The sequence below is a fragment of the Emys orbicularis genome, chromosome 12 (genome assembly GCF_028017835.1).
Source record: "Emys orbicularis isolate rEmyOrb1 chromosome 12, rEmyOrb1.hap1, whole genome shotgun sequence".
Classification (NCBI taxonomy): domain Eukaryota; kingdom Metazoa; phylum Chordata; order Testudines; family Emydidae; genus Emys; species Emys orbicularis.
The window spans coordinates 37,525,124-37,586,837 of record NC_088694.1 but is presented as its reverse complement, the minus strand read 5'-3'; the positions used below and the strand labels follow the sequence as shown (position 1 = coordinate 37,586,837).

Here is a 61,714-nt window from a genome sequence, read left to right as displayed (position 1 = left end):
ATTAACTATTTGTTCCCCAGGTAGGTACTTAGAGACTGTGTTAAGCTAAATAGATGGAGCTCCTTGAGACTATCATGACAAGGCAGGTTTTCTAATCATCTAATCATTCTTGTGGCTTTTCTCTGACCCCTCTCCAATTTACCAACTTCCTTCTTGAATTGTGGGCACCAGAACTGGGCACAGGATTCCAGCAGCAGTTGCACCAATACCAACTTCCAAGTTAAAATAACCCCTCGACTCCTACTGGAGATTCCTGTTTCTGCACCCCAGGATCATGTTAGCTGTTTTGGCCGCAGCACCGCACTGGGAGCTCAGGGTCAGCTGACTCTCCACTGTGATCCCAAGTGTTTTTCTGAGTCACTGCCAGGGCCGGCTCCAGGCACCAGCTTGGCAAGCAGGTGCTTGGGGCGGCCACTCTGGAGAGGGGCAGCAAGTCCAGCTATTCGGCGGCAATTCGGCGGACGGTCCCTCACTCCCACTCAGAGCGAAGGACCGCCGAATTGCCGCCGCAGATCGCGATCACGGCTTTTTTTGTTTGTTTTTTTGACTGCTTGGGGTGGCAAAAACCCTGGAGCCGGCCCTGGTCACTGCGTCCCAGGATTGCACTTTTAATCGAACTTAAACAATAGAATCCGAATTAAAATTTATTAAATATTTTTGATGTTTTTCTACATTTTCAAATATATTGATTTCAATTACAACACAGAATACAAAGTGTACAGTGCTCACTTTATATTATTTTGATTACAAATATTTTCAGTGTAAAAATGATAAACAAAAGAAACAGTATCTTTCAGTTCACCTCAGACAAGTACTGTAGTGCAATCTCTTTATCCTGAAAGTGCAATTTACAAATGTAGATTTTTTTTTTGTTACATAACTGCACTCAAAAACAAAACAATGTAAAACTTTAGAGCCTACAAGTCCACTCAATCCTACTTCTTGGTCAGCCAGTCGCTAAGAGAAACAAGTTTGTTTACATTTATGGGAGATAATGCTGCCCCTTCTTATATACAATGTCACCAGAAAGTGAGAATAGGCGTTTGCATGGCGCTTCTGTAGCCAGCATTGCAAGGTATTTATGTGCCAGTTATGCTAAACATTCATATGCCCCTTCATGCTTTGGACACCATTCCAGAGGACATGCTTCTATGCTGATGACGCTTGTTAAAAAAAAAAAATGTTAATTCAATTTGTGACTGAACTCCTTGGGGGAGAATTGTATGTCCTCTGCTCTGTTTCACCCGCATTCTGCCATATATTTCATGTTATAGTAGTCTCAGATGATGACCCAACACATGCTGTTCATTTTAAGAACACTTTTACTGCAAGGTACCAATATGAGATTTCTAAAGATAACTACAGCACTTGACCCAAGGTTTAAGAATCTGAAGTGCCTTCCAAAATGTGAGAGGGATGAGGTGTGGAGCATGCTTTCAGAAGTCTTAAAAGAGCAACACTCTGATGCAGAAACTACAGAACCCAAACCACCAAAAAAGAAAATCAACCTTCTGCTGGTGGCATCTTACTCAGGTGATGAAAATGAACATGCGTTGGTCCGCTCTGCTTTGGATCGTTATCGAGCAGAACCCATCATCAGCATGGACGCATGTCCCCTGGAATGGTGGTTGAAGCATGAAGAGACATATGAATCTTTAGTGCATCTGGCACATAAATAGCTTATGACGCCGGTTACAACAGTGCCATGTGAATGCCTGTTCTCACTTTCAGGTGATATTGTAAACAAGAAGCGGGCAGCATTATCTCCTGAAAATGTAAACAAACTTGTTTGTCTGAGCGATTGGCCAAACAAGAAGTAGGACTGAGTGGACTTGTAGGCTCTAAAGTTTTACATTGTTTTATTGTTAAGTGCAATTATTTTTTGTACATAATTCTACATTTGTAAGTTCAACTTCCATGATAAAGAAATTGCACTATAGGACTTGTATTAGATGAATTGAAAAATACTATTTCTTCTGTTTTTACTGTGCAAATATTTGTAATAAAAAATAAATATAAAGTGAGCATTGTACACTTTGTATTCTGTGTAATAAATGAAATAGATATATTTGAAAATGTAGAAAACATCCAAAAATATTTGAATAAATGGTACTCTATAATTCTTTAACAGTGCGATTAATCGCAATATTTTAAATTGCGTGATTAATCGATTACACTGCTCTACAGCCAAAATGCTTCTGAAATAAATGTAGTCAAACTTTACTAATTCTGGGTCACTGAGAACGAAAATGATGCTTAAAATTGTTGATTGGCTCTAGTTTTCAAGATATGCTATTGGGTCAGTATATACGACCCTTGACTTGGGAATGGCGGAGGATAAGTGAGTTATAAAGGGAAGGGATCTCAATTTAAACCAGAAATGACTAAAATACATCTTTGACTGGATCTATGAATAAATCTATGACTGGGTTTGGACAGTACTTGCTTTATAGGCAAAGCAATGAATGATGCAATCTGAAGCTGGTATTGCGTCATACATGATATGAATTGCATCATGTTATTCCTAGAAGTAATGGATGATGCAATCATAACGAAGCTTACATCACTCTGCTGAACAAATTGCCCTATATCAGCTCTAGAAATCATACAGTGTCGTGCTCTCTTATTTGTCAGTGTTTGATTTTGCAAAGGGACACATTTCTGTTTAGCCAAAGTGAGCAGAGATGCCTCGTATTTGTGTGAACAGTGCAGATAACTTCTGCTATGTTTGTGGTGAAGTGACTTTTGCATCACAAAAGCGCAGTGTAACCACTATGGTTAAGAGAGCCTATCACCTTTATTTTGGCTGCAAAATTGGAGATCAGGACAAGAGGTGGGCCCCACACATATGCTGCAACACTTGTACAACAAATCTTCGCCAGTAGTTGAACAGGAAAAGGAAATCTATGCCTTTTGCAGTGCCAATGATTTGGAGAGAGCCAACAGATCATACCAGCAATTGTTACTTCTGCATGGTGCCTCCAGTTGGGAAAGGTGTGTCAAAGAAGAAAAAGTGGACTGTGCATTATCCAAACATTCCATCAGCTATACGCCCAGTACCCCACGGAGAAGGACTGCCGGTTCCTGATGCACCAGAATCATTCTCACTTGAGTCAGACGAGGAGGATGAAACTTCTGGTCCTGAACCATCAATGTCACAGGACCCACATTTTCTCCCATCCTCCTCCTCTGAACCACACCTCATAACACAAGGTGAACTGAATGACCTTGTCAGGGATTTGGAACTACCCAAGAGTAAGGCAGAGCTGTTGGGCTCCAGACTACAGCAGTGGAATCTCCTGGCAGGTGATGTTAGGGTTTCCATGTTCCGTGACCGTCAAAAGGATCTTGTCCCATTCTCCTTCATGGAAGGTGATCGTGTAGCCTGGAACAACATCGATGGTGTGATGGCAGCCCTCAACATCGTTCACGATCCAGATGAGTGGAGACTGTTCATTGATTCATCGAAGACGAGTCTTAAAGCTGTTTTACTGCATAATGGCAATGTTTTGCCATCAATTCCAGTTGGTCATGCAGTCCATATGAAGGAAACCTATGACAACATGAAACAACTTTTGAGGTGCATAAACTATGACCAACATCAGTGGCAGCTTTGTGGCGATTTGAAGGTTGTTGCTCTCTTGCTTGGTCTGCAGACTGGATACACAAAGTACTGCTGTTTTCTCTGCGAATGGGATAGTCGTGCAAGAGATTCCCACTACATCAAGAAAGATTGGCCACTCCGACAGTCATTGGCGCCTGGGAGGAAAAGTGTTCAGCATCCACCACTTGTTGAATCAAGGAAGATTTTGTTACCACCCTTACACATCAAGCTGGGTCTGATGAACTTTGTCAAGGCCATTGACAAAACACAAGCAGCTTTCAAGTACCTCCGTGGAAAATTTCCAAGGTTAAGTGAAGCTAAGATAAAGGAAGGTGTCTTTGTTGGTCCTCAGATTCGTGAACTTCTTCGAGATGATGCATTTGACCATGCACTGCGTGGCAAGGAAAAGATGGCATGGAAAGCCTTCCAGTTAGTGGCAATAAATTTTCTCGGAAACAACAAGGCAGACAAGTACAGGTTGTTGGTGGAAAACCTCCTCAAGGCATACAAAAGCCTTGGTTGCAACATGTCACTAAAGATACATTTTTTGCACTCTCATCTAGATTTTTTTCCACCGAACTGCGGAGCAGTGAGCGACGAGCACGGCGAGCGATTTCACCAGGACATTGCAACAATGGAGAAACGCTATCAGGGCAAATGGAGCCCATCAATGCTTGCAGACTATTGCTGGACAGTGACAAGAGATGCTCCATTTAATGAATACAAGAGACAAGCCAAGAAGCGCCGAGTAGACACTGAATAGGACTAAACTATGTACAGAATAGTTTTTTGCCTTTTGTTTCATAATACATTTTATTTATATAACCCTTTTGCTGATTTTTAAAGTGTTACATAAACAGGACAGGTGAAATATTATCATGTAAAGCAACCATAAACACATGAAAAGACCTAGGTTTACAATTTATGATTAAAACTCTACTATCTACACAATATACATAGACATAAAATGTAAAAACTTAAATATCTTAGAAACAGTAGCCAATCAGTTGTTTTAATTGTCATATTTGAATTCAGCACATCAAAATACATAATAAATAGCACATTTTATCTCTGAAGCAGACGACTTCTCAAAAATTGTAGACCAGTGTTATTTTTTTAATTGATTGACAGCCCTAATTTTAACCCATTCCCTGTCTCTCTGCCAGGGGGGATCATTGGGGAACAGGAAGCTGTGCCCCACTCCAGACCCTACATGGCCTTTCTGAAGATAAAACGATGCTTCGAACCCGTGAATACCTGCGGGGGGTTCCTGATCCGGGACGACGTGGTGGTGACGGCGGCTCACTGTAGAGTGAAGTGGAGGTAAGGACCCTCCTGCCCACCGGGGGATCAGCACAACCTCTGCAGAGCCACGCTTGAGGTCTCAATTCCCGGTGACGATGCTGCTCCAGCCAGCCAGCTGCTCCAGTGCCATCACAAGGCCATGGATTAGCTGGATCCCATGCACCGAGGAATACCCCAGCCATGGGGATACCAGGCAGCCTGGCACCCCCTAGAGCTTCCCCCCAGAGACCTAGGGTTACCATATTTAAACCTTAAAAAAGGAGGACACTCCACGAGGCCCTGGTCCTGCCCCCAGTCCCGCCCCAACTCCGCCCCTTCCCCAAAGTCCCCGTCCCAACTCCGCCCTCTCCCCTGAGTGCTCCGCATTCCCCCTCCTCCCTCCCAGCCATGCAAAACTGCCTGAGCGCTACCGGCTTCACGGTTTGCCAGGCAGCCCCCAGATCTCCAGACCCTGCGCCCCTGGGCGGGCGCTTCCCCAGGGCAGCCGGAGCCCAGGAGGGGAAGCGCCCGGCTGGGGGCGCAGGGTCTGGAGGTCTGGGGGCTGCCCGGCAAACTGTGAAGCCGGTAGCGCTCGGGCAGCTCGGCTCTTCAGCTGCACAGAGCTGAGATGTCTGGGGGGAGCAGCAGGTGGATTCCTCCCGCGGCGGCGGCGGCTGCTGCTGCTCCCCCCAGACACCTCAGCTCTGTGCAGCTGAAGAGCCGAGCTGCCCGAGCGCTACCGGCTTCACGGTTTGCCGGGCAGCCCCCAGACCTCCAGACCCTGCACCCCCAGCCGGGCGCTTCCCCTCCTGGGCTCCGGCTGCGCTAGGGAAGCGCCCGGCTGGGGGCGCAGGGTCTGGAGATCTGGGGACTGCCCGGCAAACCGTGAAGCCGGTAGCGCTGGGGCAGCTCGGCTCTTCAGCTGCACAAAGCTGAGGTGTCTGGGGGGAGCAGCCGCCACCGCGGGGGAATCTGCCTGCAGCTCGCAGCCTGCCGGAGCCAAGGTAAGCAGGGGACTGGGGGGGGGAAGTATTTTCCTGCACATGTTCGGCTTTTTGGCAATTCCCCCCGGACGGGGATTTGAGTACCAAAAAGCCGTACATGTCCGGGAAAAAACGGACGTATGGTAACCCTAAGAGACCCCTAATCTCCGGATCCCCCGGCCCAGCTCTGAGCTTCCCGGCTGTCTTAGACTGAACTTTGTGGGGTCCCTCATGAGCCCTCCCCAATGTCCCTGCAAAACTCCCCAGCCTCTTGCTGGGGGTCACCCTGTTCTTAGCCTCCCCAGCCCCCTTCTCTGAGTGGGAATGCTCCCTTTTGAGCCCCTCCAGAAATCCTCCCTCCCAGCCCTTCTCGAGGGGGGGCGTGGCGCCCCACTGTGACCCCTCCTGCCACACCCCCATTCGTGCTGCACTGACAGTGCGTTCAGGCGGTTTCCAAGCTCCTGGCCCTTTATGGAGCTGGGGTTCTGCAGCAAAGGCTGCTGGGAATTGTAGTTTTTGGCTGCACTGCGGCCCGCTCTTCCCACTCCCCCCCCCCCCCCCCCCATACAGCCTTGTCCAGTTAGCAATAAACTGCTGGTGGGTCAATCAATTGGAGGGAGTGGGGGGGGGGGGTCGCTTGGTCAATGGTGGTGCTAGGGCTGAGGGGAAATTGTGTGTGTGTGTGTCGGGGGGGGGGGGGGATTCAGAGGCTGCACTGTCCTCATACAGTCAGTGCTGCCCTCAGTGCCTGCTGCTCCCAATACAGTGGGAGAGACCAGGCAGGGAATGGGAGCTAGGTGTCCTTGAGGATAGTGCAGGGGGGTCTGACAGGTCGTAGGATGAGGTGTGGGCAGGGCTGGCTCCAGGCACCAGCTTAACAAGCAGGTGCTTTGGGCGGCCAAGGGAGAGGGGCGGCACGTGCGGCAATTCGGGGGTGGCAGGTCCCTCACTCCCTCTAGGAGCGAAGGACCTGCCGCCAAACTGCTGCCGCCGATCGCTGCTTTTTTTTTTTTTTTTCCCCCAATTGCCACCGCTGGTCGCGATTGCGATCGTGGCTTTTTTTTTTTTTTTTTGCTTGGGGCGGCAGAAATGCTGGAGCCGGCCCTGGGTGTGGGGGAAGGGGAGCCAGGTGTCTGGGATGGCCGTGCAGGGCGCTTACGCTGAGGGAGCTCTGCAGGTCCCAGCACAAAGATGGGAACGGGACCCAGGCGTCCGGGAGGACAGTGCAGGGCCTTCACCGCTAGGGTAGGGTTACCATATGTCCGGATTTTCCCGGACATGTCCGGCTTTTTGGGCCTCAAATCCCCGTTGGGGGGGAAATCCCAAAAAGCCGGACATGTCCGGGAAAATAGGGAGGGAGGGCCCGGCGGTGCGGGGCCAGGGGCCGGCGCGGTGCTCGGCAGGGGCTGGGGCGGTGGGTGCGTGGCCGAGGACCGGCGCGGTGCTCGGCAGGGGCTGGGGCGGTGGGTGCGTGGCCGAGGACCGGCGCGGTGCTCGGCCGGAGCCGGGGCCGGCGGCGCGGGCACTTGGCCGGGGGCCGGGGCCGGCGCGGTGCCTGGCTGGAGCCGGGGGCGCGGGCACTTGGCCGGGGGCCGGCGCGGTGCTCGGCGGGGGGCGGGGGCATGGTGCTCGGCCGGAGCCGGGGGCGCGGTGCTCGGCCGGAGCTGGGGCTGGCGGCGCGGGCACTTGGCTGGGGGCTGGGGCCGGGGCCCTCGGCCGGAGCCGGGGGCGTGGGCACTTGGCTGGGGGCTGGCGCGGTGCTCGGCCGGAGCCGGGGCCGGGGTCGCGGGCACTTGGCCGGGGGCCGGCGCGGTGCTCGGCCGGGGCCGGGGGTCGGCGCGGTGCTCGGCCGGGGTCCGGCGCCCCAGGGCCCGAGTCAGGCGGGAGACGCCGGGGCCAGAGCCTCTTGGCCTGGGCCGGACGCCGGAGGGAGCCGCTCGGCCAGGGGGGCCGGACTGGGCCGCGCTGCACCCTGCCCCAGCTTACCTGCTGCCTCCCTGTTTCAGGCTTCCCGCGAACATTTGATTCACAGGAAGCAGGGGAGGGGGAGGAGCAGGGGGCGGAGTGTTCAGGGGAGGGGGCAGAGTTGGGGCGGGGCTGGGGGCGGAGTTGGGCCGGGGCCAGGGCCCCATGGAGTGTCCTCCTTTTTAAAAATTAAAATATGGTAACCCTACGCTAGGGGGTCCCCCAGTTCCTAGAAGAGGGATGGGGAAGGTGCCCGGGAACAACCAGGGGGCTCATGTACAAGCTGAGAGGGCTGAATCAAGTGCAACCTAGGGCTGGCTGGGCTCTGGGGACCATAGAGTAGCTCCCTGGCCTGGGGTGTGGGTCTGGGTCCCCCAGCGTGGGGCTCTATAGGTTATTCCTGTGTTGGCATAACTGCCTCCATGTAAGCAGTTGTACCGGTATAATTGTATAGGTGAAATCATGTCTCTGACCCAAATAGTTATACTGCTACTGAATCTGGCTGTAGTTCTGGCCTTTATTTCACACCTCAGAAAACAGTGAAGAAGGAGTCCCTGAATGCTGCCCCTGTAAAATACAACGGTTGATCTGTTGCTTTGGAAGACCTTGGCTGACACATCTTTGAACTGTCCCCTGGGGTCTCTCACCATCCCTTGTGTGTTTCATTTCACTTCTCCTGATGGACATTTCTGCTGGCATCATTGTTTTGTGGAAAATTTATATTTCACAAATCCCCATTTTCCAGCAGGAAACCCTGGTTCAAATGTTTCCTCATAAATGATCTGGGAAAGGGGGTAAACAGGGAGGTGGCAAAGTGTTAAGATGATACAAAATTACAAGGGTAATTAAGTCCAAAGTAGACTGCGAAGAATTGCAAAGGGATCTCACAAAATTGGATGACTGGGCAGGAAAATGGCAGATGAAATTCAATGTGGATAAATGCAAAGTAATGCACATTGGAAAACATAATCCCAACTATACGTATGAAATGATGGGGTGTAAATTAGCTGTTACCACTCAAGAAAGAGATCTTGGAGTTATTGTGGATAGTTCTCTGAAATCATCCATTCAATGTGCAGGAGCAGTCAAGAAAGCAAACAGAATGTTGGGAATCATTAAGAAAGGGATAGATAAACAGACAGAAAGTATGATAATCATAATATATGACGGGAAGGGACCTTGGGAGGTCTTTTATTCCAATCCCTGCACTCAAGGCAGAACTAAGTAGTAAGTATAATCTCACTATATAAATCCATTATACACCCACACCTTGAATACTGCGTGCAGTTCTAGTCACCCCTTTTCAAAAAATGGATGGGAAATGAAAAAGGTGCAGGTAAGGTCAACAAAAATGATTAGGGGTATGGAACAGATTTCATGAGAGATTTTAAAAGACTGCAATTGTTCAGTTTAGGATGACTAGGGGTGGAGATATGATAGAAGTCTATAAAATTAGGAACAAGTGAATAAGGAAGTGGTATTTACCCCTTCCCATAACACAAGTGTAATACAAAGAGAGAGCCTGAAGCATGGGGCCTGGTACAAGGCCAAGTCAGGCCCTGTTATGAAGCAGAGGCTTTCTTGCAGGAACAGGAACATGGCAAGAACAGGGCTGGCATTGCAAAAACACACACACTCCTAGGCACTAAGTATTCATGTAAACACATTCCAGATGGGTGGTACCGGAACACCCCGATACAAAGTTAAGGTGTAAACACACGTCCCAAAAATGATACAGGGACACACTGACCCCTCTTAAGGTGATGCTGACAGGGTGATGGATAGAGATGTTTTGATAAAACCAACAGGTACAAGGAAAAGGGTGGTGTGACATTCTCCTCTGGTGTTGTCTGGACCAGTGATCTGCTAGCCCACTCTAATCCTTGTCTCTGGGAGCCAGACTTACCCTGCTCTGCTGTGAGAACCCCCACTCCTGGGCTGTTCACGCACAGCCTCTGGCATGTAAGCTGCTCCCAGCTACTTGCAAGCGAATGACACTAGCCAATATCTTTGGTCCCAGACACAACCCTGGGAACCTCCGTCTTGCAGTGTCCAGTTATGCCCACTGGATGCTGCAAGCTTATATAAATTCATCAATTTAACAAAGAAATTGATATGTACCAACTTGTTATCCCAAGGGGAGCCTCTGACACACTTCAAACCATTCAGGTAGAATAAAGAAACAAATTTATTAACTATAAAGATAGATCTTAAGTGATTATAAGTCAAAGCATAACAAGTCAGATTTGGTCAAATGAAATAAAAGCAAAACACATTCTAAGATGATCTTAATACTTTCAATGTCCTTACAAACTTAGATGCTTCTCACCACAGGCTGGCTGGTTACTTTTCAGTTAGGCTCTCCCCTTTGATCAGCGTTTCAGTCGCTTGGTGGTGGTAGTGTCTGTAGATGTAGGTGGAAGAGAGAGAGACAGGATGGCAAATGTCTCTCCCTTTTATCGTGTCCTTTCTTACCTCATGGCTTTGCCCTGCCCCCCACCTCCCACCCCCCTTCAGAGTTAGGTGAGCATTACTGAGTCTCTCCAAGCAACGTTGATCTATTTCCCTGGTGTGGCCTCATGAAGGTGAGTCATCGCATTGTAGCTCCCTTGCTGGACAATGGCTGTTGATGGGTTGGCTACTTTCCTTGCTGTTGCCTCTGGGGAGCTGATATCTGGCTGATTCCCCAATTTACCACATATTTTAGTGACCACCATACAACAGAATTCTCATAACTTCATATGTGTTAATGATAAACATATACGGCTAGAGAAATGACTTTCAGCAGATCATAAATTTTCCCCTGATACCTTGCAAGGCGTGTTTTATATGTGAGATCACGATTATATGAAAATGAAGATTATGGGGGTTACAATACATTCCCCCAAGGTATAGAATGTCACAGGTGGTAACTAACCACATCAGAGGGTCAATACATAGCTTGTTTGTATCAGTGTATAAAGAGGGGTCGCAGAGGGGGTGTCTGTCCAGCCGAGGGGGGAACAGAAAGTCCCACTGCTCACTGAGCTGGTCCATTGTAACACAGATGCATGTATTAGTGTACTACAGGGCACTGATACAGTGCTTTTTCGGCAATAAACCTGGCCGGACATCTTTGCCACTGCACCGAGTCTGTGGTTTACTTGGGCAGTTTGATCGGAGGCTGCTGTACGGGCTACCTGGGCAGAGCCCATGCAGTGCGCAGAGAGAACAGACACACAGCCAATAACTGACAACAACAAGAACTAGGGGTCACCCAATGAAATTAATAGGCAGTAGGTTTAAAACAAACAAAAGGGAGTATTTCTTCACACAATGCACAGTCAACCTGTGGAACTCTTTGCCAGAGGATGTTGTGAAGGCCGAGAATATAACAGGGTTCAAAAAAGAATTATTTAAGTTCATGGAGGATAGGTCCATCAATGGCTATTAGCCAAGATGGTCAGGGATGCAGCTCTATGCTCTGGGTGTCCCTAGCCTCTGTTTGCCAGAAGTTGGAAATGGGCGACAGGGGATAGGTCACTCGATAATTGCCTCTGACTGCCAGAAGCTGGGACTGGATGGCAGGGGATGGATCTCTCAGTAATTGCCCTGTTCTGTTCATTCCCTCTGGGGCACCTGGCATTGGCCACCGTCGGAAGACAGGATACTGGGCTACATGGACCTTTGGTGGGACCCCATATGACCGTTATGTTCTTACCCCCGTCCCCATCAAGGCGCTAGTTTCAAATGAACGGGGAACTAGGAGGCCACATTTCCCTGGTGCCTCTGTCAGTCTGGACCTGAAAACAATGGAACGTTGTCTTTTCACTTAAACTGAAAATAACTGAACTCCTTCCCCCCTTCCCCCAAAGGTCGCTGGTGTGAACCCCTGAGGACAGCATTTGGGATGCAGGGAGATAAAGTGATGGGGAAAGATCATGCTTTGGAAAGCCACATGGCAACAGCTGTGTAACATGTGAAGCCCAGCACAACTGGCTTGGTATTTCCAATTTTTGGTGCCTGAGTTACTGGAAGTCTTCCCCTCTAGGGGACACTGGCTCTGATCTGGCCCGCGGGCAGGGGCTGGCTGGCTGAGGGGGCAGGGAGTGGGACAAGGGGCCTTTCTCCTCTGGGGGCACTGGCTCCCATCTGGCCCCAGGGTGGGTACTGGCTGGCTCGGGGGGCGGGGGGTGGGGAATGGGATACAGGGCCTTTCCTCTCTAGGGGGAGTTGGCTCCCCTCTGGCCCCAGGGCAGGAGGCTGTCTGGCTCGGGGGTGGGGAATGGGACACGGGGCCTGTCCCCTCTAGGAGGTGCCGGCTCCCATCCTGCCCCAGGGCATGGACTGGCTGGTTCAGGGGGGTGGGAAATGGGACACGGGGCTTTTCCCCTCAAAGGAGCGCTGGCTCTGATCCAGCCCCAGGGCAGAGGTGCTTGCTGGCTCAGGGGGCCGAGAATGGGACATGGGGCCTTTCCCCTCTAGGGTAGCTCGGTGCTGCTGTCACTATTCTAAGGGATAAATTCTGCCCTCCCCTAGCTCTCCTGTTGACGTGAGCTGTGGGTAACACTGATTGGTATCAGTGCCTGGTGAGACAAAATGCCCTGATCCCATGTGTGTGATAGAGGGTGTGTGTGGCTCTGATCTCCAGATACCAATCGCCCCCCCGAACAGTGTGTATGTGATGCCCAGGGTATCTCTGACCCTCTCCTCCCCTAATCAAATGGTCAGAGACAGACACCTCCCCTGCTCCTACTGGCTCCACTGGGTTTATCAGCCCTTTCCCCGGGGGTGGGGAGACTGGGTCTCCCAAACCCTAAGCCCCCCCACACCAGGATTCAAACACACAGAGCAAGGAGCATTACTGGTCCAGCCATTCCTGCAACCTGCCTCCCCCAAAGGTCAATCCCGGATGCTCCGAGCCAATCCCCTCCTAGCCTGGAAGTCAGGTCAGCAACAGCAGCTGTAGCTACCAGCAGGGTCCAGCCAGTGGGTGGGCTGGGGAGACGGGTCTAGAACAGACATACAAGGATCTACTTGGCTTTAGAGTGGCTGTGCATTGATCTAGACTGGCTCTTCGTGTGGGTATGGATAGATCTAGAATGGAACTGCCTCAATCAAAATGAATCTACATGGATTTAGTTGGGCATTCATGCATCTAGAATGGCTCTGCAATGCGTGCAGGTGGTGACGGACAGGTCTACATGTATCTGGGTGGATCCATCCCGCCCCCTCATCCATCAGATATCCCAGCTCCATCAGAGGGATCCAAAGTGAAACAGTGCAATGGGTGAGGTTGGACTTTATCAATAGGTGTTTGATGGAGGAGGGGAATATCCTTAATGACACGAGTTTGTGGAGGACAGGCCGTGTTCAGTGACCCTGCTGTCATCCTTGGGGGCCGGTAAGAGTCTGGTAAAGTCTGCGGAGGACCCAGAGATTGGTGGTAAAGAACAGGGAGGACGTCTCACTGTTATGGACCGATCTGGGTGGCCTGGTGAGCTGGGCTCAATTAAACAGACATCTGAAACCAGTCAAATGGAAGGTCAGACATCAAGGGATGTCGCTCACGCTGACCGGATGGGGGCTGTATCCTGAAGAGTGAGGACTCTGAAAGGGACTTAGGGGTCATGGTAGAAACTGACCCAGCATGAGCTCCCAGCGCTAAGCGGCAGACGCCATCCGTGGGAGTATACACCAGGGGATATCAAGTAGGAGCTGGGGGAGGGGGGTGTCACCTCTGGACGTGGCCTTGGTGAGACTGTACCGGGAGACTGTATCCGGTTCTGGTGTCCCCTCAAAACAGTATGTTGGCAAGTTGGAAGGAGTAACCAGAGCAAGTCAAAATCTGGAGACCTGGCCTGGTGGGGAGAGCTCCAAGGGGATCCATCTCCTGAGATGATCGGAGGTGAAGAGGGGAATCGGCCCCCATCTGTAGGAACCTCGGTTGGGAGAGGGTTTCTGAGCGCAGGGGGCTCTTCGACCTTGCTGGCCAAAGCAGGACGAGACCAGGTGGCCGGGAGCTGGAGTCAGCAAAGGTCCGGTTGTAGCTAAGGTGCAAATGCTGGCCTTGAAATCGAGCAGCCAGGGAATCTAGGTGCAGAAAAGCCCAAGGGCATTTCTCACACTTATAGCAAAGAAGTGGGTGGGGGACGGGGGACAGTGTTAGCCACATCCACAGCCAGGCTGGCTGGGCACCAAAGCAGGGAGGAAACCCCTCCTCCCTGACATGGGCATGGCTGTGACTTCTCCCAGGGGCATTTCCACCCCTGGCCCATCCAGGTGGGGGTTTCCAGGCAGCTGAGTACGTGCCTTTGTGGTTGCCAGGTCCTGCCCTCCCCTCTCCTGCCCTGGTCCATATAACCTCCAGAGCTGAGGCAGAGGCTCCGTGCCCATCCCTGGTTGGCTCTGAGGATGCAGCTCTTGATCCTGGTCCTGCTCCCTGCGGCCTTTCTCCTGCCCCCCGGGGCTCAGGCTGGTGAGGACAGAGGTGGGGCATTGGGGCCCATGGGGAGCAGAGGGGGCAGATTTAACTATCAGTCCCAGAGGAGCGTTGGGTCCGAAGTGGGCTCGGGGGGGAGGGGGGAGCCCCAGGGAGGGGGAGCCCCCAGAGAGATCAGGGATGGATGAGTGCACAGGTCCAGGTGGGAATCCATAGATGTATAGTGGGATGGGGATAGAGCGAGGGGCCGATCCAGGGGGAGGGGAGGGGAGGGCGGGGGTGCTGAGGGGCTGATCTGGAGAGGAGGGAGCGGGAGGTTGGGCTGTCCGGGTCCACAGGCTGATCAGGGCTCATGATTAGGGGTAGGTTGGACCTGGGGTCCTTGGTTACATTCTCCAGACACAGGTTGTCCCAGAGCATGTGATTTTCACCCCTCCCTGTCTCCCTGCCAGGGGAGATCATTGGGGGATGGGAAGCCCAGCCCCACTCCAGACCCTACATGGCCTACGTGAAGATAGCAATGTGGAGAGGGGTGAAAACGTGTGGGGGGTTCCTGATTCGGGATGACGTGGTGCTGACGGCGGCTCATTGTAATGACGAGCAGGGGTAAGAAACCCACCCGTCCCCACCCCCCCCTGAGCTGCCCAGCCCCCCACCCTGGGACTAGATGGGAGCTGGCAATGTGCAGGACGCCCAAAGACCCAAGGAAGGAATTAATCTTTATCGGGTGGACTCTGACTCAGCTAGGTGGGATAGGGAGCCCACATCTGGAAAAAGGGGTAGACAGGGAGATGGCAACATTTGCAGATGATACAAAATTTCTCAAGATACTTAAGTCCAAAGCAGACTGTGAAAAGTTACAAAGAGATCTCACAAAACTGGGTGTCTGGGTAAGAGAACAGCAGATGAAATTCAGTGTTGATAAATGCAAAGTAATGCATATTGGAAAACATCATCCCAACTCTACATAGAAAATGATGGGGTCTAAATTAGCTGTTACCACTCAAGTGAGAGATCTTGGTGTCATTGTGGATAGTTCTCTGAAAACATCCATTCAATGTGCAGTGGCAGTCAAAAAAGCAAACAGAATGCTTGGAATCATTAAGAAAGGAATAGAAAATATCATATTGCCTCTATTTAATTCCATGGTACGCCCACATCTTGAATACTGCGTGCAGATGTGGTCACCCCATCTCAAAAAAGATATATTGGAATTGGAAAAGGTTCCGAAAAGGGCAACAAAAATGATTAGGGGCATGGAATGGCTTCCATATGAGGAGAAATTAATAAGACTGGGACTTTTCAGCTTGGAAAAGAGACGACTAAGGGGGGATATGATTGAGGTCTATAAAATCATGACTGGTGTGGAGAAAGTAAAGGAAGTGTTATTTACTCCTTCTCATAACATAAGAACTAAGAGTCACCAAATGAAATTAATAGGCAGCAGATTTCAAACAAACAAAAGGAAGTACTTCTTCACAGACGGCACAGTCAACCTGTGGAACTCCTTGGCAGGGGTTGCTGTGAAGGCCAAGACTATAACAGGGTTCAAAAAATAACTAGATAAATTCATGGAGGATAGGTCCACCAATGGCTGTTAGCCAGGATGGGTAGGGATGGTGTCCCTAGCCTCTGTTTGCCAGGGGCTGGGAATGGGCAACAGGGGATGGATCACTTGATGATTATCTGTTCTGTTCATTCCCTCTGGGGCACCTGGCATTGGCCACTGTCGGAAGACAGGATACTGGGCTAGATGGACCTTTGGTCTGACCCAGTATGGCTGTTTTTATGTTCTTAGAATGTTGCGATCCCCCTAAGGCCCCATGGTTTCCCTTTAACTATTCTAGACACATCACCGTCTACCTGGGAGTTCATGACCTTAGACTGTGGGAATGGAGCCAACAAGAAACCTCTATGCGTCGCCGGATCCCCCACCCGCAATATGACATGTACTCCCTTAACAACGACGTCATGTTGCTGCAGGTACCGGTTCCCACATCACTCCGCTCCCAGTGACCTCATACTGCTGCAGGTATCACCCCCATCCCCTCACCCTGCCCCCAGTGATATCACAATGCTGCAGGTACCGCCCCCATCCCCTCACCCCGCCCCCAGTGATATCACACTGCTGCAGGTATCGCCCCCATCCCATCCTCCTGCCCCCTGTGACCTCAAAAAGCTGCAGGTACCGCCCCATCCCATCACTCCGCCCCCAGTGACCTCACACTTCAGCAGGTACTGCTCCCATCTCATCAGCCTGTAGCCTGTGACCTCACACTGCTGCAGGCACTGCCCTTTCCCATCACTCCACCCCCTTGGACCTCACATGGCTGCAGATACCACCCCCATCCCATCCCTTGCACCCCCTGTGGCCTCACACTGCTTCAGGAACCACCCTCATCCCATCACCCCGCCCCCAGTGACCTCCTGCCATGTATTGGCTGCATTTGCTTTCTCCTTGGATTGGTCCATCCATGACTCTGACTTTCTCGCTGACCGCGAGCCTCGTGTCCTGTCTTTGCAGCTGGCGCACCAAGCCAGGCTCAATGAATGGGTGGGGCTCATCTCCTTGCCCTGCGCCTGGCAGGGCGTGCGCCCCGGGGCCATGTGCAGCGTCGCCGGCTGGGGCCGGACAAGCGCCCGCAGCGCAAAGGGCTCGGATGTGCTCCGGGAGGTGGACGTGGCAGTGCTGGAGGATTACGTGTGTCTGAGGAATCCTGACCAGGTCTATCGTTACTATAATGCGTCCACCATGCTTTGTGCAGGGGATCCAAAACAGGGCAAAGACTCCTTTAAGGTAAACATTCTCCTGGCTTCATGAGGCCCCGGTTCCTTCTGGGGAGCAGTTAATCTCTCGGGATTGCAGCTGGGCCTGTGAGCAAAGATCAGAGACCAGCCCCCTGCGGCGCTAGGCGCTGTACAAATGAATAACAATTCTTCTCCCGGGAGGAGGGAGCGAGCAGCTGGGTTAGGGGACGGAGCCCACTGAGACCAGTTGGGCTGGGGGAGGAGGGGGCGATGCTGAAACCAGCTGTGCCAGGGCAAGGGGGGTGGGGTGATGCTAAAAGTCTCTGAGCTGTAGGTCAGGACTTGAAGAACAGCGGGAAACCGATCTGTCGAGTTGTTCTCGTCACCTGCTTCTTGTTTTAATTCTCAGGGTGACTCCGGGGGGCCCCTGGTGTGCGGCAAAACAGCCGAGGGCATCGTCTCTTGGGGCTCCCTCAAAGGGGACCCCCCCTGGGGTGTACACCAGAGTCTCCAGATTCGTCCCCTGGATCCTGGAGACCCTATCTATCTATCTGCATCCATCTATCTATACATCCCCCATCCCCCTCCATATCTGTCTATCCATCCTCATCCCCATCTACCTAGCTATCTCCCTAGCCCCATAAACACCCCTCTGTCCATTGGTATCTGTCATTCCCCCTCCCTGTGCTATGTCATCTCTAGGAGGCACCAGCCCCAATCTGCCCCTAAGGCAGGGACTGGCTGCCTCAGGCGGGTGGGGAATGGGACATGGGGCCTTTCCCCTCCCAGGGCACCGGCCCCATTCTGCCCCCAGGGCAGGGACTGGCTGGCTCGGCAGAGCTGATAATCAGAGACACTCTTTCCCCCCGTTGGGGGGGTCTGTGGGCAGCGGGGCTGTCACAGACAGGTGGATCTGGTCTCTCTGACCCACATCGCTCCCCCAGCTCACAGCACCCCACAGGGCAGGGGACAGCTGAGAAGGACCAAGGGACCTGTCAGGGTTCTCTCCCCACTCTGAACTCTGGGATACAGATGTGGGGACCCGCATGAAAGACCCCCTAAGCTTATATTCCACCAGTTTAGGTTAAAAACTTCCCCAAGGCACAAATTCCTTGTCCTTGGATGGTATCACTGCCACCACCAAGTGAGTTAGACAAAGATTCAGAGAAAGGACCACTTGGAGTTCCCATTTCCCCAAAATATTCCCCCAAGCCCCTTCACCCCCTTTCCTGGGGAGGCTTGAGAATAATATACCAACCAAATAGGTAAACAAGATGAGCACAGACCAGACCCTTGGGTTTTTAGGACACTAAAAACCCAGTCAGATTCTTAAAAACAGAACTTTATAATAAAGAAAAAAATAAAAGAAGCACCTCTGTAAAATCAGGATGGAAGGTAATTTTACAGTGTAATAAGACTTAAAACACAGAGGATTCCCCTCTAGGCAAAACTTCAAAGTTACAAAAAACAGGACTAAACCTCCCTCTTAGCATAGGAAAAATTCACAAGCTAAAACAAAAGATAATCTAACACATTTCCTTGCTATTACTTACTATTTCTGCATTTTAGATGTATCATTCAGTAGGAGCTGGATTACTTGCTTGGTCTCTCTCTTTGTCTCGGAGAGAACAACAAAGAGCACAAACAAAACCTCCCCCCCGCCCAGATTTGAAAGTATCTTCTTTCCCCATTGGTCCTTCTGATCAGGTGCCAACTAGGTTAATGGAACTGATAAACCCCTTACAGGTAAGAGATTCTGTACCTCTGGCCAGGAGGGATTTGATGTTATTGCATATATAAAGGTTGTTACCCTTCCCTTTATATTTATGACAGGGCTGGGTTCCCACCGGAAGCCCCCACCACAGTCGTGCCAGGCTAGGGCGAGAGCTAAGGCTGTGGTTAGCAGCTGAGCTGCCTCCGGTGCCAGATGTGCGTTGTACTCAGCTGTGCACGGCTGCCCGGGGCATAGGGGGGGGGTCCCCACTTGGCACAGCCCCAGCTGGGCCTGGCACCAGGACGGGCAGGGCTCCAGGGGCCAAGCGTTCCCAGCTGTGGGGGGGTCTGGACTCAGCTGGGCCTGTACTGCACCCCCCAGCCCATGTGGTGGGTTTCCAGGAACTGAGATAGCTGAGCCCCTGCCTGGCTGGTGCAAACGTCACCCTGAGGTTTCCTGTCCCCCACACCTCTGCCCCGAGCCGGTCTGTGCAACACTTCGGGGCTGAGGCAGATGCACTGTCCCTGAGCTTGCAGTAAGGATGCTGTTGTTCCTGCTCCCTGCAGCCTTTCTCGTGCGAATCCAGGCCCCCGGGGCTCAGGCTGGTGAGTCTCGCGGGCTGTCGGGGGGGGGGGGTGAGCAGATAAGACCCACAGGGAGCAGAGTGTTCGGGCACTGGCCCATCCATCTCCCCGGCCTCAGCAGAGTGGCGTGGGGGCTGGAGGAGAACTGGGTGGGGTGCTTCTGTCCTCAGGCCCCACGACTCCAGCTGGGGTCATCTCCTCCTGCGCTGGCCCCAGATGCAGCATGGCCAAGTCCCAGCCTTTGCCCCTGCTGCTCGACCAAGGAGTAACTGCTGGGCCCGTGGTGGACCAGCTGGTGGATAAGTCCCAGAGGGTCACGGGGCGCTTTGCTAGTCCAGAGCAGCAATGGAGTGGCCAAGAAGGCTGGGCTCTCCCCTGGGCTCTGGGAGGCGGGGGTGGCTTATGACTTCACAATCATCAGCTGTGTGTATATGACAGGTGCCCTTCTATGCCAGTCCACAGGGGGACGAGAGCTTTTTCTCAAGCTGTAGCAGCTCGTGGATTAGCTGGGGAGGTCCCCGGGTCAGCCCCCAGCAGATTGGCCACAAAAGCAGCCACCTGGCGATGGAGAGGAGGGGGGTTTGCCACATCACAGACCTGCCTCCGTTCCTCTGGGATGGTTTTTAAGACCTCGATCAATAATAGCAGAGCGCTTTGGCCCCGGGTCAGTAACACGGCCACTGCTATGGGCAGCAGGAGTGGCTTGGAGAAGGTATTTGCAGTTATCTCATGTGAGGGATATTGTTTGTAGAGTCGTCAACTCTCTGGCCAGAAGGTCCATGTGATCATCTCGTCTGGCCTCCTGCAGGACGCAGGCCGGAGACCTGCCCTCATTAATTCCTGTTAGAAAAACAGCCCAGCTTGATTTACAAATCGCCAGCGATGGAGAGTCCATCCAGCCATTGTTCCAGTGGTTACTAACTCTAATGGTTAAAAATTTGCATCTCATTTCCAGTCTGAATTTGTTTCAATTTCCAACCATTGGGTCGGGTTAGACTTTTCCCGGCTGGATTCTCTGCCCATTATTTACTATTTTTTCCCCCAGGTACGTACTTAGAGACTGTGATTGAGTCACCCCTGAATCTTCTCTTTGTTAAGAAAAATAGATCGAGCTCCTTGGGTCTATCACTCTAAGGCAGGTTTTCTAACCTTCTAACCATTCTTGTGGCTCTTCTCTGACCCCTCTCCAATTTACCAACATCCCTCTTGAATTGTGGACACCAGAACTGAACTCAGGATTCCAGCAGCAGTCGCACCAAATCCAGAGGTAAAATAACCTCTCTGCTCCTACTGGAGATTCCCTGTTTCTGCATCCCAGGATCACGTTAGCACTTTTGGCCGCAGCGTCGCACTGGGAGCTCATGGTCACCTGACTATCTGCCCCAACCCCAAGGGTTTTTCTGAGTCACTGCGTCCCAGGATTGAGTCCCCCATCCCATACATGTGGCCAAAATCCTGTTCTCCTAGATGTTGCCTTTATCTCTGGCCATAGGAAAATGCATGTTGTTTGCCTGAGCCCAGTTTACCAAACACTCCAGATTGCATCCCTGACCCGTCCTCTTCATTATTTACCACTCCCCTCTCTTTTGTGTCATCTGTAAACTTTACCGGCGATGATTTTATTTGTTTCTTCAAAGTCATTGATAAAAACATGTTCATTATCAGAGGTCTAAGAATGGTTGGACTCAGCCCAGGAGGTGCCGAGCCCCAGAGTGTTTCAGATTTCTCTAGAAAGGGGCCCCAAAAGCACTGAGACGCTCCAGTGCGAACGGCCCAAAGGCGTGTCTCAGAAATGCGTGTTGATCTCTCTGGGCCAATCCAGTTCTCATCAAGCCATCATGAAAGATTCACACATCCTGGCCTTGGCCCATTTGTAAAGGTTTAATGGCCCAAAATAAAGGTATAATGGCCCCATTAAACCAAAATCTCTAGGGCGACTTGAAACTTGCTGTCGCAGATGGTCGGGGATAGATGTGGGTGCCAAAATTCCCTACAGATGTGGAGAGGGGGATGGGAAGGGGCTGATTTCCCAGCCTCACATTTTCCCAAGCGGTGGATTTGAACCCATCCCTTGTCTTTCTCCCAGGGGGGATCATCGGGGGACAGGAAGCTGTGCCCCACTCCAGACCCTACATGGCCTTTCTGAAGATAAAAAGATGCTTCGAACCCGTGAATACCTGCGGGGGGTTCCTGATCCGGGATGACGTGGTGGTGACGGCGGCTCACTGTAGAGTGAAGTGGAGGTAAGGATCCCTCCCCCATCCCGCCCACCAGGGGATCAGCTCAACCTCTGCAGAGCCACGCTTGAGGTCTCAATTCCCGGTGACGATGCTGCTCCAGCCAGCCAGCCGCTCCAGTGCCATCACAAGGCCATGGATCAGCTGGATCCCATGCACAGGGGAATACCCCAGCCATGGGGATACCAGGCAGCCTGGCACCCCCTACAGGGGAAAGGCTCTGTGTCCCATTCCCTGCCCCCCTCAGCCACCCAGTGCCCTCGAGTTCCCCCAGATGCGATGTGTCGTGCACTATGGCATTATTCAGAAAAGGGGTTTCAGGGCTGGTCATTCCCAAAGTGGTCAGAGTGTCCGGAAGCCCTAGACCCCCCCGTGACTGCAGCACCGATATGTGGAGATGGGAGGGGCTCCCGAAGGGAGAGCCGTCTCTTGGGGTGTGCTCAGCACTGATGCCTGGCTGGTCTCTGTGTGTCCGGGCAGCAAAGGCATCGTGGTGCTGGGGGCCCACAACATTCGGAAGAAAGAACCAAGAGAACCAAGGAGTCAGAAAATTAGAGTGATGCGCTGGATCCGCTACCCCAAATATAACAAAATGACCCAAAACAATGACATCATGCTGCTGCAGGTACAACCCCCATCCCATCACCCTGCCCTGAGTGACCTCACACTGCTGCAGGCACTGCCCCCATCCCATCACCGCACCCCCAGTAACCTCACACTGCTGCAGGCACCGCCCCCATCCCATCACCCCACCCCCAGTGACCTCACACTGCTGCAGGCACCGCCCCCATCCCATCACCCCGCCCCCAGTGACCTCACACTGCTGCAGGCACCGCCCCCGTCCCATCACCCTGATACTCTCCATTGCACTCTGGTCTGTTTACGTCTCCCTTGCATCTGACTCTCTTGTCCCTCACACGGCAGCTGAGAAAGAGGGCTGAACTCAATGACTGGGTGCAGCCCATCCCTCTGCCCCACCCCTGGCCGGAGGTACCTGTGGGCACCAGGTGCAATGTGTCTGGATGGGGCTGGATGCAAGTTAATCCCCCTAAGAGCTCGGACGTGCTGCAGGATGTGGTTCTGGAGGTGATGGCCGACGAGGTGTGTGAACACAATTTGACCAAACCATATGATGCTAAGTCCATGCTCTGTGCGGGGGATCCCAGAGGCAAGAAAGCCACCCTGAAGGTAAAGATCCCGCCGTCCGGGGAGGGGGGGAGGGAGGGCTGCTCTGGTATATTCTCTGGGAGCGGGGAGGGTCGAATTCAGATCTCCAGTGCTGAGGGCATGGAGGGAAGGTGACATTGGGCCGGGGATGGGGGGACTGTGTGTGTGACAGCGACAAGTGAAGCACACAAGGCATTACTCCTCTGAGGCATGTTTCATTTCACAGGGTGATTCAGGGGGCCCCCTGGTGTGCGATGGGGTGCCCCAGGGCATCGTCTCATGGGGGCCGAGCAACGGGGCCTCTCCTGAAGTGTATGCAAGAGTCTCCCGGTTCGTCCGCTGGATACGGACAGTGATGAAACAGCTGACGCCCCCGGATGCTCCTGGAATCTCGTCTCGAACCTGAGCTGCCCAACTCCCGTTGGTCCTGAGGCTGAGCTCGGGGTCTTCTCACCGGGGACGGGGGGTGGAAAATGTAACTCTCCGGACCTGGGAGCCTTTCACAGCCATTTCGCCCTGCTGCAGATATCACCATGTCCCTTGGTCGGTCCTCTGCTGGGACTAAACTGGATCGCTCAGCATCAAACGCACGTTCCTCTTCCTAACGGACCAGACTGATTAGTTCAAAGACTGGAGGCTGGAGGGGGCTGGGGTCAGGTGGGAATGTTCTACCCCAATCATTTTTCGACAGAAAATGCCGTTGCCACAAAAATGAAACTTTTCTCAGGGAAATATCCATTTTTTTGCCATCTCCCTCCCTGGTTTTCCAGTGAAATAGCTCGTTTTGGCTTCAGTCAACTCAAAACAAAACATTTTGGGGGAGCCAAATTGGACTGTTTCATTTGGTGCCAGTTCAGCAGTGATCTGTGTCCCTGGTGTGTCCGCGGTGCCCTCCGTGTTAAAAATGTGCACCTTATTCCCAGTCCTAATTTGTCTAGCTTCAATTTCCAACCATTGGTTATGTTAGACCTTTCTCTGCTAGATAGAAGAGCCCATTGTTAAATATTTGTTCCACATGTCGGTACTTACAGACTGTGACCAGGTCACTCCTGAAGCTAAATCAATTGAGCTCCTGGAGTCTAACACTATAATGCGTCTTTTAAGAGCTGGGCTCCTGGCTGGATTACATCTCCCATGATGCACAAGTAATGATGGAGGGCAAATGACCAGGGTGCATCATGGAAAATGTAGTCCAGCTGGGAAGCCCAACCTGTAGGGGTGCATGGGGGCACGAGGGACTTGAACTACAACTCCCATGAGGCACTGCAGGAGCTCAAGAGGATGCAGCTGGACATGGAGCTGACCTGAAATAAAATGTGCTGACTGTCCCGGTCAGGAATAGTTCAGAGTCCAATATTCCCCCTGTGACAGTTGCAGTCTATATAATTTTATAAAAATATGCTAATGAGTGAATATAATGTAACTGGAATATGCTTCATGCAAAAGGTCTCTTGTAAGATATCATTACAAAGCTTATAATCTACTGAGTGTGATCATCCTATTTGTATAAGTGTACCACTCTTGTATCTGAAACTAGAAATAGGAAATATAACTCTGAGGGCCTATTGTAATTATGCAAAGCGTGGGCCATTAATGGTGGTTTGGAATCTTGATGACTCCCATTAACCAGGTCAATTGTCTGCAGATGGCTGTGTTTTACCAGTAAGTCTTCCTGTATATGCAATGAAGTCTTGCAGTGACATGTGATCATGTAACCTGAACTGGAATCCATCTTTAACCTGGTGTCTTTCCATTGAGAAGGAGGGGGTGGAAACCCAGAGAGGACAAAGGATTCCCACCTTATGCAAAAGATATATAAAGGGGTGGAACAGAACAAAGAGAGAGAGGAGCCATCATGAAGAATCCCCTAGCTACCACCTGAGCTGGAACAAGAGCTGTACCAGGGGAAAGAATTGTGCCCAGGCCTGGAAGGTGTCCAGTCTGAGGGTGAGATTATCTGTATTCAGTTTGATTAGACATAGATTTGCACATTTTATTTTATTTTGCTTGGTGACTTACTTTGTTCTGTCTGTTACTACTTGGAACCACTTAAATCCTACTTTCTGTATTTAATAAAATCACTTTTTACTTATTGATTAACTCAGAGTATGTATTAATACCTGGGGGAGCAAACAACTGTGCACATCTCGCTATCAGTGTTATAGAGGGCGAACAATTTATGAGTTTACCCTGTATAAGCTTTATACAGGGTAAAAGGGATTTATTTGGGTTTAGACCCCATTGGGAGTTGGGCATCTGAGTGTTAAAGACAGGAACACTTCTGTTAGCTGCTTTCAGGTAAACCTGAAGCTTTGGGACAAGTAAGTCAGCCCCTGGGTCTGTGTTGGAGCAGATGGGCGTGTCTGGTTCAGCAAGACAGGGTGCTGGGGCCCCGAGCTGGCAGGGAAGGCAGGGGTAGAAGTAGTCTTGGCACAGCGGGTGGCAGCTCCCAGGGCGGTTTCTGTGATCCAACCCGTCACACCCCCAACTCGTGAGGAAGAGGAGAAATATTGACATGTCTCATAGTAGGGAGGGTGCAAAGCAATGGCCAGGTGGAAAGATCCAAGTGGTTTGGAGGAACTGTCGGGGACGTCTCAGAGGGCTGGGTTTTGACTCAACATAAGATGGAAAATCTTGGTCAAAGTCGACACTGGCTCATTGAAAATAGCCACTGCTACTAAACCACTGTTTCCAGCTGTCTGATGTGCCCATTTCTGATCAGGCTCGGATACCGTGGGGGCCCGCCGGGCAGTGGAGAATCGGGCCTGGTCAGGGCTGAACTGAGCCGGGAGCTTGCTTGTTTGCAGAGGGCTTGGCTACACTTGCGAGTTACAGTGCAATAAAGCAGCCCCGGGCACCCTAGCTCCCTCCCCGTCTACACTGGCAAGGCCCGTAGAGCGCTCTGACTCCGCGGCTACAGCGCTGCTGGTACTCCACCTCGGTGAGAGGAATAACATTTGCTGTGCCTTGGTACAACGCCCGGGCATCAGTGTGAACGAGGTGTTGCGTTACTGCGCTCTGATCGGCCTCCGGAAACGTCCCATAATCCCCTTAAGTCAAGTGGCCACTCTTGTCATTGTTTTGAACTCCTGTAGGAATGCAGAAATGCCCTTTCAAAGCTCCGTTTCTGACAGCCGGCAATGCAAGCCGTTACTGTGGAATGCTGTGTGTGAGCGAGAGAGGCGGGGGGAGAGAGGGGGTCTGCTGCTGTCTGAACTTACAAGACAGCACGCTGACATCCTCTCAGCCCCCCAAAACCCCACTCTCTCTCCCCCACATACACACAACACACTCCCTGTCACACTCCACCCCAGCCCCCCCATTTGAAAAGCACGTTGCAGTTACTTGCATGCTGGGATAGCTGCCCATAATGCACTGCTCCCAATGCCACTGCAAGTGCCGCAAATGTGGCCACGCCAGTGCGCAAGCAGCTGTCAGTGTGGACAGACTGCAGCGCTTTCCCTACTGCGCTCTCCGAAGGCGGGTTTAACTCACAGTGCTCGACATCTGCAAGTGTAGCCAAGCCCTAAGAAATTACCCAGTGATGGGCTGGAACCAAATGCCGCGTGCTCAGATCCTTGTTCCTTTCTACCCATCCACCCCACCCCACCCCCCCCGCATCTGCCCCAGCTGGTTAATTTCACTCTCTGCTTTCTAGCCCTGCAGTGAGTAAAACCAAAGGTACAAAAATCTAGTGTCACCTCACTGGAAATCGAAGGGTCTCCCTGAGCCTGGAAATCCAGAGCCGTCTCTGAAGCCACCTGGCATAACAAGGCTCTGGTTAGGGCCAGGACAGGGGGAGTGGGGAAATTAACCCCTGCCCCCCAAAGGTCTGGAATACACCCCCCCCCCCTAGGTGTCAGGGAAACACAGGGAGAATTACAAGGAAAAGAGCTTTAAAAAAAAGAAAACCCTTTGACAAGCTACAGAGGGGCATGGAGAATGCGATTTCCAACTGGGGGTCAGCCTGCAACCTGGCCCTAGGGCGGGGACTGGCTGGCTCAGGGGATGGGGAATGGGACATGGGGCCTTTCCCCTCTAGGGGGTGCTGGCTCCCACCTGCCCCCAGGGCAGAGACTGGCTGGCTGGGGGCGAGGGGGTCTGAGAATCAGACACACTTTCCCCCCATTGGGGGGGGGGGTGTCTGTGGGCAGCAGGGCTGTCACTGATAGGGGGATCTGGTCTCTCTGACCCATGTTGCTCCCCCAGCTCACCCCCCCCACACACACACAGGGTGGGGGACAGCTGAGGAGGCCCAAGGGGCTGGGTTCCCACCAAACCCCAGACCCCACCACGATGGTGCCAAGCTGGGGCAAGGGAGCTGTTTCGGAACACCATCCCCCCCATCCGCCCGTCCAGCTTCTGGAGTCCTGTGATTTTCAGTTAACAAGGCCGGTTCTAGTCCTTGGGGTGGCCCAGAAATGCCTGCAACCGTGACCCTGAAAGATTTGGAAAAAAAGAAACCAAAGAAACTGAAGGCAAATAAAAAAGATCCGAAAACTGATATATCTGTAAAAACTCTTGTGCTTTTTAAGCAAATCTCCAGTGTTTTTTTTCACCTGACTCGTGATTTTTGAAGAGCTGGGGTTGGCCCTGCTAAAGTACTCTGTGTTATTATTTATTAGGTGTATTACGGTAGTGCTGGTAGCACTACCGTAATACACCTCATCATGCTAGGGGCTGTACATTATTTATTAGGAGTATTACGGTAGCACAGAGGCCGGCCAGGGTGGGGGGACTCTGTAGGAGGCACCGTGCTGCAGGGGCCAGATGGGGACCTTGGTAGGGGGTGCTGTGCTGCAGAGGGGCAGAGGGGGGGCTCAGCAAGCGGCGCTGGAATGAAGGGGGCAGAGGGGGGCTCAGTAGGGGGTGCTGGAATGAAGGGGGCAGAGGGAGGGCTCAGTAGGGGACGCTGGGCTGCAGAGGGCAGGGGGCTCAGTAGGGGGCACTGTATTGCAGGGGGCAGATGGGGGGCTCGGTAGGGGGACACCATGATGCAGGGGGCAGAGGGGGTTCAGTAGGGGGCAGCATGCACAGGGGCAGAGGGGGGCTCAGTAGGGGGCGCTCTCCCCCAAGCGGGAGGAAACGCTGGATCTGCAAGATGTTCTGCCCACCCACCCCAGGGCAGCCAGCCGCAAAGGCAGGAAGAGAACCCAGGCATCCTGAGCCCCAGTGCCCCCGGTCCGAGTCCACCCACTCCTGCTGACGCCAGCGGTGCAGAGCCGGCCGTGCACAGTACCCAGGCAAACCAAGGCAACAAAATGGCTCCAGTAAAAAACTCCGTGAAGGTTACATGTGTACTGACAGTTGGTGGCTCGAAAGCGCCATCATTTTACCCCTGCGCATGACTGCGGTGCCACCCAGGTGGGGCTGGGGACTGGCAATTGGGGGGCCGGGCACTATGGGGCACAGGGGTGATTGGAAGTGGTGGGGAGAGCACAGGACGGAGGCACGGCAGGGGTACACCCGCTCCCTCCCCCCCGTAACCTCAGGGAGTTTTGGCTAAATCCACGACCCCCCCCCAGAGCCTCCTCTTCGCCCAGGCTGGCCCATGTGGTGCTAGCCCAGGACAGCGACGGTCACGCGGTGACACCTGGGCAGGACAGAGACATGGCCAAGGTGTCTCCTGGCTTAGCCAGGGCGGAGTCGAGGGTTCCTGGCTGTGCCCGCGCCGGGCGGAACAGCCCCTCCGAGCGGCCTGCGGGGAAGCCAAGCGGGGATTGACTCAGGCGGAGACCCTGCTCCCATCCCCTGCAGCGGGAATGGTGAGGGGCAATGGGGACTATCACACCTTGGCGGGGAGGTGGCTTCCCACAGCCCCTGCCCCGCCACCCAGCCAGGCCGCAGCACAGAGCCCGGGTAGCTCATGCGAGGCAGGGCCAGGAGGGGTCAGTCCGTGGCTGGGAGAGCAGCAAGGGGAAACCCCGGGTGCTGCGCAGGGGGGATTGTACTGGGGGGACATGTTCCCCTGGGAGTCAGTGCTGACCCCAATGCCCCAGGGCGGTGCTAGGGGTGCTGTGCTGCAGGGGGGTTCTGGGGGAACTAGGGAGCGGTGTGCTGGAGGGGGTTCTGGGGGCACTAGGGGGTGCTATGCTGCAGGGGGGTGCTGGGGGCACTGGGGGCACTAGAGGGTGCTGTGCTGCAGGGGGGTGCTGGGGGCACTAGGGGGCGCTGTGCTGCAGGGATGATGGGGGCACTAGGGGGCGCTGTGCTGCAGGGGGTGCTGGGGGCACTAGGGGGTGCTTTGCTGCAGGGGGTGCTGGGGGCACTAGGGGGCACTGTGCTGCAGGGGGTGCTGGGGGGCACTAGGGGGCGCTGTGCTGCAGGGGCACTGGGGTGCTGTGCTGCAGGGGGTACTGGGGGGCACTAGGGGGCACTATGCTGCAGGGACACTGGGGGCGCTGAGCTGCAGGGAGGGCTGGGGGACACTAGGGGGCATCACTCACCTGGCCTCCCCCTCAGATACCAGCCCAGGGCGGCGACTCCCAGAGCAGCCAGCACACAGCTGGCGAGGACGCCCAGGGACCCGGCCTGGCCTGTGGCTTGGGGATCTGCAAATGAGCAGAGACAGACTGAGCCATGGGCCCTGCCTGCCCCTGCACCTATTCCCCCCCCCCCCCGCCCCTTGGCCCTGGGCCAGCAGACCCACATCCGGTCTGCCCCTCCCAGCCCCAGCCCCCCATGAGTCTGCCCTGCAGCTAAATTCCCTCTTCCCCTACCCCTCTGAGCCCTCCAGAACCTCCCACTTTCCCCTCCCTCTTTGGATCCCCAACAACCTCTCACCTTCCCTTCCCCCCTCTTAGCCCCCAGAACCCCCACCTTCCTCTTCCCCTCAGAGCCCCCCAGAACCTCCTCGCTGCCTATCCATGCCTCCCAAAACTGCCCCTCTGCCTTTCTGCCCCCAGCTCCCCTGCCCCTCCCTTCCATAGAGGGTGCTCCATCCCCAGCCCCGCCCTGCACTCACCCCAGGTGATCCTCAGGGGGGCGCCCCCCAGGCTGACGTGTCTCACCACGCACACATGCTCCCCCAGCCCCATCTCAATGGACACTTGGATCTGGAAGGTGGGATCCCCGTTGGGCCGGATCCTGCTGGTCATCTGTTCCCCTAGGGCCCCCCTGCCCCCCCGCTCCCAGGTCACCTCAATGTCACGGGGGTAGAACCCCGTCACGTGGCACATGAGGCGGTGAGGTTGGCCCCGGTTTCCTCGCACGAGGGACACGTGCACTGTGGGCTGGGCTGAGGGGACAGAAAGGGTTAAAGATCACGGGGGCTGCGGATTGGGAGTGAGGGGCACCGGCAGAGTTGGGGGGAGCCCAGGGCTGGGCTAGGACGGGGCTGCACATCAGGAGAGAGGGGCACCGGCAGAGCTGGGGGGAGCCCAGGGCTGGGCTAGCACGGGGCTGCGGGTCGGGAGTGAGGGGCACCGGCAGAGCTGGGGATGGGGGGCAGGACTGGGCTAGCAGGGGGCTGTGGATTGGGAGTGAGGGGCACTGGCAGAGCTGGGGGGAGCCCAGGGCTGGGCTAGCACGGGGCTGCGGGTCGGGAGTGAGGGGCACCAGCAGAGCTGGGGATGGGGGGCAGGACTGGGCTAGCAGGGGGCTGTGGATTGGGAGTGAGGGGCACCGGCAGAGCTGGGCATGGGGGGCAGGACTGGGCTGGCAGGGGGCTGTGGATTGGGAGTGAGGGGCACCGGCAGAGCTGGGGATGGGGGGCAGGACTGGGCTGGCAGGCTGCGGGTCGGGAGTGAGGGGCACCAGCAGAGCTGGGGATGGGGGGCAGGACTGGGCTAGCAGGGGGCTGTGGATTGGGAGTGAGGGGCACCGGCAGAGCTGGGCATGGGGGGCAGGACTGGGCTGGCAGGGGGCTGTGGATTGGGAGTGAGGGGCACCGGCAGAGCTGGGGATGGGGGGCAGGACTGGGCTGGCAGGGGGCTGTGGATTGGGAGTGAGGGGCACCGGCAGAGCTGGGGGGAGCCCAGGGCTGGGCTAGCAGGGGGCTGTGGATTGGGAGTGAGGGGCAACAGCAGAGCTGGGGATGGGGGGCAGGACTGGGCTAGCAGGGGGCTGTGGGTTGGCAGTGAGGGGCACCGGCAGAGCTGCCACCTGTTGTCTGTGCGGTGAATGGCGAGGTGATCCGGATGAAGGTCCCGCACTGCTGTGGCGTATGGGCGTTGATCCCGGCCAGCGTCTCCCTCTCGCGGTTCCAGCGCTCGGCCACGCGCCAGGCCGCTGGGTGCACCGAGAACCAGCGGTTCTGGTCCCCGTGGTACTGCAGCACGTCCTCCCCATTAAGGGCGTACCTGGTAACGGCTCGGACGGCGCCGCTGGCTTCGTCCAGCTCACAGCTCTGCACAACCTGCATGTAGTAGGGCTCTGGGGGCGGAGCGGCCACATGAGTGACTCAGCAGGGAGCTGCCGCCAGGGGGCAGAGTGGGGGCAAAGTTCTCCCAGGGATGGAACCCAGGAGTCCTGGCTCCCAGCCCCGCCCCCACTCTAACCACTAGCCCCCACTCCCTTCCCAGAGCTGGGGAGAGAACCCAGGAGTCCTGGCTCCCAGCTTTCCCCTTTCTCTAACCACTAGACCCCACTCCCCTCCCAGGGCTGCGTAGAGAACCCAGGAGTCCTGGCTCCCAGCCCCCCCCCCAACCATGAGACCCCACTTCCCTTCCAGAGCTGGGGATAGAGCTCCCTGCACCCCACTTTAACCACTATGTACCACGGAAATCACTCCCCTCTGGTGTCCTGCCCCTAGATCCCTCCCACTGCCCGTGCCCCCTTTCCTGGGCCGAGCTAACGAAGTGCCGGGGCCCAAGGACTCACCGGCCTTTGGGGAGCTGGCATTCACCGCCCGCACCAGGGCCTGGTACTCGGTCTCCACCCAGGGGTCCCAGAACATGCACCGGGCGCTGCTGACGCTCCAGAACTGGTGGGTCTCCCGGTCGCCCTGCACGTAGCCGTTGCGCGGCATCATCCTCCGGCTGCTGCTGTCATAGGCCGAGAGCGCCAGGCCGTTCACCTGCAGCAAGCTCTGGCGCTTGGGCAGCCCAGGGGCTGCCTGCGGCGAAATAATCTGGGAGTGGGTGAAACGGTGAACCCCTACGGGAAGGAGAGAGAGACCAGGATGGGGATGGGACCCAGGCATCCAGGCAGCCACCCGAGGGGGCCCTGCAGCACCCAGTCCTGGGGGACAGTGATTGGGATGGGGATGGGACCCAGGCATCCGGGGGGCGAACAGGGGTCACTTACCAGCTGAGACGACCGAGCAGAGAAACAAGAGCCAGGCGGAGACCAGAGCGGGATGGACCCCCCCAGGAGCCATCAGGGAACAGGGGATGGGACGGCAGATCTGCGGGGTGCGGGGTGGGGCTGGGACCCCCAGGGCTGGAGAGACCAGGGCCGCCCCCTGCCTGCACCGAGGTCTCTGCTGCTCTGATAGGAAACACCTGCGAGGAAACCCAGGCCCACAAACCGACGCGGATCCACCCGTCCAGCCCCTCCCTGCCAGTGAGGGGGCGGGGGGTGGGGTGGGGCTGGCATCAGACGTTGCTGGGCAGACGGGTTGGGGATGTGTCGTAACAGCATCCGCCCGGTGCCTGGGCTTAGCTCTGCGTGTGGAGGAATGAACCGCAGCGGCAGATCGTGCCTGTCAGCTTTCCGGCAGAGGGGAAGCCAGCGGTGGGGAGCTGGGCGGGGGGGGGGGAGGGGATTTCCTTAGTGCAGCCGGCTCAGGGACACGGCACGCACCAGGCCTGGGCCAGAGGTGGTCAGAAAGTGCAAGAGGGCAAACACCTCCATCAGGAATCTGAGCCCTTCATGGACGCCCAGTTCCTCAGTAGCAAAGGCCAGATGGTAGCGCGTTAAACCCCAGGTGTTAGTGCATTTCAAGCTCCAGATGTTAGTGAATTAAAGCCCCAGAGATTATTGCATGAAACCCCAGATGTCAGTGCATTAACCGGCAGATGTTAGCCCATTAATCGGCAGATGTTAGCCCATTAACTGGCAGATGTTAGCACTCCGGGCCACAATCCTGAGGATGGTAGAAGAGCTTTAACAGAATAGAATCAAACTCTGCACAAAGGACCCATCAACCCACCAGTTTGAGAGCTGCAGAGTGGAAGCCTTTTGTAGCACCCAACAAAAGGTTTAATGAGTCCTACAACCCTCCCAGACAATGCTCCGTCTGCGTGGGCGCCAGGTCTGCTAACCGGCTATTCCCACAGATGGTCTGGGCATTGGCTCCACCGGAAAGTTGGAACTTTGAGAAGAAGCAGAGATTGCTCCTTCGGCTCATGCAGGGGAGGAGATTCAGAGCCCCAGCTCCGACGAGCAGATCTTTGCTTATTGCTCGGTCCTCCTGCGTGGCTTTTGTGTTGGACATAGGGCCAGGTGGGAATCTACCTTCCATCCCGTGAAAACTTTTGTGATTTTGGAATTCCCCTAAAAATCCTTCCAAAATTGTTGTGAGAAAGAGCCAGACATGCACCATCCCAGCTGGGGCACTCCCGTGGGAGGCAAGAAACGGCAATTCAAATCACTGCTCTGCCTGATCTAGGACAGCAGGTCTGCACTGTCCCGGCTGGGCCACCTACGCGCCGGGCTAGCGTGAGGTGGGGCTCCAACAATCTCTCCTGTTGGAGCTGTTCCACATTGTATAGCTCTGTGACGTTCCCATCTGGTGTTATCCAGACCAGTGATCTGCTAGGTCACTCCAGTCCTTGATTCTGGGAGCCAGCCTTACCCTCAGGGCCGGCTCCAGGCACCAGCTTCTCAAGCAGGTGCTTGGGGCGGCGGCTCCGGAGAGGGGCGGCACGTCCAGGTATTCAGCGGCAATTCGGCGGACGGTCCCTCACTCCGCCTGGGAGCGAAGGACCTCCCGCCGAATTGCTGCTGCAGATCGCGATCGCGGCTTTTTTTGTTTTGTTTTGTTTTGTTTTGGCTGCTTGGGGCGGCCAAAACCCTGGAGCCGGCCCTGCTTACCCTGCTCTGCTGTGAGAACCCCCACTCCTGGGCTGTTCACGCACAGCCTCTGGCATGTAAGTTGCTCCTTGGATTGTGCAACTGAATGACACTAGCCAATATCTCTGCTTCCAGACACAACACTAGGAACCTCCGTCTTGCAGTGTCCAGTTATGCCCCCTGGACACTGCAAGCTTATATGAGTTTGTCAATTTAACAAAGAAATTGATATGTGTCACGGAGTAAGGGGGAGTCAGGGCCCCGCACTCCTCTTCCTGAGATCGACTGTGACTCTCAACCAGCCAGTAAAACAGAAGGTTTATTAGATGACAGGAATACAGTCTCAAGCAGAGCGTGTAGGTACGACCAGAACCCCTCAATTAGGCCCTTCTGGGAGGTTCAGGGAGCTTAGACCCCAGCTTGGGGTTCCCTGCGTTGCACCACCCAGCCTAGCCCTCCGAAGACCAAACTCCTCTCTTCCCTAGCAGCCCCTCCCTCCTTTGTTCAGTCTCCCAGGCAGAAGGTGTTACTTCTCCCAACCCCCCTCCTGGCTCAGGTTACAGCTCAGGTAGCTTCCTTCCAGGGAAGTCTCCCATCCCCAATGCAACCCCCCCCTGCAACATTCCCAGGTCAAATCTGCCCCGCTCCCTGCTCCGTCACATCTCTCCCCCCTTCGAGACTGAACTGAGCGGGGTCACTCTGCCCAGTGACCTCGGGAAGTTCAGGGCCCCCTCTCCGGGACAACGCATCCGCTATTAGGTTGGCACTTCCCTTCACATGGACCACGTCCATGTCATAATCCTGCAGGAGCAGGCTCCACCTCAGGAGCTTGGCGTTGGCTCCTTTCATCTGGTGCAGCCAGGTCAGGGGAGAGTGGTCGGTGTGCACGGTGAAGTGTCGCCCAAAGAGATACGGCTCTAGTTTCTTGAGGGCCCACACCATGGCCAGGCATTCCTTCTCGATAGCCGCGTAGTTCTGCTCCCGAGGTAGCAACTTCTTGCTCAGGTACACGATGGGGTGTCTCTCCCCCTTTTCATCCTCCTGCATTAACACCGCCCCCAGTCCCGTGTCTGAGGCATCGGTGAACACCATAAAGGGCTTGTCAAAGTCGGGGTTTGCTAGAACTGGGCCACTGACCAGAGCCTCCTTCAGCTCCTGGAGAGCCCCCTGGCACTCCTCGGTCCAGACCACCTTGTCTGGCTTCCCCTTCTTGCACAGCTCAGTGATGGGGGCTGCTATGGAGCTAAAGTGGGGCACGAACCTTCGATAGTACCCCGCCATCCCAATAAAGGCTTGGACCTGCTTTTTGGTTTGTGGGGCGGGCCAGTCTCTGATCACCTCCACTTTGGCTGGTTCTGGCTTTAGGCAGCCGCTCCCCACCCGGTGGCCTAGGTAGGATACCTCAGCCATCCCCACCTTGCACTTCTCCGGTTTTACGGTCAGCCCAGCCTCCTGGAGTCGGTCCAGCACTTGTCTAACCTGGGACACATGGTCCTCCCAGGTCTGGCTAAAGACACAGATGTCGTCAATATACGCCACGGCAAAACTCTCCATCCCCCTCAGTAGCTGATCCACTAGGCGCTGGAAGGTGGCCGGCGCTCCCTTGAGGCCGAAAGGCAGGGTCAGGAACTCATAGAGCCCCAGAGGGGTGATAAAGGCCGATTTCAGCCTGGCATCGGCATCCAGCGGCACTTGCCAGTAGCCCTTTGTAAGATCCATGGTGGTAAGGTACCGAGCACCTCCCAGCTTGTCTTGGAGCTCGTCAGGCCTGGGCATGGGGTAGGCATCGGCTACAGTGATGGCATTGAGCTTGCGATAGTCCACACAGAACCGGATCGACCCGTCCTTTTTGGGGACCAGCACCACCGGTGAGGCCCAAGGGCTGGAAGATGGCTGGATCACCCCCAAAGCCAGCATGTCATTGACCTCTCTTTCCAGGTCCTGAGCAGTTTTCCCTGTGACCCGGAAGGGGGGGCATTTTATAGGCGGGTGCGATCCTGTCTGCACCCGGTGGACAGTCAGATTAGTGCGTCCAGGCTGGTTGGAAAACAGCTGTTGGTACAGATGCAACACCCCTCTGATCTCAGCTTGCTGGGCCGGGGTCAGCTGATCAGAGAGAGGAATTGCTTCCAGGGGGGAACCAGCTCTTGTCCCAGGGAATAGATCTACTAAAGGGTCATCTCCCTGCCCCTCCCAGTGTCCACACACAGCCAACACCACATTCCCCCTGTCGTAATATGGCTTCATCATATTCACATGGTACACCCGGTGGTGGTGTGCCCGGTTCGACAGCTCCACCACATAGTTTACCTCGTTTAGTTGCTTGACGACCTTGAAGGGCCCTTCCCAGGCGGCCTGGAGTTTGTTTTTCCTCACGGGGATGAGGACCATCACCTGGTCCCCAGTGGCGAAGGCGCGGGCCCGTGCTGTGCGGTCATACCAGACCTTCTGCTTCCTCTGGGCTCTGGCCAGATTCTCCCTGGCCAGGCCCATGAGCTCGGTAAGTCGTTCCCGGAAGGTCAGGACATACTCCACCACCGACTCTCCATCGGAAGTGGCCTTCCCCTCCCATTCGGCTCTCATCAGGTCCAGGGGCCCCCTTACCCGCCTTCCATATAACAGTTCGAAAGGTGAAAACCCGGTAGACTCCTGGGGTACCTCCCGGTACGCGAACAGCAGGTGAGGTAAATACTTGTCCCAGTCCTGCGGGTGCTGATTCATAAATGTTTTCAGCATCATTTTTAGCGTCCCATTGAACCTCTCCACCAGCCCGTTGGATTGGGGGTGATACGCCGAGGCCCAGTTGTGCCGAACCCCACATTTCTCCCACAAGCACCGGAGGAGGGCCGACATGAAGTTGGACCCTTGGTCCGTCAGGACTTCCTTGGGGAACCCCACTCGGCTGAAAATGGTCAGCAGCGCATCTGCCACAGTGTCTGCCTCGATGGACAATAAGGGCACTGCCTCGGGGTAGCGGGTGGTGAAATCTACCACCACCAGAATGTATTTCTTCCCTGACCGGGTCGTCTTGCTGAGAGGTCCCACTATGTCCATGGCCACCTTCTGGAAAGGCTCCTCTATGATGGGCAAAGGTCTCAATGCCGCTTTCCCCTTGTCCCGGGCCTTCCCCACCCTCTGACAGGGGTCACAGGATCGGCAGTACTGTCGGACGTTGGTAAAGACCCCAGGCCAGTAAAAGTTCTGTAGCAGCCTCTGCCTGGTGCGCCGGATTCCCTGGTGTCCTGCGAGAGGGATGTCATGGGCCAGGTGCAGTAGCTTGTGGCGAAACTTCTGGGGAACAACCAGCTGCCTCCTGACCCCCCAGGACTCCACTTCCCCTGGGGGAGCCCACTCTCGGTATAGGAATCCCTTCTCCCATAGGAACCTCTCCTTGCAACCTCTCCTCATGGTCTGTACCACACTGAGGTCAGCCAGGTCCCTTAGCTTCTGCAGGGAGGGGTCCTTCTGCAACTCGGCCTGGAACTCGGCAGCTGGGGAAGGGACGGGAACCTGCTCCCTCTCGTCGGCTGGGTCAGAAGCCACAGCCACCCCGAGCCTTGTCCTTGGGTGTTCCCTCCCCACCAGGGTAGGGTTCTGTGCCTCCGATGTGACATCCTTCCCAAGGTCAGGGCGTAGTGCCCCTCGCCGGCTCTGGCTACGGGTCACGACTAAGGCGGTCTGGGGGTTGCTTGGCCAGTCCTCTAGGTCCCCCCCCATCAACACCTCAGTGGGCAAATGGTGGTGCACTCCCACGTCCTTGGGGCCCTCCTTGGCCCCCCGTTTCAGGTGTACCCTCGCCACGGGAACCTTGAATGGGGTCCCGCCCACCCCTGTCAGGGTCAGGAAGGCGTTGGGCACCACCCGATCTGGGGCCACCACCTCGGGCCGGGCCAGTGTCACCTCTGCACCTGTGTCCCAGAATCCATAAACTTCCTTCCCATCCACCTCCAGCGGGACAAGGCACTCGCTCCGCAGGGGCAGCCCTGCGCCCACCCTGTAAACGGAGAACTTTGAGTCCGGAGCATCCGGCCCCCCAGAGAAGCTGGCCTGGGGCCCTTCTCTCTCTTGAGCAGTTGATAAGCTGCCAGCCCCCCTTGCCTGGAAAGCCGGCCCCTCGTCCGTCTGGGCCTCTACCAAGTTAATCCGGTGTGGGTTCGGTCTGCTCAGTCTGTCCTTGAGCTTGGGGCACTGGGCCCGAATGTGGCCTCTTCGGCCGCAGTAATAGCAGCTCATGTCCCATGGGTCCCTTCGAGCCGGTCGGTTGTCCCTGACGCTGGGCATTCCTTTTGGGAGGGGATTCCCCATATTCCCCCTTTGGGAGGTACCCGGGTGACTCTCTCTGTGCATCGCGGCAGGCCTGCTCCTCTGGGACTCCTCCCGGCCAGCCCCTGACCGGCTCTTCACAAACTCATCGGCCAGCCGGCCTGCATGTTGCGGGTTCTCTGGTTTTTTGTCCCTCAACCACAGCCTCAGGTCGGATGGGCACCGCTCATACAGTTGCTCCAGTACCAGCAGTTTAACCAGGTCCTCCTTTGTCTGGGCCCCAGCAGCCCACTTGCTGGCGTATCCTTCCATGCGGACGGCTAGTTGCAGATATGAGATCTCAGGGGTTTTATCCTGACTCCGGAACCTTTCCCGGTACATCTCAGAAGTCAGCCCAAACTCACGTAGCAGGGCCTTTTTGAATAGTTCATAGTCCCCTTTTTCCGCCTCTTCCAGTTGGCGGTACAAGGCCACGGCTTTGGGGTCCAGTAAGGGGGTGAGAACCCGGAGTCTGTCCGCAGGATCAACCTGGTGCAGCTCGCAGGCCGTCTCAAAGGCATCCAGGAAGTCATCCATGTCCTCCCCCTCCTTACGTGGGGCCAGGATGCACTTATCAAAGTTCCGTGCAGTCCTGGGTCCCCCCTCACTCACCGCAGCCGGGGGCTCGCGGCCCTTCAGCCTCGCCAGCTCCAGTTCATGATGCCTCTGTCTCTCATTCTCCTCCCGTTCATGCTGCCTCAGTTTCTGTTTCTCCTCCCGTTCATGATGCCTCAGTTTCTCTTTCTCCTCCCGTTCATGCTGTCTCTGTTGTTCACGATCCTCCAGCTCTCTCAGTTTTAGCTCTTTCTCCCATTCCAGCCCATTCCGCTCCATGGATGCCGAGCGTGGCCGGGAGGATCCCCTGCTGGCCGGCGAGCGTCGCCGGGAGGATCCCCTGCTGGCCGGCGAGCGTTGCCGGGAGGATCCCCTGCTGGCCGGGGGGGTCACTGCGCCCTCGGTATTTGCTGGGCTCCTCCCCACCCTTCCCCTAGGCATAGGAAGGAGGGGTCTCTGGAAGCCCTCAGCAGCCGGCTCACCACTCCCAGCTGGGACGGACACTGGGGCCTGCGCTGCATCTGCCAGGCTGCTTCCCTCAGAGACAGGGATCAGTTCATTCGCGCGATCTCCCTTCTCCAGCTGGGCAATGAGCTGTTCTTTGGTGAGCTTCCCAATGCGCACCCCCCTCTGCTTGCACAGCTCCACCAGGTTGCTCTTAAGCCGCTTGGCATACATCTTCCTGCTGGCCACTCACAGGCCTGTGTGCCCACCGCTCCCCACAGTCTCCAGGGAGACCCCTAGTGTGCCAGCCCTTCTCGAGGTCACCACCTCTCTGCCAGGGTCGAGCTGCAGACTCCTCCGCCCCTGGGACCACTCGCTGCGATCCCCCGGGGGACCCTGTTACTGCAAAAGTCCTTCTCGCTGGTCACACACTCCCAGGGGTGATAACCGTCTCTCTCTGACTCCTCAGCACGCCTGGTCCCCGTCAATCCCCCTTCGTTTTACTTCTCCCCAGTCACTTACTGCAGGAAGCGCCGTCCACGGGGTGCAGTAGATCCCACCACTGCCACCAGTTGTCACGGAGTAAGGGGGAGTCAGGGCCCCGCACCCCTCTTCCTGAGATCGACTGTGACTCTCAACCAGCCAGTAAAACAGAAGGTTTATTAGATGACAGGAATACAGTCTCAAGCAGAGCGTGTAGGTACGACCAGAACCCCTCAATTAGGCCCTTCTGGGAGGTTCAGGGAGCTTAGACCCCAGCTTGGGGTTCCCTGCGTTGAACCACCCAGCCTAGCCCTCCGAAGACCAAACTCCTCTCTTCCCTAGCAGCCCCTCCCTCCTTTGTTCAGTCTCCCAGGCAGAAGGTGTTACTTCTCCCAACCCCCCTCCTGGCTCAGGTTACAGCTCAGGTAGCTTACTTCCAGGGAAGTCTCCCATCCCCAATGCAACCCCCCCCTGCAACATTCCCAGGTCAAATCTGCCCCGCTCCCTGCTCCGTCACAATATGTACCAGGCTTGTTATCCCAAGGCGAGTCTCTGACATGCTTCAAACCAAACGCATTGCTTCAGGTAGAATAAACAAACAGATTTATTAACTATAAAGATAGATTTTAAGTGATTATAAGTCAAAGGATAACAAGTTGGATTTGGTCAAATGAAATAAAAGCAAAACACATTCTAAGCTGATCCTAACACTTTCAATGCCCTTACAAACTTAGATGCTTCTCACCACAGGCTGGCTGGTTGCTCTTCAGCCAGGCTCTCCCCTTTGATCAGCTCTTCAGTCGCTTGGTGTGGTGTCTGTAGATGTAGGTGGAAGAGAAAGGAAGAGCATGGCAAATGTCTCTCCCTTTTATCATGTTCTTTCTTCCCTCTTGGCTTTGCCCCCCTCCCTTTCAGAGTCAGGTGAGCATTACCTCATCGCAGTTCCAGACTGACCAAAGGAAGGGGGTGTGACTCCCTCAAGAGTCTAACAGATTCTTTTGTTGCTGCCTAGGCCAGCGTCCTTTGTTCCTGTGAGGCTGGGCTGGGTTTGTCGCATCCACGCCCTGATGAGGTGTGAACTGCCTCTCTGCTCTTGGAGAGTTTTTTTCTGGGCTTGCTTTCAGCCATGAGGATACATTTTCAGCCTTATAACTAGATACATGAAGTTATCACCTATAACATTACTATAATATCGCTATAACAACAATGCTCAGTACATCATGAGCCTTCTGAAGACACCCGACATGACACACTTTGCATTGGATACCACACAATCATTTTACAAGGATGAACATGCGGGTGCTGGGTGTTCCCCCGAGGTACAGAGCGTCACAAGCTCAGTGTTTCTCTTTTTGATACCAGGGATGGGCCTGCTGCCTTCCTCAACCGAGTCAGGGCAATCTCAGGGTTCAGCGCCATTCCACGGACCCATCCTTGGTCTGGATACATATTCACAGAGCCCTGCAGTGGTTTGTCCCCGACCTGGGAAATGGGGGAGCTTGGAGGAGAAGTGAGAGGTCAGACCATAGTGGGGGTGATGGACCTATATGTGGGATCCACGGATTTAGAGTTCAGAGGATGTCGGTTTTGGAGACCATCTCCCGAAGGGACCTGCCACAAGGGGAGAGCCCAAGCTGCTACCGTGTCTACGGCGCTCCTGGGTCCGGAAGCAGAGGTAAATCTGGAGCCTGCTGACGATGAGCAAGAGGCTGTTAGCCAAGAAACAGGGGATTCCCCTGAAACGCAATCTGGTGAGCCTGTTTTCCAGATTGTCTGCAACTGTTTCTGCCAAGTCCAGCCCCGGCCTGGCGCAGATGTGTGACCTCAAGGGGGTGGGGGCCAGGTTTGAAAAGGAGCAGGCCGGCTAGGCAGGGAAGCTGTGGCAAGCCTGGCTTTGGAAGTTTGCAGTTGGCAGGTTTGAGTCACTGCAGCAGCAGCAAGAGAAGGTTTTTTTCCATCAGAGAAGCCTGAACAAAGTCAGCGAATTGGTGCTTTGAATTCCTGCCCTTGTCAAGGCTTGTTTTCCCCTCTTCCAGCTAGAAGCTGGCACCATCACCTGGAGAACAGCAGGAGAGGGCCCTTAGGTTGGCATGGGAAAGGGACGCTTAAGACAAAGTCCCTGATTGAGATCCCATCCAATTGGGACAGTAGGGGCTGCGGGTCAGGAGTGAGGGGCCCCGGCAGAGCTGTGGGGAGCCCAGGGCTGGGCTAGTAGGGGGCTACAGGTCGGGAGTGAGGGGCACTGGCGGAGCTGGAAGGGAGCCCTGGGCTGGGCTAGCAGGGGCTGCAGATTGGAAGTGAGGGGCACTGACAGAGCTGTGAGGGGCAGGGCTGGGGTGGCAGGGAGCTTTGGTTGGGAGTGAGGGGCACTGGCAGAGCTTGTGGGGGCTGGGCTAGCAGGGGGCTGTGGGTTGGGAGTGAGGGGCACTGACAGAGCTTGGGGGGGCAGGGCTGGGCTAGCAGGGGGTTGGGAGTAAGGGGCACTGGCAGGGCTGGGGTTGGGGGAGCCCAGGGCTGGGCTAGCAGGGGGCTGTGGGTTGGAGTGAGGGGCACTGGCAGAGCTTGGGGGGGGGCCGGGCTGGGCTAGCAGGGGGCTGTGGGTTGGGAGTGAGGGACACCGGCAGGGCTGGGGTTGGGGGAGCCCAGGGCTGGTCTAGCAGGGGGCTGAGGGTTGGGAGTGAGGGGCACCAGCAGAGGTGGGGGTGGGGGAGCCCAGGGCTGGGAGAGAACGGAGGCTGCCCATCGTTAGGGGTCCCAGCGCTAGAGCTAGTCAGGAATTTCCCCTGGCAATGATTTTCCAGTGGAAACTGCAGCGTCCACAAAATCGCATTTTTTCCTGGAGAGTTTCCCAGTTAGCCAGTAAAGGTCCCCCGCCACCGGGCCGCTGCATTAAAGCTGCGACCGAAGGATTCTAACCCTGGGAAATCTCCCCCCCCCCCGCCACTTTGTCATTCCTATTTGGAACAAACTCTGCTGGGGGAAAGGCCGGACGCTCTGCCGGGTGTTAATTGTGGTGCCGGCCCAGCTGTGCCCAGGGCCCTCACTGGCTCCTGCAGCACTCCAGGGGCCCCCACAAACTGCTCCCCCGCCCCAGTGCTGTCCGGAGACACGTGGGCTGCAGTATCTCCATGGGCCACACAGCGTGGGTCAGGCCCAGGTGCGAAATACTCACAGCTAACACTAGGGGGAAGCACTAGTAACGCCATGGCTGGGTGGGGGCGTGGGCATGAGACCTGGCTAAGTCTGACCCCCTATAACTAAACCCATGATGAGCCAAGCATGGGGATGGCTCGGCTGGCACTGAGATGCAGCCAGCTCTGGGGTGGGGCAGCTGGGTAACAGCCACACATAACACTGCATGGGGATGACTCGCCCAGCGCTGAACTGCAGCCCACTCCAGGGTCTTGCTGCCGTCAATGAGCATTATGTGGGGAGGCCACTTCTCTAGGGCTGGGAGGGGGAGGAGCCATCTCCTGCCAGTGCTCCCGCCCCAGCGCTTAGTGGGGTCCCCCAGTCACCAAAGGGGGGCTGATCCTTCCTGCCCCCCTGGGGAGGAGGCAGCCTGGCCCCTCGGGATGCCGACCTTGATTGCTCTCTGCCCCCAGATCCAGCTGGTCCGCCGAAGGCCTCCCCCCTCCAGGGGTCGGGGACACACTGGGGGGTTAGGAGATGGTGTCAGCACAGGGATGGTAACAACCACAACCACACACATCCTGTGCCTTACCCACAACCCCCTGCCTGGACAGAACCTAGGAGTCCTGGCTCCCAGCCCCCCCACTCTAACCACTAGACCCCACTCCCCTCTCAGAATCGGGAATAGAACCCAGGAGTCCTGGCTCCCAGCCCCACCTTGCTCTAGCCACTAGGCCCTACTCCCCTCCTAGAGCCAGGAGCACTTTGAACACCTTCTGAGTAGCCTGTTGGACCGTGATTACATTTCTCCCGAGATAGGCTGGCATGACAGGCCCGCGTTTCATTTTCAGCTCCCTGTCCAGGCTGGGGTTTGAATTTACGCTGTCCGGCTCCGTGGCCACAACCTGCCCTCTGGAGCCACCTGGGCCCAGTCAATTACAGCTGAGAGACTGGGCCACTTGGGGCACATCTGAACCCCGGGTTGATCCCTAGGTCTGTGTAGAGGAAGCTCCTTTCACATGTGAGGAGAAAGCACCAAGGGGCTGGCTGGAGAACTGAACATCTGGGTGCTGACGGGTGGCACAATACCTGGTCTTGCTCCTCACAACCATGGGTGTCGCTGAGCCATTGTGCATGTTCCCTCGCTGCGCGAAAAGGTCTCGAGAAGGTTTTAAAGCAAGGGTGTCCAGCTCCTGGGCTGGGTTCCGTGTTACTGTCCCACGGCCAGGATGTGTATTCAGGACCCTCAAATCCACACCAGATCCCCACCCTGACATCAGTGTGAGCTTTGCCAGGAGATCACAGGCACAATACAGCCTGGTTGTAGTAACTCAACTTTCACGGATGTCCCCGTTCCATCATGGTGAAATACACCTCTACCCCGATATAACACGGTCGTGGGGAGCCAAAAATCCCTACCGCGTTATAGGTGAAATGCCGTTATATCAGGGTAGGGGTGGCAGGGCTCCAGCGGTGATTTAAAGAGCCCGGGGCTCTGGCTGTGGGGAGCCCCAGGCCCTTTAAATCGCCGGCAGAGCCCTGCTGCTGAAGCCCCGCGGTAGCGGCGGCAGGGCTCGAGCAGTGATTTAAAGGGCCTGGGGCTCCCCGCAGCAGCCGGAGCCCCGGACCCTTTAAAGTGCCGCCGGAGCCCTGCTGCTACCGCGCTATATGCAAACCCGTGTTATATCGGGTCGCGTTATAGCGGGGTAGAGGTGTAGTTAATGCTGACGCTGAAGGGTCGTTTCACTGCAAGGAGATCAAGAGAGAGCTGCAGGGTCATTGTTTCAGGCACTCTGCAAACTCAGGCAGGTGTGGCTGAATCAGACACACTCCATTCAGGTTTGGAAAGTTTTTTCTGCAGCCATGAGGGCTAGAAAGAACCTGACTTTTTGTTTTCAAATGACAGCAGAGATGCCACACAATCGGAATATATCATGTGGGCCACATAAATGCATCATGAAGAATGCATGTCTGACATCCCTGCTTTAAATCAAGCATGATCCATGATGCTCAATTTCAGAGACACTGCTGGGTCTTCTGTACCACAGATCAGAACATTGCATGGTGAAAACAAAGTTGTTTTATAGGAGCTAAAAATTACTGGTGTCAGAGAGTAAAACTGAGCAGAAAATGGAAATTCTGGCCAATGAAAAATTAACAAGATTTGGACATTTTGGTGCCTTCTATTTCAGCACCAAACACCAACATTTTGAAATTGTTCGTGAAATTAACTTTAAAGAAATAATTTTTGAGTCAATTGAAACATTTTCTTTCAACAAATTCGCAATGTTTCTTTTTGATTCCAAGCTTTTACTTTTCCCTTTGAAAACTATTCTTATGAAAAGCAAAGTTAGTTTGGGCTGAACAGTCATTTTGAAACAAAAAACTGAAACGTTCTGTACCAAAAACGTCACTTTTCTAAATAGAGAGACAAGGTGGGTGAGATAATATATTTAACTGGACCAGCTTCTAAAAGATATGACATGCCCAGCTCATCTTTCGAATAGCCTGGGACCACAACAACACAGCACACAACTTTCTACATACTTTTTTTCTACATTTTTCTAAATGAAATGTTAAAACTGACCCAGGTTTGTGGAATTTTTCTGTTTCAACAAAATGGGCATTTTTCCATCAGAAAAAAAAAATTCTCCCCAATTTTCCAATCAGCTCTCAGAGATACTGGAGAAAAATTACACCCTCTCCTGATAAATCAGGTGTCATAAAAGAGGTGGGGATGGGAGGCGTCACTTGATCACAATCTGTAAGTACTTCCCTGGGGGACAAATATTTATTAATGGGCTCTTCTATCTAGCAGAAAAAAGTCTAACACGATCCAATGGCTAGAAGTAGAAGCAAGACAAATTCAGCCCAGCAGTAAGGGGTGTAAATTTTTAATGGGCCAGTGTAATTAACCATCAGAACAATTTACCGAGGGTCGTGGTGGATTCTCCCTCAGGGACAATTTTTAAATCAAGACTGGCTGTTTTTCTAAAGATCTGCTCTAGGAATGATTTGGGGGAAGGTCTCTGGCCTGGGCTAGACATAAGCTTGGCAAAAGTTGATTTTGATTTTTGTTTGTAATTTCAACAGACTATAGCAATTTTTTAAGTATTTTTTTTTCTATTTTTATCAAATTCAATGTTCCTCGTTGGTGAAAATTCTGGGTGTTAAACATTTCTTTTCCAACTTTTATCGATTTCAAATGTCATAGTTGTGGGAAATGATTGGGCGCCATAGTTGTTTAATGCCCGTAGATGGTGAGATGCAAAAATGTTAATGCTCAATAAACCATCACAACCCCACTTCTCAACGTCATGTGTCAAAATATACAAAGTCGACGTCCTTTGATCGAACGCGAAGAAGTTCTCCGGCTGCATGGGTGTGACTTCGCCGACCTGTGCCTGTCGAGTATCAGCGACGGAAAGAGTTTTTCAGAGGTGTGTGCAGTGAAAGTGACATTTATCAACATTTACAGATTAAATTCTGGTCTTTCCAGGGTGTCAGACGAGATGGTCACAAGGGCCCCGTCTGGCTTGGAATCTGGGAAGTCTTTTGAAGCGTGTGACCCAGGACTGCACATCATGGGACTCTAGCTCTGTCTAGCAGCCAGAGTTTCTTACATTGGCCTAGCCTTTAGCTTTAGATCTGCAAGTTCAATCCACCCCCCAACCCCGCGGCATCACCTTTCCCGCAGGCAAAGGAGCGAAATGACTTGCCAAGGCCACACAGAGATGGGAAAGGAACCCAGGTGCCCTGAGACATGGGATTATCTGCCCCTGTGACCCCCTCTGTCTCTTCCAGGAGAGAGCCCGCTAGTGGTAAATACCAAGAAGGTAATTTCATCCCTGCTGGTGTTGTGGATCCCAGCAAACGACCATGGGTGATTTTTGCCCTCTGGGGTGCGCAACATGGAAGCGGATGCAGTTGGGCAGGGACCGTGTACGCTGCTGGGATGGGCTAGGCAGCTGTTGACCCCTGGAGGGCTTGTTCTAGCCCAGTCCCAGCTCACGGGCACCGGCTGCTGCAAAGGGAGACGGGTCCTTCCCACGCCAGGGGGTGATTCCCAACCGGCCCCAGGGCAGAAAAGCTGGTTGGCTGCAGCAGGGAGACTTTCCTCTCTGGGGCCTGTCCAGTGCACGTTCAGGGAGCTGGAAATGAGAGACAGAGTTTTCTGCCTTTGTAACCCACTGGCCCCTACGCCCCTCCCAGAGCGCGGGGCTCCTCCCCTTACCCACAAGGCTCTACTCCCCTGTGAGAGTTAGCATAGAACCCAGGAGTCCTGGACCCCAACCCCCACTGCTCGGACCCACTAGACTCCCCCTCCTCTCCCAGAACTGGGGAGAGAACCCAGGAGTCCTGACTCCTAGCCCCCGCTGCTGTGATACACTAGACCCCTCCTTCCCCTCCCAGAACTGGGGAGAGAACCCAGGAGTCCTGACTCCCAGTCCTCCTTCTCTAATCAGTCAGGACCCACTCCCCTCCCCAGAGCTGGGGTAGAACCCAGGAGTCCGGGCAGCTGCTCCAGCAGCCTGCTCCATGCGCCTGCATCCCAGCGGCCGGTGACCCCTGTGCTGTTTACTGTGTGGGGGTCGGCAAATCCCAAGCCCTATCTGTGTGAACATTCCCGCTCCCAGGGCCGGTCGGGGTTTCCCCGTGGCTTTCCCTTCCCAGCGCCCTTGTGCAACGGGGTCATGGGGGCCAATAATAGCTGCTGATGAGCCACAAGCAAACACTGGGTTTGTCCTGGCACCTGCTTATCACGGCTCCAGGAACCAGCCCTGGGGATCTTTGTTCTGCACCATGTGACACCTGGAGGGGCCCCCCTGGGGTCAGAGCAGCTTGTGGCCGAGGCCCCTCATGCCCATTCCCCTTGGCAGCTTCCTGGCACTTGGCAGCCCAGGATTGCTCTCCCTGAGCTGCAGGTGGGGAAACTGAGGCACAAAACTCCAGAACGGGTGTGGCCACAGCCAGGTGAATGTCAGCGAGCCGGCCTCCCAGACCTCCGCACTCCAGCCACTGCGCCCCAGTCTCTTTTGAGGGTCAGGGGTAGAAAACAGCAGTCCTGACCTCTAGTGCCCACTGCTTAATCTTTTAGATCCTCCCCCCTCCCAGGAGTCCTGGCTCCCAGCCCCCTTTCCACTAACCCACTAGATCAGTGTTTTTCAAACGGTGGGTCACGACCCACTACTGGGTCGCGGCATGTCAGGCACTGCGTCGCCTTGCTCTGGTCAGCACCGCCGACTGGGCCGTTAAAAGTCCTGTCGGCGGTGCTGCCCGGCTAAGGCAGGCTAGTGCCTACCTTTCCAACACCGCGCTGTGCCCCGGAAGTGGCCAGCTGCGGGTCTGGCTTCTAGGCTTCTGCCCCCGCCCCAAGCACCAGTTCCCCACTCCCATTGGCCAGTGTCCGGCCAATGGGAACTTGGGGGGGGAGGCGGTGCCTGCGGGTGACAGTCGCGCCAAGCCGCTTGCATACCTCCGTCTAGGAGCCGAACCTGCTGCTGGCCACTTCCGGGGTGCAGCACGGTCCGTGGTGCCAGGACAGGCGGGAAGCCTGCCTCTGCACCCCGGCTGCGCCGGTGACCAGGAGCCTCCGGAGGTAACCCAGGAGTCCTGGCTCCCAGCTCCCCCTTCTCTAATCATTAGATCCCATTGCCCACCCAGAGCCAGGAGAGAACCCAGGAATCCTGGATCCCAGACTCCTCCCTCCCCTCTAACCACCAGGCCCCACTCCCCTCCCAGAGGCCCGGGAGGGAACCCAGGTGTCCTGGTGTCCAGCCCGGCCCCCCTCCACCAAAGTCTTCTTCGTTTGATTTGAATGGGACCTGAGCATGCAGCCGTCTTAGGCCCCATGTCTGCATGTGAGGGCAGTGCAAGGCCGATGTGCTTAGGGGGCGAGGGGGGTGGGTGAAGGGGGGGAGTGGGGGACAGGGGTGCTGTGTAGGGTCTGTGCTATCTGCTCCCAGGCATTCCTAGATAACAGCCAGCAGGGAGCTGGCGGCTTTTCATCAGGAGATCCCTTGGCAAACAACCCTGGGGGCGGGGAGGAGGAGGTGATGTTTGTGGCTATAACTAAAACACAGGGCAGGAAGCCAGGACGCCTGGGTTCTGTTCCCAGTTCTGGGAGGGGAGTGGGGTCTAGGGGTTAGAGTGGGAGGCTGGATGCCAGGACACCTGGGTTCTGTCCCCAGCTCTGGGAGGGGAGTGGGGTCTAGGGGTTAGAGCGGGGGGGCTGGGAGCCAGGACGCCTGGGTTCTGTCCCCAGCTCTGGGAGGGGAGTGGGGCCTAGTGAGGTAGCACAGGGTAGGGGGACTGGGAATCGATTCCCCAGCTGGGGACAGGAGAGGGGCGCTAGTGGGTCAGAACAGGGGCAGGGGGCAGGACTTCTGGGTTCCAACCCTGGCTGTGGAGTAGTGCTGGGTTGAGGGGCACTGTAGGGTGTACAGTGTCTCAAGCTACTGGCCAGAGCCCCATTGCTCCAGAACTCCCTACCCCACCCAGAATCCCTGGGCCCCTCAGTGGGAGGAGCTTCCCCCATCCCCTCCTCCCCACCCCCAGCTGCCCAGCCAGGCTGTATATAACAGGGCTGGAGGGGAAGGAGGCTCAGGGATGCTCAGCTCTGCTGGTAGCTGGATCCATCTCTGACGGGAGCTGCAGGACTCAGGTGAGCTGAGAACAGATTTTAGCCAGGGGGGAATGCAGATTGACTCGGGGCGGGGAGCAGAATCCGGCCCTGACTCCATTGCAGACAGGGAGTGACTCTGGATTGACCCTGGAGGGCTGGGAGCAGAATCCGGCTCTGACCCCATTGCAGACAGGGATAGGCTGTACAGATTCCTGGGTCTATCGCCGACCCTCAGAGGGCAGAGAGAGGCTGTTTACACATGAAATGCTGCACCTGCACCGCTGGACTGCCTGGGTGTAAACACTAACTATGCCCCCAGAGGGACTCACCTGCCAGTGTCTGCAATCCACCGCCCCGAGGGGCCCGACCTAGCACTGCCTGCAGTGGGGGTCAGGTCGGCACAACTACGGCACTGGGGGAGGGGTGGATTTCCCCTGACAGACAGAGCTATGCCGATGTATGTCCCCAGCATACACCAGCCTGGTGTGTAGAGGGATGGGGGAGGTGGGAGCCAGGACTCCTGGGTTCCCAGCGCTGCCACTAACTTCCAAAGTCTGTTCTCAGTGACCTAAATCTGGAGTGAATCCACAGGAACTTCTCCAGCTGCACTGGGGAAAGTGAGAAAAAGGGCCGGGACAGGCAAGGGGACGAGTGGGGGTGGTAACTGGACTGGAAAGAGTCAATGGGGGGGGGGGGCGCGAGGGTTGGTAAGCAGGCTGTGTGAGATCAATTGCCCCTTCCCTGCCCCACACCCTATACTGCCGCCCTAGTGCCCATTATACAGTATAGCCGCCCCTTCCCTAACCCCACTCTCTGCTGCCCCTAGTGCCCGTTATACAGCATAGCTGCCCGTTCCCCCCTCCCACCCTCTGCTGCCCCTAGTGCCCATTATACAGTATAGCCGCCCCTTCCCTACCCCCACCCTCTGCTGCCCCCAGTGCCCGTTATACAGTATAGCCGCCCCTTCCCCTCCCCCGCCCTCTGCTGCCCATAGTGCCCGTTAGAGGACACAGCTCCGCCATGCATTACGGTGTCTTGTTCTTGCAGGCCTGCCCTGCTTCCGCAATGGGTCTCTCTCAGGATGGGCTCAGCCTGCTCTTGTTCCTGGTGCTGGCCTGGTGCCTGGCCCCGCCTGTCTGCTGCCAGGGCCCGCGCTACGAGAAGTTCCTGCGGCAGCACCATGACCACCCGCGGACCAATGCCGGGAGGGATTACTGCGGGGCCATGATGCAGCGCCGGGGCATGGCCCGGCCCTGCAAAGACATCAACACCTTCATCCACGCCCCCAAGGCCCAGATCCAGGCTGTCTGCGGCTCCGAGGGCATCGAGTACTGGGGCAGGCGACGCAGCCGGGCTCAGTTCCCCGTCACCACCTGCTCACTGAAGGGCCCCCCGTGGGGCCGGTGCAGCTACCTGGGCCACGCCAACCACAGATTCCTCGTCGTCACCTGCGACCCGGCAGGCTGGCCCATGCAGTTCGACGAGAGCCACATCATGTGACGGGGCCGGGCACCACCGCCCTGCCCCGCCTTGGCATGGAACTGAGTCCTTGGCCACGCGTTGTGTCCAATGGGCCAGACCCCCGGCTGGTGTGAATGGACTCCAGCTCCATAGGGGTCAGTGGCACCAGCCCCCCAGCTGGTGTGAAAGGACCGTAGCTCTGTGGGGGTCAATGGGGCCAGCCCCCCAGCTGGTGTCAATCTGCATCTCTCTATTAACATTGGCACCACGGGAGCAGCGCTTCAAAGCCATGCAGCTCCTGTCAGGTGAGATTTGCTCTGGACACAAGCCCAGGACTGCCCGGGCCACGCAGGCTGCCTGGTCGTTCGCCCCGCTGCGTGCGTCTCTGGGCGGCCTGGACACCAGCCGCGCTGCAAAAGGCGGGGGTGGGGGGCTGTCCATGTATGGGGGAGCTGGGTTGGGGGGCGGGGCGAGTGCAGTGCAGGCAGTGGGGCAGGTGCATCTGGCTATGCTCAGATGTCCTGTCCTTGCTCCGCTCCTGACTCAATAAAGGCTCCATTCTGCAAAGCAGCTGGGCTTGTGTGTCCCCCAATGCCGTCTCTCTTCCTTCTCCTTGGCCTAGAAATCCCCCGGGTTCCTCAGGGCTACATCCGCCCCTGCTGTACACCTGGGTCGCCCCGCCGGTGCTGTGCGGCCAGATCCCCCCAGTGTAATTCAACATAATTCAGTGGAGTCAAGCCTTCTACGATGCTGATTGGGCCCCAGGGCAGGGGACTGGCTGGCTCAGAAGGGTGGGGAATGGGGCATGGGGCTTTCCCCCTCTAGAGGGTGCTGGCTCCCATCTGGCCCCAGGGCTGGCTCAGAGGGGCGGGGAATGGACTATGTCTCCTTTCGTATTCTCCACCTTCCCAGCTGACACCATTCCTGTCGGTCCCTGGCCGGTACCTTTTTGATGGATGTGCTGGCCACAATGCCCCCTCCTCCCCAGGCCGTCTGATCTGTGTGGCCTTGGCCAGGCCGTTCCCCCCCGCCCCCCAGCCGTTCCTGAGCCTGCCCACTCCTCCCTCTTGGCTGGGGCCCCCGGTGCAGCTGCCAGGAACCAGAGAGTGGGACTTGGGGCTGCCCCAATGGGCGACGTGGCAGCCGGTTCCGGCGCCTGGAGAAGGACAATGGGCCAGTGACCTGTGCGTTCAGTGCGGAGCCAAAACAATGGGGCCGGCCTCAGGCAACTCCACTAAATCGTCCCCTGGGGGTCACCTGCCCCACGGCGGCCTTGCCAAGCCGGATCAGCCCTTGGGCTGGGCGGTGTGGCATCCTGTCTCCAGAGTGCTGGTCCTTGGACAGGAAACCCGCTTACTGCCGTGCCTACCTCGGCCAGGCCCTCCTGGCAGGTCAGATTCTGCCCCGAGACACCAGACTTCCCTTGGGGGGAAGCGACTGGGGCTCCTGACAGTCCCCGGCTCTGACCCAACAGGACGGTCCCGAGAAGTTGGCCCTTCAGCAGTAAGCAGCTCTCCAGCCATATGGGCCCAAGGGTAAGGCCCTGGACTGGAAGTGGAGACACCTGAGTTCAGTTGTGCTCCCTGTGTGACTTAGGGGGCAGATTTTCCCCATCCCCTTTGGCTTTACAGTGGAAATTTATGGGGAAAGGGGGCCCAAATCCCTCCGTGGCTTGGAAAGTCTCAGTGTTTTTTTTTAAATAAAAGCTCGGTGCCTCAGTTTCTCCATCTGGAAAATGATGCCAACCTACCACAGCTCCTGCCTGCAGGGCCCCCGTTGTGCCAGGCGCTGCGCAGACCCCGACCGAGATCAGAGCCCCATAGTGCTGGGTTCTGTACACTCCCACAGTAACAGACAGGCCTCGTCTCAATTTGCTCGCAGTGCAAGGCTAGGGTTTTCAGAGCAGTTTGAGGCTACAAAGCAGCCTATGCAGAGAAACAGTGGGAGAAAGGAAGATGATTATCTGCCCTTGTGGGGAAACTGAGGCACGGGGAGGCCAAGGGACTTGACCAAAGGCTGGGACCATGACCCAGGTCTCCCACCTCCAGGTCAATGCCTCAGCAGCCTCCTTTGCCATCAAGAAGTTTGTAGCCTGGTACATGGAGCCCACCACCAGGGCTGAATTAACTGCCCAGCACCCCACACAGAACCTTCTACTCCCTAGTGCCCCAACACACAGAGATCTTCCCTGCCCTCTCACAGCCCAGCACCCTCCCCCCAGGCCCTCCAGAGACCCACTCCCCCAAGGTCTGCACTCACCGGCCCTCTGGGAGGCAACTGTCTACCAGGCTGAGCTGGCAGCGCAGCCAAGGGTGGTCCCAGGGCGGGGAATCGCCCCGGCCCCTTGGGAGTGGTGCGATCAGCCAGGCCAGCGCCTGCCCTGGCCGGGCTCCCTCAGGACCCACTTGCCTGGCCCTGGAGGGGCCCAGCCAAGTCCCCCACACTGCCCCTGCCCGCAAACTGACCGAGCCTGGCCAGGCTTCTGCACCAGTCCCAGGCGGCTCAGCTCCAGGGAGACAGGTGGGGCCCCACAGGTGGTGGGAAGCAGAGACTGCCTGGAGCTAGAGGTGCACTGGGGTCCAGCCAGGGTGAGGCCAGGGGGTGGAGAGGAGCCCTTGGCCAACCAGCGGGCAGGCCGAAAGGAGCAAGTAGTGGGCGGCGGAGGGGAGCCAGCGGACTGGCGGGATGTCAGGGCACAGTGCAAGCAGAGCAGGACAGGGCCCCTTATGAGCATGAGCCCGGCTCCATGGCGCCATTGTAAACCCGGCACTGCCCACCACGCCTTCCCCTAGGGGTCACCGAGCAAGACCCTATGGTCCCACCCCAGCCAACCCTGCTCCTGGCTTCGGAGGTCGCCAGGCTCCCTAGTGCTGGAAGGAGCTGGCTAAACAACTAGCCGGTGCCCAGTGCTCACTGGCTTTGTGCCCCACCCGACATCTTTGGGCCTGGGCAGGTGAAACTGGCTCGAGGGAGCCCTCTCTGGCCAGCCAGGCTGTATATAAGGGGCACATGCCAGGCTGGAGACTCAGACGCTCAGCTTTAGACCCTGTGCTCCAGCAGGAGTGAAGCCACCAGGTAAGGCAGAGACTGGATTAAACCCAGGGTGGGGAGCAGGGCCAGCCCGGGGCGGGGCGGGGAGGTGGGGTGCCCAGCTCGGCCAGAGGAGAGGCGGGGTGCCCAGCTCGGCCAGAGGAGAGGCTGAGAAGGTGACTGGGTCAGTGAGGGATCTAGCTAAGGGGAACAGAGCTCTGGACCTTCCCCAGCCCCCTGAGACCAGCTGGAAAGAAATGGACAGAGAGACTGGCCCAGAGGGACAGACACCCACAGCTTTTGGAAAGATGCTCACCTAGGCAGGTACGCACACCCCAGGCAGGGCATAGAGTGGGGCGACCAGATGTCCCAATATTAGGGGCTTTGTCTTATTTGGACAAATATACCGTCTGCCCCTGAAAAAAAGTGTCCCAACTTTTCACACTTGCTAACACAGACAGGCAGAAACACCGAGTGGTGAAAGCCAAAGACCTCGGCACGCGACACAAATGAAGAGCCAGGCAGACAAAACCCAGAGAGAGACACATAGATGCAAATCGATCCAGTGAGGCCAGGCAGTGATTGGCATGAAGCCAGGACTCCTGGGTTCTATCCCCAGCTCTGGGAGGGGAGTGAGGGCTAGTGGTTAGAGCAGGGGGACTGGGAGTCAGGACTCCTGGGTTCTACCACTGGCTCTGGGATGGGAGTGGGTCTAAGGTTATAGCTGGGAGGGCTGGAAGCCAGGAGTGGGGTCTAGTTGTTGGAGGGAGGGGCAGAGGGCTGGGCATCAGGACTCCTGAGTTCTGTTGCTAGCTCCTGCAGGGCGTGTGTGACTCCAGACAGTCACTTAGTCTGAGATTTTCCAAAACTGCTTAATCAATTTGCGCAGCCGGTGCCCACGGAGGGAAGCCTTAGAAACCTCAGGCTCAGTGTCTCCATGCCTCAGTTTCCCACCTGTACCACGGCCACATGGCTATGCCCCACGTTTGCGGGGTCAGCCCAGGGGGGCTTCTCCCTCGCTGCCGTGGCGGGGGGCATGTACCGAGCCAGACGGCCCTGCGTGATGTTGCAGGTGGCGATGGGCGCTCTGAAGGGCACCGGCCCCCTCTTTCTGGCGCTGCTGGTGGCCTGCCTGCTCCTGTGCGCCTCAACCCACGGCCCGCGCTATCAGAAGTTCCTGCGGCAGCACCACGACAACCCGCGGACCAATGCCGGGCGGGATTACTGCTGGGCCATGATGCAGCGCCGGGGCATGGCCCGGCCCTGCAAAGACATCAACACCTTCATCCACGCCTCCCGGGCCCAGCTCCGGAGCGTGTGTGGGGACGGGGGCACGCCCTACCAGGGCATGCGCCGCAGCAAGAGGCCGCTGGCCGTCACCACCTGCGAGCTCAGGCGGACGCAGGGCGCCCGGTGCATCTACCGCAGCCATGCGGCCTCCAGGTACATTGTCATTGGCTGCGTCCACGGCATGTGGCCGGTGCAGTACAACGAGAAAGCGTGAGCCGCACCAGAGCCCAGGGAAGCGCCGGGCGCAGCTGCCCTGGGCCTGGAGGCAGGAGGGGCCCTAGGCTGCGTTGAGCTGAGTTTGCCCTCCAGTGCTGGGAATAAAACACATTTACTGGAACAGATGTGGCTGCGAGTGTGTGCAAGGGTCTGGAGGGGGCGCTGTGGGGTAGGGAGTGGGGTGCAGGGCTCAGCAGGGGGCATTCTCCCTTTGCAGTCAGTGCTGGCCCCACTGCAGCACTAGGGGGCGCTGTGGGACAGGGAGTGGAGTGAGGGGGTTCAGTAGGGGGTGCTCTCCCTGGCAGTCAGTGCTGACCCCAATACCCCAGTGTAATGCTAGGGGGTGCTATGGTGCAAGAAGTGGGGCAGGGGACTCAGTAGAGGGCACTCTTCCCTGGCAGTCAGTGCTGGCCCCAATGCCTGTATGGCACTTGGGGGGACTGTGCTGCAGGGAGCAGGGTGTGGGGCTTTGTCGGGGGTGTGCTCTCGCCTGGCAGTCAGTGCTGCCCAATGCCCATGTGCATTGCCAGGGGGTGCTGTGCTGTGTGGAGCGGGGTGGGGGCTCAGCAGGGGGTGCTGTGCTGCATGGAGCGGGGAGGGGGGCTCAGTAGGTGGTGCTCTCCCCTGGCAGTCAGTGCTGACCCCAATACCCCAGTGTAATGCTAGGGGGTGCTATGGTGCAAGAAGTGGGGCAGGGGACTCAGTAGAGGGCACTCTTCCCTGGCAGTCAGTGCTGGCCCCAATGCCTGTGTGGCACTTGGGGGCACTGTGCTGCAGGGAGCAGGGTGTGGGGCTTAGTCGGGGGTGTGCTCTCGCCTGGCAGTCAGTGCTGCCCAATGCCCTTGTGCATTGCCAGGGGGTGCTGTGCTGTGTGGAGCGGGGTGGGGGCTCAGCAGGGGGTGCTGTGCCTCATGGAGCGGGGAGGGGGGCTCAGTAGGTGGTGCTCTCCCCTGGCAGTCAGTGCTGACCCCAATACCCCAGTGTAATGCTAGGGGGTGCTATGGTGCAAGAAGTGGGGCAGGGGACTCAGTAGAGGGCACTCTTCCCTGGCAGTCAGTGCTGGCCCCAATGCCTGTGTGGCACTTGGGGGCACTGTGCTGCAGGGAGCAGGGTGTGGGGCTTAGTCGGGGGTGTGCTCTCGCCTGGCAGTCAGTGCTGCCCAATGCCCTTGTGCATTGCCAGGGGGTGCTGTGCTGTGTGGAGCGGAGTGGGGGCTCAGCAGTGGGTGCTGTGCTGCATGGAGCGGGGAGGAGGGCTCAGTAGGTGGTGCTCTCCCCTGGCAGTCAGTGCTGACCCCAATGCCCCAGTGTAATGCTAGGGGGTGCTATGGTGCAAGAAGTGGGGCAGGGGACTCAGTAGAGGGCACTCTTCCCTGGCAGTCAGTGCTGGCCCCAATGCCTGTGTGGCACTTGGGGGCACTGTGCTGCAGGGAGCAGGGTGTGGGGCTTAGTCGGGGGTGTGCTCTCGCCTGGCAGTCAGTGCTGCCCAATGCCCTTGTGCATTGCCAGGGGGTGCTGTGCTGTGTGGAGCGGAGTGGGGGCTCAGCAGGGGGTGCTGTGCTGCATGGAGCGGGGAGGAGGGCTCAGTAGGTGGTGCTCTCCCCTGGCAGTCAGTGCTGACCCCAATGCCCCAGTATGGCACTAAGGGGCGCTGTGCTGCAGGGAGCGGGGCAGGGGTGAGCAGGGGCGCTCTCCCCTGGCAGGCAGGGATGGCTCCACAGCAGTGCTATGGGGCGCTGGGCTGTGGTGAGTGGGGCAGGGAGCCCAGTAGCCCAGCGCAAGGATGGCCAGAGACTGCCCTATAGCCCAGCGAGTGGGGCGGGAGAGGTTGGGAGAGAATTGAAGTTTCTGAATCTACCAGCACCTGCCCTCCCTCGCTCAGTGGCTAGGACACGGGCTCTGTAAATCCGAGGACACAGCTGGTGCCTGGGCCGCATATTTGTTTCACGGAGGTCAGAGAACATGATCTTCTAGCCATTATAAGCAAGGCAAGTGATCACTCGGGGCCACAGGGATTTTTCAAAGGTGAATTAGCTCTGCCCTTTGAGACACACAGCCCCGGGTGGTACTGGCCCCTGAGCTAGCCCCTTGGAAAGTTCCTCTGCCTCTTTACAGTAAATGATGAGAGAGTCCTATTCCCAGAAATGCACACTTCTACAGGGAGTGCATTGGGCACCATGACCCCTCCAGTGTGCAGGCTCCCCTCACGCTCTGCCTTGCTTGATGCAACCCCTGGGCCCAGCTAAACCGATATCCCCACTGTGACGGGTTCGGTCACAGAGACCCCCTTGGGACTGTCACCTGATGTGCTGACGGAATTACCTCTGAGCCAGTTTTCCCTGCCAGCTTGGGACTCCAGAACCCTGCCTTGTTGAGCCAGACACGCTAGCCTGTTGCAACACAGACCCAGGTCTGGTCCACGCCCCCAAAGCTGCAGACTTTAACCAAAAACTGCTCAGCAGGTCACCTGTCTCCAGCACCCAGACACCCAGTTTCCAATGGGATCCAAACCCCAAATAAATCTGTTTTACTCTGTATAAAGCTGATACAGAGTAAACCCATAAATTGTTTGACCTCTGTAACACTGATAGAGAGATATGCACAGCTGTTTGCTCCCCCAGGTATTAATCACTTACTCTGGGTTCAATAATAAACAAAAGTGATTTTATTAAGAATAAAAAATAGGGTTTAAGTGGTTTCAAGTAATAACAGACAGAACAAAGTAAGTTACCAAGCAAAATAAAGCAAAAACACGCAAGTCTAAGCCTAGGTTTCTAAGCCTAATACATTACGAAACTGTTTACAGGTAAATCTCACCCTCAGAGATGTTCCAATAAGCTTCTTTCACAGACTAGACTCCTTCCTAGTCTGGGCCCAATCCTTTCCCCTGGTACAGTCCTTGTTAGTTTCAGCAGGCATCTTAGATGAAAAGCAGGGGCTTTCTCATGACTGGTACCCCCTTTGTTCTGTTCCACCCCCTTTCATAGCTTTGGTCCAAGTCGGGAATCCTTTGTCTCTCTCTGGGTTCCCACCCCTCCCTCTAAATGGAAAAGCACCAGGTTTAAGATGGATTCCAGTTTAGGTGACATGATCACATGTCACTTTAAGACCTCCTTCTTCATTACCTAGGAGCTGGCCGACACTTACACAGGAAGGCTTGCAGGTAAACAAAGCCATTCACAGTTCATTGATTCTGAAGCACCCTTAATGGCTTCCACTTAATGTTTTTACATCAGTAATACAAGTTTATATCTTATTCTCCTAACTCCAGACAGAGAAATAATACATGCAAACAAATAGGATGAACACACTCAGTAGATTATAAGCTTTGTGATGATACCTTAAAAGAGACCTCTTGCATAAAGCATATTCCAGTTACATTATGTTCACACTCATAAGCATATTTCCATAAAACTTTATGGAGTGCAGCGTCACACCCACCCATGTGCCATGCCCAATCAGACCCCTGGGCCTTGCTACTCCACCCCCACCTCAGAACCAATGACCTTGAGTCAGAAATATAAACCAAGAGCCCTGATTTGTCCATCTCCAATCCCATCACTGGAGGTGTTTAAGAACAGGATGGACAAACACCTGTCAGGGCTGGTCTAGGTTTACTTGGTTCTGCCTTGGCGCAGGGGACTGGACTCGATGACTTCTCACGGTCCCTTCCAGCCTGACATTTCTATTGTTCTTAATCCCTAAAATTCCCTCTACAGATTCGTTTGGATGCAGGCTTCCCCTTCACTTCCTCTCTGGAAACGTTTAGCATTGCTGCGCACTGTTAGCAGGTGGGTTCCAGCCCAGCAGCAGCTGCATTTCCCTCTGCAGCTACTTAGTAAAGCTCTTCAGGTGGGGGGAAAAGAGAGGAAATTTTTAAATCAGCAGGTCTAGAGAACTTGCATCCAAGAGTTTTAAAAGAGCTGGCTGAGGAGACCATTAATGAAGATTTTTGATCACTCGTGGACCACTGGGGAAGTTCCAGAAGACTAGAAGAAAACTAATTGTGTGCCAATTTTTAAAAAGGGTAAACGGAATGACCTTGGTAATTAGAGGCCTGTCAGCCAGACATTGATCCTGGGCAAGACCAGGGAGCAGCTGATATGGGACTTGATTAATAAATAACTAATGAAGAGTACTATAATTAATGCAAATCAACATGGATTTACGGAAACTAGATGCTGCCAAACTAATCTGATATTTTTGTAATGAGATTACACATTTGGTTGATAAAGGTAAAAGTGCTGACGTAACACACTGCAAATTCTGAAAGGTGTTTGACCTGGCACGACATTCTGATTAAAAATATCCAGTGGCCGGAAGTTGAAGCTAGACAAATTCAGACTGGCAGTCAACCTTGCATCCCAATCAGAGAAAAGCCCAATGCACTGAAAAGTCTCTTGTACTGTACTTGGTAGCAGCTCACCTCCTTGCCCTCAGAGGTAACGCCCCCTCTCACGCTAGCTAGGATCTAAGGAAACAAAAGCCAGAGGGACTTTCCCCAGCCGAGCTCCGTCAACACAAAACAACGTGGTCTAGTTGCAAGCAATCCCACTGGAAGATCCAGGTTGAAAGCCTCAATGCCATCTAGGGGATTTAGGTGCATGTCTGCCACTAAAATCAATGGAAGATCTAGCTGAGAGTCCCAATGTCTCCTAGGGGATTTGGATGTTGAAGTCCCACTAATTTTAAATGGGGTTTGGGGCAGCTGACTGCCTTAGCCTGGGGAAATCTCAACCGTCTAAGTTTCTGCCATTTCCTCGTCAGGTTCTTTACAGTGCAAGACTTTCCAGGCTGGTCTGAATTTGCACCAGCTGAGACTTTGGCCCCTCACCTCTCTGTATTTGGCTATGAAGCTTGGGTAAGAGTCACCACAAGACCCTGTGACATTCCCACCTCTCTATGCAATGAAGCCCAGAGATCCCCTCCTCCCGCATTTCAGGGGGGTCCCACTATAAAGCAATTTATCTGGGGATTTTTCTAAGGGGCATAAGGGAATTAGGTGCCCAGTCTGAGTCTGGCTTCCTTTGGAAATTCCAACACCGGCAGCCGGATGCTCAGCGGATGTAAAGCTGATGTCAGGCTCTGCCGTGGAGCTATGGTGACCTACGCCCGCTGAGGGTGTTGGCCCTGTGTCTGTTTTACTCTGAAGGGTCACCCTCTTGGGTCCTCACATTCATGGGCTGGGGAGCCAGGGTCCCCCTTCCTCCAACCTTCATGGTCACAGGTGGCACAGCAGGGGACCCCAGAAACACTGCAGGGTGCATAGGCTACGTCCCCCCCACTCCGCCCCTGGCCAGGCATCGCTTGGATTTTACAGCTCAAAGCAGCTATGGAAAGACAATAAGATGGGGGGAGGGGGGGCTCAGAGCCAATCCCCCCCAAACACAGGGCAGGGGGAGCTGCAGAGACAAATCTCCCAATTAATTCCCTCCAATCCAGGCTGCAAATCAGTTCAAACTGCTTAGATCAAGACCAAAATCTGTCCCCATTTAAACCCCGACCCCCATTAAATCACTCAAACCCAGTCTGGAAAGAGAATCTCCAGTTAAACTGCAGTGCCTCATCTGCTAGGAGTCAAGGGGGGCAGTTCCCCCCCAGGTCTACATCCCCCCTCCAGCTCCTGCAGAATACAATACAATCCCAGACCCAGTGGCCTCTATGCTGATGGAATTTTCCCCACACCCCCAAGTTTTTCTAAACCCCTGGTTTCAGGCCCCTCCCCATTTGCAAAGAATTTTGCCAGGTAAAGTGGTTCGGCCCCCTCAGACCCAGTTTGAAAGCAGATTTCCAGCGCGTTAAATTGCCTCAGGCTCTCCCTTTTGCAGAGAAAATTTCCCCGTAAATTATTTTAGGCAGCAACTCCCCCTCCCCTCCTTCAGTTTACAAAAAAAAAAATTTCCACATTGTAAATCGGTTCAGCTAGCCCCTGCCCCTTTGACAAGAAGATCCCAGGGAAATTGCCTCTGCCCTTCTCTCTTTGCAAAAAGACTTTTCACTTACATTGGCTCCCCTCCCACGCTACTCCCCATTTTGCAAAGAACGTTTCCAGTTAAATTGGCTCCCTCCCAATTTGCAGGGAGAGCCCTGGTTAAATGGCTGTAAAGGCAAGAGCTGATGGCTTCAATCAAGGCCCCAAAAAAATCAAACGCAGCCCCTCACTGAAGCTCCCCACCTTAATCCAGATTAACCGTCCCAGACAGGTACCCTAATCCAGATTAACCCGCCCAGGCAGTTCCCTCTAGCACAAAACTGGATTTCGGAGCAGCCCTCCCCACGGGAGAAGTGAGCTGGGCAGCGTGGTGGCCAATGGCGGGAGAATATGCAAAAAGAACGTGGAACGCTAGGGGAGGGAAGGAGGAGGGCGGGACGAGCGGAGATTGGACCAATCAGCCACAAGCGAGGCGCGGGATGGGCGATGGCGTCCGCGCTTCTCGCGCCCAAAACACGGGCTGCCCACACCCGCCGCGTAGGCCCCGCCCACTCGTAGCGGGCTGGCCCAATCGCCGCTCCC

General features: G+C 55.6%; 4 protein-coding genes and 1 pseudogene across 4 annotated transcripts; 4 read left to right on the top strand and 1 right to left on the bottom strand.

Moving 5' to 3' along the window:
• The first annotated feature begins 4,817 nt into the window (after positions 1–4,817).
• LOC135886126 (cathepsin G-like) lies at positions 4,818–17,649 on the top strand (annotated as a pseudogene).
• Positions 17,650–19,260: 1,611 nt separating this feature from the next.
• LOC135886796 (mast cell protease 1A-like) lies at positions 19,261–23,113 on the top strand. Its single transcript, XM_065414576.1, has 5 exons — positions 19,261–19,324; positions 21,390–21,546; positions 22,021–22,165; positions 22,465–22,728; positions 22,934–23,113. The coding sequence occupies exons 1-5, from the start codon at positions 19,261–19,263 to the stop codon at positions 23,111–23,113; spliced, it is 810 nt and encodes a 269-aa protein (XP_065270648.1).
• A 5,173-nt stretch (positions 23,114–28,286) lies between these two features.
• On the bottom strand, positions 28,287–32,044 carry LOC135886125 (DLA class II histocompatibility antigen, DR-1 beta chain-like). Its single transcript, XM_065413998.1, has 6 exons — positions 31,954–32,044; positions 31,528–31,803; positions 30,811–31,080; positions 29,672–29,944; positions 29,154–29,258; positions 28,287–28,405 (listed from the first exon to the last, which is right to left on the bottom strand). The coding sequence occupies exons 1-6, from the start codon at positions 32,024–32,026 to the stop codon at positions 28,287–28,289; spliced, it is 1,116 nt and encodes a 371-aa protein (XP_065270070.1). The 5' UTR covers positions 32,027–32,044.
• An 18,225-nt stretch (positions 32,045–50,269) lies between these two features.
• LOC135886640 (angiogenin-4-like) lies at positions 50,270–50,704 on the top strand. The gene has a single exon (XM_065414415.1). The coding sequence runs from the start codon at positions 50,270–50,272 to the stop codon at positions 50,702–50,704; it is 435 nt and encodes a 144-aa protein (XP_065270487.1).
• A 4,069-nt stretch (positions 50,705–54,773) lies between these two features.
• Positions 54,774–55,199, top strand: LOC135886124 (ribonuclease-like). The gene has a single exon (XM_065413997.1). The coding sequence runs from the start codon at positions 54,774–54,776 to the stop codon at positions 55,197–55,199; it is 426 nt and encodes a 141-aa protein (XP_065270069.1).
• The last annotated feature ends 6,515 nt before the right edge of the window (positions 55,200–61,714 follow it).

Coding starts and splice junctions, on each gene's coding strand:
- LOC135886125 (XM_065413998.1), bottom strand. CDS start 32,026: ATGGCTCCTGGGGGGGTCCATCCCGCTCTGGTCTCCGCCTGGCTCTTG. Junction 29,259..29,671: donor CCCCCTGAGGATCACCTGGG/GTGAGTGCAGGG, acceptor GCTCATTTGCAG/ATCCCCAAGCCACAGGCCAG. Junction 28,406..29,153: donor GTATCTGAGGGGGAGGCCAG/GTGAGTGATGCC, acceptor GCTTCCCCGCAG/GCCGCTCGGAGGGGCTGTTC.
- LOC135886124 (XM_065413997.1), top strand. CDS start 54,774: ATGGGCGCTCTGAAGGGCACCGGCCCCCTCTTTCTGGCGCTGCTGGTG.
- LOC135886796 (XM_065414576.1), top strand. CDS start 19,261: ATGCTGTTGTTCCTGCTCCCTGCAGCCTTTCTCGTGCGAATCCAGGCC. Junction 22,166..22,464: donor ATGACATCATGCTGCTGCAG/GTACAACCCCCA, acceptor CTCACACGGCAG/CTGAGAAAGAGGGCTGAACT. Junction 22,729..22,933: donor GCAAGAAAGCCACCCTGAAG/GTAAAGATCCCG, acceptor TTCATTTCACAG/GGTGATTCAGGGGGCCCCCT.
- LOC135886640 (XM_065414415.1), top strand. CDS start 50,270: ATGGGTCTCTCTCAGGATGGGCTCAGCCTGCTCTTGTTCCTGGTGCTG.